This window comes from Elgaria multicarinata, chromosome 10, assembly GCF_023053635.1.
Source record: "Elgaria multicarinata webbii isolate HBS135686 ecotype San Diego chromosome 10, rElgMul1.1.pri, whole genome shotgun sequence".
NCBI classification, from domain to species: Eukaryota; Metazoa; Chordata; class Lepidosauria; order Squamata; family Anguidae; genus Elgaria; species Elgaria multicarinata.
Genome location: NC_086180.1, coordinates 69,786,810 through 69,858,898, shown reverse-complemented (window position 1 = coordinate 69,858,898; position 72,089 = coordinate 69,786,810). Strand labels below are relative to the sequence as shown.

Sequence of the window (72,089 nt, the reverse complement as noted above, 5' to 3'; positions counted from 1 at the left end):
ATCATGGGCCTTAGCTAGACGGGGAAAAATCCTGGGGCGATCCCCGGGATTGTCCCTGTGTGTTCACATGATGCACAGGGGATCCCGGGATCAGGGAGGGATGATCTTTCCCTTGCCCTGGGACCTTGCCCTCCCCTTTGAGCCTGTTTTTTGTGTGGCTGGGCGTTGCAGTTTGTCCTGGTTCCTTGCGAGGAGCCAGGACCTGCGCACGGGGCACAGAGCTCCTCAGGAGCACTGTGCCCATTGGGGGTAGGGTGGGAGGAGCGGGGGAAATAATTAAAAAAAACAACAACCCTTACCTTTTGTGCACGAGTGTTCATGCGCATCTTCCCCTTGGAGAAAAGAACAAACAAAATGGTGGGTGTGCCGCATCTCCCTCTGAGGTTGTTGTGCGGTGCGTGTGGACAGAGGGGGAGATCTCGCGATAAAAATATCACGAGATCTTCACCCCTCTGTCCTGCTAGATCGGTAGGTCTAGCTAAGGCCATAGATTAGTGTTAATGTAATTTAATGCCACTGGTGTCAGGTGCCATCTGTGAATTAGTTTTAAATGTATTTCTATAATGGCTGCTGAGATAGACTTAAGGAGTTCCATTTCCCAGATTTCATTCCACTATGTATGTGCAATCAGTTCTCTCCTGATTTTGTAACACAATAGGCAAAAGTGTCTCTGAATTAGTAGCTGTTCTCCAAAAACAAGAGTGAGAGCTGTGCGAATATGTTCCCAAATACATAACTTCCAAACTTTTACATGCATGTGGTTTGTTTACCTATCTTTTGTACTATAAGGGAATTATTTGAAAGGTAGTATAGAAATACCTATGATAAATATAAATAAATCAAATTATGATTATTGTTGGTCTCCAGACTAGATTCCAGAGTTTACCTATTTTTTTGGAACAAAAGTAGTTTTTATAACATAATCTTGCCCTAACCTTTCATGTGTATCCAGTTATAGGGATCATTTGTAGAAATGTGTGTGTGTGTGTGTGTATGTATGTATTTAGAAATGCCTGTTAACATCACACCCTCAGCGAATACCTGGCATGTATCTCAGCTTTGTGGTCAATTATACCCAATCTCCCCTTCTTTTGTAATAATAATAAAAAGTTTGGATTTTGACCTCTTAACTATTCCTTCAAGTGTTGGATGTTCCAGAAATTCTGGAATGATACTATCTGTTACCATCTGTTTCCCCCCTAACAATGCACATGCCATATCCATTTGCCTCTGCTACTTTAATCTGAGAGTTACCACTTTAATTTGTTTTTTCCTATCTGATCAAAAGAAAGAAGCTAAATATTTGATTTTCTTTACTAGAAGTGGGACTCACATTGTATAAAATCAACAAATACTTGACAAGAATCCAGAAGCATAGCACTTGACTCACCTCAAGGCTTCTCATTTTCCAGTGTGACTTCATAGAAAATTGAAATTTTGAGTGTTTGTCATGGATTTTGTCACTAAAATAATTGAAAGCTGGCTATTCCACAAGTTAAGAAGGGGCACGTACTGCGATTGCCATGCTACATCCATTTCCCACTGCTTGCTGCTGCTCATCTAGTTAAAGCCTTCATATATCTACATCCTTATTATTTTGTGCATTCATATGTGAAATGTATCAGTTATAATTCCTGCCTGAACAATTTGATAATTATTCTCTTTCAGAACTATATCTCAGAAATTTTATTGCATGAGATTTTCCTGGTTTACAAATCGTTTCACAGAATTAGAATTCTACTGTTATATTAGAATCCTGCAGCCAAACAATACAATGGCCTGGTTCAGACAACACGCTAAAGCAGCATGGTTTAGCGTGTTGTCTGAACCAGGCCAATGTGTTTTTTGGTCCCATCCCCACATGATTTCTTGGACTCTTCTCTTGAGCCTCTAGGAGCTCTGCCCTTAGCTTTTCCAGTTCCTAGGACCTCTTCTCAGTCCAGAACCTGCCAAACAAAGCTATTCCAGACCCTAAAGTCGATGTGAGATTCTATTCCCTTCCAGACTGAACACTTTTCCTTCCCTTATAGAACCTTGACTGGCAACTTCTGACAGTATTTTGCTGGAAGAGTTGGAAAGTTTACGAACATTCCATGACATCGCACCAGCTCAACCAAGGGCCTTGCTAGACGATGCCGGATAAGCCAGCAGGGAGGCGGGGCGACGGCACGCTAACTTTAGCATGCGCTGCCCCTACACGCACGACGCGCAGAGACTCCGGAAGCCCTGCAGCATCGGCCATTTTTTGTTGTTGTTAAAGGGGCCACGTGTGCCCCGAAGACTCCGGAGAAGGTAAGTGGTTTTTTTTTACTTAAGCCCCCCCATCCGCTCCTGATCCCCTCCCATGCCTCCTGCCCACTCTTTCCCCGCCCTCCTTCCCCGTCCCCGATCTGTGCCGCCCTCCGCCATCCCCCTCTCCTGCCGGTCCGGCCTTACCCCCCATCTCCCCCCCGGCCCGATGGGCACAGCGCTCGTATGAGCGCTGTGCCCAGTCCGTGCCAGTCCGTGGCTTTTCCCGGCTACTCGAGAGTAAGCGAGTAGCCGCAAAAAGCCACGGACCTTGCTAGACGTTCCGCAGCCCCGGCCTGACGCCGGATTCCCCTGTGTGTCATCTGGACGCACAGCAGGGAAACCGGGCCTCACAGCACGCTAAGGCCTCGTCTAGCAAGGCCCCCAGTTGTATGATAGGCTTCATCATCACCATCAAAATACAATTTAAGATGGCCTGGCTAATAACATCTAGAAAGTACGGGAAATAACTACAACTTTAGCCAAGTGATTTTGCCCTCTATCTTGCACACTCTTTTGATTATAGCTTGGCTTTCAACTGTCAGTCCTTAAGATTCCTACTTTCATTTACATATCTGAGGAGCAAAAGACAACATGTATGATTTTGTGCATTTCTCCTCTTCTTCCATTTGACTTTGTTTTTTCTGCCCTTTCAAATTTAGCAAAATGTATGGCCAAAGTGTTTCTATGAGCATCACTTTCCCTCTTAAACCCTTTTAAATATCTGAGCTCCAGGTATTGCCTTATTTCACCCTATACAGTAATGGTGATAAGTTTAGAAGAAAAGCAGTTTGTTTAACTTGTATTTGGTTTTGTATGAGAAGTTTCTAATGAGTGCCAACATCTCCTCTCAATTACCTCTCCAGAGTGCTTGAATGTGATTGACTTTAAAAGTGTTTTTTCCTGACTCTATTGAATTTTGACCTTAACGTATAACATGCTCAGTGTTACCTTCCATATCACCACCTTTTGTTTCATGGAAACAAAAGGTGCTAAAACCAAGATTAGTAAGCTTATTTTCCCAAGAATTTCCAAAGAATGTACTGACAAACAATGGAAAATGCAGATTGAGGAAGATAAGCGGCTTCATTATGAGTATACCTCAGGGGTGCTCACTCCTGTATTTAACTGTTCAGTAATGACAAGGAAAAAATCAAAGCCAGTTTTGTTCTGTTAGGCACTTCTTTTCAATACAAGAAGATCTGAAATGGATTCAGCACCTCTTTATTCTGTCTGAAGTTGTGAGAATTCTCCAGGTTTCAATTTTTTAAAAACAACAACAACACAAAATCTTATTTGAATAAAAGTTCTTATTTCCATAGGCCTTTTATGTGTTAGTATTTCTTCAAATCTGTCATAAATTTGTTCTATAGATGACTAGAACAAACACTGAACTACTTAATCTAGTAGGACTATTCGAGATAATAATAGGCACCAGATGAAACCCTATGATTTAGAAAATGCATTCAATCTGTGTTTTGAGAAATCTGTGTCTTTGCTTGACTGTTATTGGTTTAAATGGCTATTGTGCATCATAGATGTTCACAGTCTTAAATGTCTGAGGTAGGGAGGGGTATACATGTTTTAATTAATGTTTAATTAATAAGGTTGTCTCCCTCCTCAATTTAAAAAGTGTTTAAAATAATTTTTTCAAAAGATCGAAGTTATATATACCACAATGCAACTCATAAAATCAGTTTGAACCAGTAACATCTAAAACACTAATCATAACATCTAAACTGTGATGCCACTGCATTAAATTGAACAACAATTAACTAAAACAATAGAATACATTACGACACATCCTGGAAATCCTGCTGAAAGCTTTACACATCTTCCCAATATTTGCAGTGGCAGGATTGACAAGGAGCCTGCTGCTGCTGCTGGGATTAACAGCCCTTTGAATGTAGATTGCCCATAACCTCCAAAATGGACCTCTGTGGATGGAGCGAGGTGAGGGCAGGGGGTGGGGTCAGCATTAAGAGTGTTTGATTAGGACTGGGGAGCAGCACCAGGTTAAAATCCCCACACAGTCATGAAGTACACTGGGGCCGTAGCTAGACCTAAGGTTTAACCCAGGATTGTCCTGGGGTCAAACCTGTTCATCTAAGTGCCACACAGGGCATCCAGCGCTCAGGCAGGGACGAACCCGGGATAAACCTTAGATCTAGCTATGGCCTGGGTAAGTACAGGCTGGTCATTATCCCTCAACCTAACCTACTTCACAGGTTTTGGGGGACCATAAAATTAGCAGGGGGAGGGGGCATAAAATGTGTGCAGGGCACCTTTGAGGAAAGGTAGGATAAATAGAAAATAAATAAATAGTGTACTATATACATAAGAGCCTACACAGAATGATAAGTTTAAATCAGCACCATGAATTATCAAAAGCTAGCAGGAGAAACTCGCACTGTGTTGAATGGAACATAGAACAGTGTGTACAGAACTACAGTCTGACTTGCTTTTAACTGATTAAGTATGTACATATTTGAAAACCTCAGTAAAGTAAAGGGAATGGAAAGGGTTCAATTTCTCATTTTGTAAATACATATTTTATATACAAGCACTTGATGATCTGATCCCCTTACTTTTGGATCCCAAGCTCATGGTTTTCCCTGATTTTTAATATTGTCTACTGATTTTATCTCTCCCTTTGCTGGAAATGTTAATGCTGCATTTGCCATTTTATGACTCGTATGTCTTATTTTAATGTTTTTTATATATCATATTTTATTATTCGATAACTATTAGCTCTTCAGAATATGATGTTACTGGGTAGAGTATACCTGGATTATTCAATCTAAGGCTGGATCTGACATGCTCCCTCCTGCTCAGCCACGGGAATTCCTGGGTTAAACAACCCAGGAATTGCCATTATATGGGAACCAGAGGTAACAGGTTTATTGCAGCCTAAGCTTTCCTAGAGTAGAGTTCACTTTATCAGAGGCAGAAGATGAAATGGACTCCAGTCCAGGAAAGCTTATGATACAGTATATGTTATGTGATGTTAATGTTTAAGATGCAATAACACACTGTTTTTGTGAAAATCTTAAATTTTGTAGATTGAGCTAGGTTGGTTCCTTCTCTGCTGTCTGCAGGCAAAGGCATTTTTATTCAAGCAGGCTTTTGATATGTAAGCTGGTCTGTTGGGCTTGGTGCTGTTTTTATTCTGTTATTTTTGGGTTTCTAATTGTGCCTTTAATGTATTTGTTTTATTATTGTTTTAATCAAGTTATTATTTAATTTAGTTCCTATCCTTGTAAGCTGCCTTGAGTGCCATTTCCTTGGTGGAAATGTGGAGTACAAATCAAATCAAATCAAATCAATAAATGAGTATGTAATAGACAACTGTGAGTTCTTTCCTCACCACAAATATAAAAGTGCCCTTTCAACTAATAGGATCTGTTTGTTTGAACTTAGATGCCCTCAACCCTTGTTTATACTTGATCCCTGGCCAAAACAGAGTTGGTGTTAAAAACAGATTTCCCCAAAATGAGTCATTTTAGTATTTCTCTTCTCTCTAAGATGTTTGCTTCATAGAGGTCATGCTGACCATTGTCTCAGAAAACTTGCTTACTTGTACAAACTGTTTGGGTTGCAAGCGGTGCTGTTGTAATTTATTTTGGCCCATAAGAGACAACTTGAAGAAGGTAATCAGCAAGTCTGAGAAAGAAATCTTATGGCTGGTTGTTCAAAGGGAAACTTTGAATCTAACCCAATGAGTGTAAAGATACTGGGATGACAGTGTAGCATAGTTAATTGGCACTAGCTGTTAATATTGCTAAAATGCTTATTTTATTAAGATAGCATTTTATATAGCTTTATTCTAAACATATTAGACCAGCTTTTCCAAACTGTTTGCCCTCCAAACCTTTTGGACGACAACAAACATCAACCCCAGCATGCATGGGCAGTGGTTGGGAGGGGAATTGTAGCCCAGAATATCTGGAGGACATCAGGTCAGGGAAGGCTGTTTTTTCTCCCTCTCTCGTAATATTAGAACCTAGGGTCATCCCATGAAACTGATTGGTGGAGATTCTGGACAGATAAAAGGAAGTTCTTCTTCAGACAGCACACAGTCACGATGGAATTCCTACCACAAGACATAGTTAGTGCCACCAATTTGGATGCCTTTAAAGGGGGGTTAGAAGGATTAATCTAGAAGGCTATCAATGGCTACTACTCCAGGTGCCTCTATGCTACCTCCAGTATCTGAAGCAGTAATCCTGAATACAGCATTTGCTGGAGAACGTGGGCAGGGTGTTGTTGTTACTTTCATGTTCTACATGTGGGTTCTTAGTTAACAGCTAATCAACCACTCTAGGAATAGAATGGTGGAATAGGGGGACCTTGGTCTGATCCAGCATGGCTCTTCTTATGTTTACAATATCCATATTTAGGTTTGTGCACACATATATCAAATGATCACATTACGGGACAAGCTTCAAAGAGTAACCTCTCAAACATCACAAAATACACCTTTTAACTACTTTTATGGTAGTTAAATCATAATACAGATGCTACAAGGTTCATCCCCAGTAAAGAAAAAAAAGGGCTTCATCATTTTGCCATTCCTTTTTATTTTGTTTCAGATAGTTACCTGGGGGGAAAATGTGGAATTGCTGTAGCAGCATGATCTGCTTCAGGATATTGGGCAGGGATGAAACAAAGGACAGTCCTGGCTGCAATATGTATTATTATGATTATTATTATTATTATGATTATTATTATTATTATTATTATTATTATATTTATTTGTATCCCGCCTTTTGCCCAATGCTGGACCTCAAGGCAGCCTTACAAAGTTTAAAACATGCAGTACATTGGGGGGGGGGGACAAAACCATAAATGTTTAAAATACACAACAAAATTATAAGACATTAACATAGATGGAGGGCCAGATTATTCTCCAAAGGCCTGCTGGAACAAAAAAGTTCTTTCCTGCTTCCAAAAGCCCATCAAGGAGGGAGCTAGCCTAGCTTCCCCGGGAAGAGAGTTCCAGAGCACTGGAGCAGCCACCAAGAAGGCCCTCTCCCATGTTCCACCAAGCGTGCCTGTGAAGATGGAGGGACTGAAAGAAGGGCTTCTTCAGAAGATCTCAAAGCACGGGCAGGCTCATAAGGGAGAATATTTATTTATTTATTTATTTATTAAATTTATATACTGCCCCATAGCTGAAGCTCTCTGGGCGGTTTACAAAAGTTAAAAACAGTACGCCCAATGCGACATGCTAATTGTCATCTGTGGAGTAGACTGTAAACACAGGGTTGACTATTGCTCTCCACCATCACCCTCTCCACCGAATGGCGGTGCTGGTTCCCGCAGTTCCCAAACCACAGTGGCTTGTTTCAGTTGCCATGATCATGCACATTGGGTTTCTATATTCAGCACTGGAGAAAATTGTGGAGTGCAGGAATATGCCTGTTCCATCGGGCATAGTTTATAATTCACTCTTTCAGTCAATCGGCTCAGTAGATAATTATTTGGTTTTCTGGTTTCTTCATGTGTAGCTTAGGTTTCCCTAAGCTACTATTGCTTTGCAATTAGCGTTTTGGAAATTAGCCCTGCTCTGGTGGACCTTTCCATCACAGAATAAAGGGGCAGAAGAGGAAGTATTTTCATTCAGGCTGTGAAAACACTGCAGGCCCACTCACGATGGATGTGAAGCTGAGCAGTCAATATTTATGCCAGCAGGCCCAGAACTGAGTGCTCTTGCATCTTTAAAACTAATTAAAAGTGTTTTTTAAACATATGAGTAGATTTGCATATTCACTAACATTTTACAACTTCCTGCCAAAAAAATACAGCAAGGCATGTCCTAGTCTGACTATGATTCAAGAGCCTTGGCAGCTGTCCAATAAACAAAGCTTCTGAATCAGATGGTAGTTGCATTTCAGAATTGTTCGCTTAGCTCTTTTCTGAAGGTGAATCTTTGAAAATTACTAGAGAGTAAAAAGGAGGGGAAAGAAAGAGCAGATTGTACACTTGAAGGAGAATGATTGTATTAGGGTATCTAAACTCAACTATCACCTCTAGTGATTATTATTTATTTAGAGCCAAGAGCAAGGGAGGAACTTGAAAGAATATAGATGGGATGTGGTCCTTGACCAGAGGTTCCTAAATCTAGATTATACAAACAAAGCATGGGTGGAGGAAGAGACATGGGTAGTAAGGGAGGAACTGGTGTCAGCAGAAGTACAGAGGTGAGACCATGATGGTTTGAGGAAACTTTGGTAAACAGTGGGTTTTGCTGAAGGCATGACAGAAGATCAGGAAAGAGAAGGCCAGCAGCCTAGACATGGGATAGTCAGAGCCCAGATGAACATTCTAAAGGAACAGGGGCAGACAAATATGCTGCAACATTATTTATGCAGGGTGTCGCTGAATCGTCTCTTTGTTTTGATTCTAATGTAAATATACATGTCCCAGATTTAGATCGAAGCCACAGCACACCGGAAGAGAAGGATTAAAACCTCCCCACTCCATTTGCTTTCTAATCCCCTGTGCTCCAAGGCAGATGTTAAAAAGGGGGAGAAAGCCTCCATTGACACCATTTTTCCCCTTTTTTAAATCTGTGGATGAGTGGGATTGGGAAACATATAGTTGGAGGAGGTTAAATCCTTCCCTCCCAGTGCACTGTGATTCTGATCAGAGTCAGGACCGTGCATACTTATACTATAGTAAAAAGTAAACAGGGGGAATCAGCTTCAAGCTACGTAATTAATATAACGCCCCAGTTTGCACATAACAAGAGGCCACCATGAGTGAATTTCCCCACAGGCCTTCTTGTTGTGGTGGCAGCTGCCATTTTGAATATTTGGGATGCAGCATGAGTACACCATAGTTTTTTGTTTCATGCGAACCTGGTGAGGGTGCGTTGTTGGGATGGTTGACAAGCCACCCACAACCCTAAAATAGCCCATAGGTTCTGGGTGGCTTGTCAAGCACACCAGGCTTGCCGGGTTCACACATAATGAGAAGCTGCAGCAGTGAGGGCTTGGAACACCAACCTGGTGCCCACAGGCATTGCAACCCACCAGAGCTAATAAGTGGAAATCAAGTTGATGTGAAATTTGTCCATAAGACATCATGAAGAAGCAAGATTTGACAATGGTTGCTGAGAAGTTAAAGAAGAATGGAGTGTTGGTGTGAGTCAAAAGATTGTCTCCTTAGCCTCTCCTAGGAGGAACTTGTTTTACTTACTATACTTAATTCTTCCATCTGCCATTTTGGAAATACTGTTTAAAAGTGGCTATTTTCCTTTAAAGTCTGGACCTATGCTTGTTAAACACTCATTTCCATACAGTGAATAAGTTGTTGTTTTTTAAATGGGCATGTTCTTGGGTTTGTATTGTGGGGAAAACCTTGACTTAAATAGGAACAATGAACTTTGTCTGCACTTATGCGCACACATTACGTTGTTTGTAATGGTTAGTCTGACTGGATGTTTGGCATTATTTTCTTACTTAAGTCATTTGCGTGTTTCATTTTTTTAAAACTCTCACACACACACACACACACACACAGAATTTATCTCAATATTAGTAATGGTATATTTTATTTTACACTCTTTTTAAAAAAGCAATGTCCTTCAACCTGAAACCACCACTCTTATGTAGTTAGCTAGCAGACTTGCCAGAGCAGGGATTGCATCATGCTCCCTAAGCTATTTGTAAATGATATAGAATTGAAAAAAGTGAAACTGCTATTGGCACAAATATTTTGGGGCCTTCACAGACAGATAGGGATATATGGGATGTAGCATATCCGTACATTTGCAGGGAAAGGAAAAATAAGTGCCTTCAAACTTCTGCGTACTAACAGAGGGCATGTCTAGATGGGGTGATATCCCGGGGATCGTCCCTGTGCATTCACATGACGCACAGGGGATACCGGGAGCAGGAAGGGATAATCCCTCCCTTTCCCCGGGATATCACCCTACCCTTTAATCCCGACTTTTCCCGCAGTGTCAGGATGATCCTGAGACCGCTGGACATGTGGCTGGCAGTCCCGGTTTCGTCCCGGCTCCTTGCGAGTAACTGGGAACCGGGCACAGGGTGCAGAGCTCCTCAGGAGCTCTGTGCCCATCAGGGGTGGTGGTGGGGAACGAGTATATATATGTACCTTTGCGATGGAGCACTCCTGAGCTCTTTTTTGATTAAAAAAGAAATATGGCGAGCATGATGTCCTCTTCCTCTTGGGACGTCACGAGACAGCCTGGGACAGTCCCGGAAACAGTTAAGTCCAGGATTGTCCCACCTACCTACCTCTACACCATATGGTGTAGACATGCCTGAGAGACACTTCTTTCATTTGGGATAGGAACAGGATCTGTCTGAGGAACTGATGAACAAATGGGAGACATTGCCATGCCCTATATGTGCAGCCAAATCTGATACAGTAATAGTAAAGGATTTATGCTATTATTTATTCTGTGCAAAGATAGTGAAGTGCCCACATGCTGAAATTGTTTAAAGCAACATGTCCAATGCTCTGCAATTTGAAGAGGGTGTCCTAGAATGGACCAATAGACCCAGTTTGGAGAGGATTAGTAATGCAGGTTTTCCAGAAATTCTTGAATTCAGTTATTTTGCCTAGGGAAATTTGAATCTAGCAAGTGATCTAATTTAGCATGTTTATTTTACATATATTTAGTAAACAACCTATCTTGTTCCAATATGCCACAAATATTTGACCTGAAATATTTGAAGGAAAAATAAAACACGCTTAATGTGATTTAAATGTTATACTATGAATATTTTTTTAAAAAATTGGAATACTTTTAAGAATTTCAAATCAATAGCATCTTCTTCCCTTACATAGTTTACATTTAAGGGGAAAAAATTAACACAGTAATAAATTTTATTTACAACTTTGAAACTGTCAAGTTTAATGAATATTGTATTTGCAACTGGCATTCATTCATTGTTAATAATTAATTTATGAACTAAGATTATTATTATTTTGTAAAAATTAAGCACTGGAAAAAATCCATTTTGAAACAGTTTCCACTCCATATCACTGGAGAGGCTTTGACTTGGGAAAAACAGGATGAGAACGTGCTGTTAGTGTATTGGATGGAGTGTCAACTGTCACTTTCGTCTGTGCTGGATTTACTGAGCTATGACTGTCCTGGAAGCAGCAAACTGAGCAAATTTATTTATTCATTTATTTATTTATTTAAACACTTGTATCCCACCCTATATCACTAGGATCTCAGGGCAGTGTACAGATAAAATTATACAACAATATAAAACAATCAATATACACAGCTAAAATGTGTTTACTTGCAAAGTGGTCTCAAGCGCACAGATATGCACAGATATGGTGAAAATCAGGCAGGATTAGAAAGTAATAACAATTCCTCTGAAGGACAGACCAATCGTGATGTTGGTGATGGTTTCTAAGAAATACTGCTAGTTGTTTAATTAATTTCTCCCTTACTACAGTTATTACAAGAAAGCACACTCACTGGCACAATGATAGAATACTAGCTATTGGTTAGTTGATGATGCAAGGCTATGACCTATTTTTCATCTTGAGGAAGCCAGAGCTCGCCAAAAATCATGACTCTTTATTTACCCATAGGTATTACCAGCTGACTATCCCACTCCACCCCCAGCTCATGGTTTCTGCGAAACTCATCTCTATAAGCTCTTAGCATCACATACTCCTTTGTCAGAACATATTTTATTATTATTATTATTATTATTATTATTATTATTATTATTATTATTATTTATTACTGCCTCTCCCTCTGGACTGAGGCGGGGGACAACACAGAAAACAACAATATTATGAAATACATAAAACTGATCAAAACATATAAAACAAATACATTATTAAAATAACAGCCAGACATCTTAAAAGTTGTCTGGGTAGGCCTGCTGGATGAGATCAGTCTTTATTGCTTTTTTATATTCAGAAAGACTATTGAGTTTGCAGATCTCTCCTGGCAGGCCATTCCACTGTCTGGGAGTGGCAGAAGAGAAGGTCCTGTAGGTAACAGCTGTTAATCTAGTTTTTGCTGACTGAAATAAATTCTTCCCAGAGGACCTGAGTGTGTGAGGCGGATTGTACAGGAGACGGTAATCCCACAGGTAACCTGGACCCAAACTATGTATGGCTTTAAAGGTAATAACCAACACTTTATACTTTGCCCGGAAACTAATTGGCAGCCAGTGTAATATTTTAAAGCTAATGTAATATGTTCACCCCCAGGTGTGCCGGTGACCAACCTTGCAGCCATATTTTGCACTAGTTGAAGTTTCCGGACTAGGCACAAAGGTAGCCCAATGTAGAGTGCATTGTAGAAGTCGAGCCTCGAAGTTACCAGCATGTTCCTAGTGTTGGAAGAACGTCTTTAGGTCTTCCAACACTAGGAAGGGGCGCAGCTGGCGTATCAGCCAAAGCTGATAGTAGGCACTCCTGGCTGTCACATATATCTGGGCTGTCATTTGAAGCGATGGATTCAGGAGCACCCCCAAGCTATGAACGCAGTCTTTCAGGGGGAGTGTAACCCCATCCAGAACTGGTTGACACACCTCCAAACCCAGGCTGGGGCCTTTGACAGTAAGCACCTTTGTCTTGTCTGGATTCAGCTTCAGTTTGTTTTTCCTCATCCAGCCCATTACCACCTCCAAGCATTCATTCAGAAGAGACTCACTATCCTTAACTGACACTGTTGTAGAAGGCATAAAGAGGTATATTTGGGGGTTGAACCCTCCATATCTCCCATTCTCCTGATCCTAATGAGAAATAAATGCAAAGGGATATGTCAGGATGGGGCAGGATGTTATTTTCAGGTCAGAGTTAAAAATGACAGCAAAATTCCTAAGATATCGGCTAAAATTAAGAAACTAAAACAGCAATCGTATACACACTTACCTGGGAGTCAGTCCTATAGAACTCAGTGGGACTTACTTCTGAGTAGATAGCTGAGTAGACATGATTGCATTGTAAAAAGCTACACGGTTAAGGACAATAATTACTTATTACAATCAGCTACAGCACACTGAAAAAACAAAAAGACTTTATACATTTCCTGTAAACAGCTTAGTCAGCATATCTTTCAACACGTTCTTGCATAGCTTGATTCCCCGCCCACCCACTGCTCGCCTTTATGTGCGTATGAAGCCACTTCTGCTTTTCACTTCCCCAGAAAAGTGTCATTTGAGCTGTAGTAAAAAGGTCATATTCTAACTTTAGAATTCAGGTGGTGTTTTTTTAGCCTTTTCATATAATTATGAGAAATACTTAACATCTTTCCAAGCTTTTTCTGGGAATGCCCAAAATATAAGGATGGGGTTACTCTCCCTATTCCACCCCCCCTCCATTCCCAAAACTTAACCTGAAGAGCAGCAGAGAGGGCTAGTGTGGTCCTTATCTTCTGGATGTTCTGCAGTTTCAGAAGAAGAATCTATTGCTGCCAGGGGATATGAGCAATGGAGTCCCCAATATCTTTCTGACTAATGGGTTGATCCAATGGGTATTAGTACTCAATTTCCTAGAGTTCATTATGGCAACAGATAATGCTCAGAGACTGGCCATTGCCAGAGAATCAGGGAAACAAAGTTCCCAATTGACTCAGGACTTCTCTAAACAAGTGATTTATAGCACACTTGTGACTTGTGGGTCGATTTTATGGCGTTGTCAACAAGCACAACATCTCCCACAGTCTGTTAGAGTCTTTGAATTATGAACGGACAGAACAGCCCAAGATGATTTGAAACCCGTTTTATTTATTTTTTTGCACTAACCATATAAGCCTATTTCAAAACTTCTAATATATGTCTTACTTGTGGGTTTCCCACAGATCTGCTATGGTGGGAGCAGAATGCAGAACTAGGCAGGCCTTTCATCCGATCCAGCAGATCTCTTTTTATTTATTTTATTTATTTACAATATTTATATTTATATTATATGGAGCGGTGGACAAAATAAAACAGAATAAAAACACATTAAAAGTACATTTTAAAAGAAACAAAGTGCAAAATAAACCATGGCTGGCCATGGTTATGCTCTTAAGCAGGCAAAATAATATTTTTAAACTCTCAAGGCAGACTTTTTATTATTTATTTATTTATTTATTTATCCGTGATATTTATATACTGCTAAATATAATAAAATCTCTAAGCGGTTCACATATAAATATTGAAATCACATTTAAAATACAATATTAAATACATAACATTAAAAACAATTCTAATTATAACAAAAACAATACAAGGAGCAATAAGAGGGAGCAGCATAATTAATTTAATTACAGCCCAGGGAAAGCCTGGGTGAACAAGTGTGTTTTCAGGAGGCATTTGATTCTTCTTGATCTCTCGACAGCTTTTGATACCATCAACCATGGTATTCTTCTAGGTTGATTCTTTGAAGTGGGAGTGGGAGTGGGACTGCATTGTAATGGTTTCGCTTTTACTTGGAGGGTCAGCGCTGGACGGTGGTGCTTGTGGTACATTGCTCAGCCCTGTGGACACTTCAGTGTGGGGTTCTGCAGGGGTTGGTTTTGTCCATCATGCTCTGCAATATTTACATGAAACCGATGAGCGCAGTCCAGTTTTGGAAAGCAAAGTCATCAGTATGCTGATGACACACAGCTGCATTTATCTTGTTCATCTTCATAAGGTGAGGCTGTGTATGTGCTAGATCAGTGCCTGGCTGCAATAATGGATTGGATGAGAGCTAATAAACTGAAATTCAGTCCAGACCAGATTGAGATGCTGTTGCTGGGTGGTTCTTCTGACTGGATGGGGTGGGGTGGGGTGCTCAATCTGTTCTGGGTGGGGTTGCACTCTCTCTGAAGGAGCAGGTTCATAGCTTGGAGTTTTCCTGGAGTCATCTTTGTCATTTGAGGCTCAGGTCACCTCAGTGGCATGGAATGTCTTCTACCAACTCTGGCCGAACTACACCCCAATCCGGGCAGGAATAACTTGGCTTCAGTTGCCTGTCCTCTGGTAACTCCCAAGTTAATTACTGCAATGTGCTCTACATGGGGCTGCCTTTGAAGATGGTATAGAAACTGCAGCTTGTGCAAAATGTGGTGGCTTGATGGTTAGCAAGAACAAGAGGGCCTGAATAACACTAATTATGGCGCACTTGCACTGGCTGCCTGAATAATTCTGAGTGCAATTCAAGGTGCTGGTTTTAACCTATTAAGTATTATACGGTTCAGGACCATAATACTTGATGGAACACCTCTCCCAACATGAACCTACCTGTACAGTGCTCTCAGCATCTAAGACCCTCCTCCAAGGCAGGTTCGGAAGGCAGTAATAAGGGAGAGGGCCTCCCCAGTTATAGAACGGTCTCCCTGATGAGTTCCACCCAGCACCAGAATTGTTACCTTTTCACGGCTAGGTTAACATCTTTCTCTTCTCTCAGACAATTGGCAGCATATGATGACGTTTTAATCTGGTCTTAGACTTTTATTACTGTAGTTTGTTTAAATTTGTTTTAGATATATTTGTGTTTGTGCTATCCGTCTATATGTTAGTATGTAAATGGTTTTATACTTTGTTTAATGTATTGTTTTAGTCTTTGCAATCCTCCCAGACTGCTTCAGCTATTGGGAAGTATAGAAACATAATAAATGAAATGAAATGGCCCATAGCCAAGGACAATGTTTTTAAATTCCATTTTCTCATGAAGCTAATACTATTATTGTTGCATATAGTATGATTAATAAACGTCTGAGCTCATTCGTAGTCGATTCTCTAATTAAGCAATTACTGCCTCAGAAAATGCGATCCAGAGCCTGGGAATGTGCAATAACACCTGTCAATATTTGGGATTAACCTGTGAATGCCAGAAATGTATGGTGCTTTTGTTCACATCCTCAAATCTACAAGCATATTTGACAACTAATTTATTAAAACATTTATAACTTAGTTTCGATATATTTTGTCACAAATAAAATTAGGTAGTACTCAATTTTTTACAGTAATTGAAATGCTATCTCGTATAAAAATAATCAAGAATAATATTAATTTTCTAATATAAAAATCATGTTTTCAATATAACTAGTCCTTCACATAAGGGATATTAACAGAAACATTTAGAACTCAGGTGAACTGTTCATATTAACAAATATTTTCTTATTGCTTAACAACTCATACCATTGTAGTTTTAAGGATTAAAATAATATTTTGTCTCAAAAGAGTCTTGTAATAGGATGTATTATTTGTTTGCCTGAAATGGTAGTGGAATGTAACTGTGAAAATGTATCCCTTCTTTTGTTGTAATCTTCATCACTTCTCCATTTAGCGTTTCATCTTCAAGGATTTTTAACAGTCCTTCGGCAATTAGTGGTGGGCTATAAAGGAATTTAGATAAGCATCAGATATGGTTCACTACAGATGGGTAGAACTTACCTTTCAATGCCCATACTATTAAAATGGGGACAGAAGAACAATAAGGCTGCTAATTTGTGCAAGGCTAAACACACTTGAGACCCACTGGTATCAATGAGACTTGGAATGAATTCATTTGTGTTTCTATTCGTATCAACATAGTAGCAGAGTGGTTATACAATGAACTGTATCGCATGATCAAAGTAAACCATGGTGGCCTGTTTAAATTGGTGGTACGTGCCAACATGTGCCGGATGCCATTAGCCTAATTACCCACCCGCCCACAGCTTGTCATGTTGTCTGAATTTTGGTGGCATGCTTCTTTGATGGTAAAAGTAACCCCAAATAACCCATGGATTGTTGGGTTATTGTTGGATTGGATCGTTGGGATATTTATTTGGGGGTTGCTTCTCCCTCAAACAAGCCATGCTGCTTGGGTTTTCATGACTCAAGATGGGCCTTGAGGGTAATTAGTTGCCTGGCACACAGCACTGATTTAAACAAGCCACCATGGCATATTTAAGCAATGGTGGCTTATTTGATAATGCAAACCAGCCCATTGAAGTTAATAATTTGATTGTGTTAACACTTGCTCAAATCACCATTCATCAGGGATGAGGAAAGTGATTGTAGTCAATCCATTGTATGCTGAAAGCCTATACTGTAAGGATAGGAAACTGGACCCATCTGGCTCAAACATAACCACTATTTCTAAGGAATCCCCTGCACTCAGTACACATATTAGTTGCTTTCTTCCATGCACAGCAAGACAGAGGCAAAGCGTTCTGTAACTCCTTCTTGCAGTGAAAACAGAAACAGAAGCTTTGAAAGAGCCTTCCTTATTAAGTATCTCAGCTGCTGTATTTTGAAATACAGGCATATGGTTCTTCAACTTTCTCCCTAGAGGCTCTATCGGGAGGCTCCCGGTCTGCTGTAGTAAGTCTGCAGCGTGTAGGGGAGAAGAGGGGCACACAGAAGGATTTTAGGCCTATGTTACCAGGGGTTTGTCTCTTGGAACTTGCACTTGAAATAAGAGGCAACAGGGAGGCCTATAAAAGCTTGGTTTCTGCTTAGCCCAGTCATCGGCACAGACAACGCAACTGTTGCTCTGTGCTTTGATGGAGAGATGATGGTAGGCCTCAAATCAGTGCTGGCAGATTAATGGTAATTTCCATGTCTTTATGTTTTCCCATCTGAACATTGTGTCTGTTATGATGTAGTGAAGGCCCAGTCCAATTTTAGCAGTTGGTGAGGTGATTCTGTGGGCACCTATCAACTCTAGCTCAGCCTTGAAGGAAGAAGGAAGTCTGGTATACCATCAGAATGGCATTTGGGGTTGGTGGATTCATATCCTTTACTCCCTTTTGGCCATATTTGACTGCTGGGTAGGGGTCATATTTAAAAAGTAATCCTAGGAATGCTCCCCATCACCACTCTGAAATGTCCGGAAGGGGAGCAGTACATAAATATTGTAAAAAATAAATAAGATAATTAAATATATAGGCTTATCTGCATAGGTATGCAGAAGTACATAAGTTTGAAAAATTAAAAAAAAAACTTACAAGAGTTTGAGAGTTTACTGAATGGTGACAGCAGTTGAGGAGGTGGGAGAGGAAGAGTGTATGTACAGGGTTTAAAGAAACCAAATGTTTGGCAGACATTGGTTCCAATAGCTAACATGCTACATAGGATCCTTTAATAAAGTTATGGCCTGTTTGTTCCTAACAGTGGGGCACACCTTTTTATTTTCGTTCTCTATAGTCTATGCAGTTTAAGTGCTTGGGGCATAGGAGAATTACATGATTTCCATTTGGGTAAAGACATCAAATAATATTGTGTGTAGTTTACTCACTCCAATATACCATAGAATTTCATCATATCTTTGATCTTGTCTTTGTATGCTGAATATTGACCCATATTTTCTTCCTTGTCAATTGATTGAAGAATTGGTGTGTTAACAAAACCAGGACAGATCGTATTTATTCGTACACCATAGTTTCCTGCTGTAGCAGCCATCTACAAAAAAGGCAGACATGTTAAGTATTGGGGTAAGGTGGGGGATGTCATAAGCACATACTTTGCATGTAGAAGGTCTCGGGTTCAATTCTTGGCATCTCCATTTAAAAGAATCAAGAAGTAGGTGATATGAAGAGCCACTGCCAGGGCTTGTCCATACGGCTGTTTACGCAGCCGTAAATGCACATCTTTGCATTTTCGGAAAGATGATGCAGCTGCAAATGCGAAGACATCCAGGGGCAAACCCTGGAAAATCCGCTCCAAAAAAGTCAGGCATTTACCCTGATAGGGTAGCATAAGAAAATGCAGAATAAAGTAAACTATTTGAAAATAGACAGATCAGAAGAATTTATGGATACTTTCATAACTTATTTACACTAAAATTGCTGTAGAACATAAAATCACTAAAGTTTGTTTCCTGCACCTTCCTGCACAGGCATTTTACAACTGTAAAAAAGCAAAAAAAAAAAAAAAAAGCCAAAAAAGCCAAAACCCATAAAGGGGGGGGGGGGAAGGAGAGGAACAGTGCTGTTCCTCCCCCCTTTTTTATTTTATTTTATGCTCTAAATCTGTGGAGCTTCACAGAAACAAATATAGATTTGGGAGGACCGGGCAACCCCCAATCTGTTTGGAAGGACTGGGCAACACCCAATCTGAATATGTAGTTTAATTTTTTTTAAAAAAAAAAAAGGGCGGGAGGGACTGCCCTGTTTCTTTCCTCCCCCCAGGGAGGAACGACCCCCTTCCTTTCCTCCCCCCATTCCTTTTTAAAAATTTTTTTAAAAAGGTGCTTGGCAATCATAGAATAGTAGAGTTGGAAGGGGCCTATAAGGCCATCGTGTCCAACCCCCTGCTCAATGCAGGAATCCACCCTAAAGCATTCTTGACAGTTGGTTGTCCAGCTACCTCTTGAATGCCTCTAGTGTGGGAGAGCCCACAACCTCCCTAGGTCACTGGTTCCATTGTCATACTGCTCTAACAGTCAGGAAGTTTTTCCTGATGTCCAGCTGTTTGGGAGGACCGGGCAACCCCTAATCTCAATATGTGGAGCTTCACATATTGGGCTGTTTAAATTTGAAAAAAAAAAGGGGGGGGGAGGAACGGTCCCATTCTCCCCCCCCCCCATTTATTTATTTTTTAAAAAAATTCAGAGTTGCTGGGCAGGATGCCGGGAAGGAAGGCAAATGTGGGTGCAAGGCGCCTCCTGGCGCCAAAGTGCCTCAGTATAGACAGGGGCCCAGTCAGAGGCAGTGTATCTCTTCTGTATTTACAAATCTTATTTGATGTAATCAACAACAGCAACAAAAAATCAGTATATTAGCAAAACTTGTCTGCTTTTCATCCTTTATATTTGCCTTTTATCTGAAAAATGGCATATGGAATAGCAAATGGTGTGAACCTAAGGTATATGATCTGCTATGATAGAACCAAAGAGGAAGTGAGTTCTCTTGCAAACTGAATCTACTTCTCAGCTGAAAAATGTCAAACAATAACCCATGATTTCAAGATTTGTTATTATTTAAAACATATATTATAAACGCATGGTTGGCAGCTAGCAAGCTCTAGGCCAAATCTGGCCAATATTTATTTATTTATTTATTTATTACATTTCTATACCGCCCAATAGCCGGAGGTCTCTGGGCGGTTCACAAAAATTAATATATATAATTGATAGTTTATTATTACTTATTATTTATTTCTTTTGTATCCTACTTTCCTACCCCCCAAAAATACTACTCAAAGCAGCTTAAAGGCACAATTAAACTTGATTAAAACAATACATTAAAATGCAGTAAAGCACAATAATTACAGAATAAAAATAAATTAAAAAAACTCCAGGGTCTAACTGAAAGACAGAATCTACACTACTGCTTTATACCGGTATTGTTGGGGCCCATGACACGTTCCATATATCGTTTTCAAACCGCTTTCATAGTATTATAATCTGCTTGGTGTAGATCTGGCCAAAGACCCACTTACAGATCTTCAAACATACAAAAGCAGATTTTTAGCCTTAGCCAATCTTTTTACAGCTGATTTTAGGAGGAAAAGGAAACTGACATGTCTTCTGTAGCTTGTCTGGTGTTTCCAGTTTAGATAGTTATTAGCACCTTGGTGGAGTGAAGTGAACGGGGAAGTGAGAGTAGACTTGGGCCACAGCTAGACCTAAGGTTTATCCTGGGATCCTCCAGGGTTCGCCCCTGCCTGAGCGCTGGATGCCCTGTGTGTCACCTAGATGAACGGGTTTGACCCCTGGACGATCCAGGGATAAGCCTTAGGTCTAGCTATGGCCTTGGTCTATTGCCCCTCTGCTTGTTCCTCAATTGATTCCACTGATCAATCTAGTTGCTGGCCACTGATATAAATATCAGTGGCTAGGAAACGTATCTCATACCCATATCACATGATCAAAATTTACCACTTTGTTAATACAATATCTAGTTAAGATAGATGAATTTACAATATTATTAATGTGACACTGAATGACAAATTAGTTAGCCATTGCCACAAACAGTGTTCGCCATAGCTGTATAGCACATTTTCTGTGGTTTTATGTTGCTGCTAATTCAGGTGCCTTTCTTAGTACTAGTTTCACTTTATCCAAATAATCTGGGAGACATTCAAAAATTTACGTAATCAGATTCTGTGGAAGCAAGAGTGATATTTATTTTTAAATGACACAGTTGCTTTGAACATCTAATATTTAGAAAACAGATTCAGATAAGGCCACTACTTTATATGCTGAGAGAAGGAAAAATGGGACGGTGGTTTTGCCATGAGTGAAATTATGAGAATTCTTCAGCTGCTCATACTCACAGCTATTGAACGTGTAAATCCAATTACCCCATGCTTTGAAGCAGAGTACACTGGTTGGTGTGCAGCAGGCATAAGTCCTTTAATAATGGAAAGAAAAAGATCAAAAATATTAATTAAAAATCAACTTCAGTTCTGATAACTAATGCATGTGAAAGTAAAAGATGTGCGTCTGTACAGGCAAACATTTATGTATTATTATTATTATTATTATTATTATTATTATTATTATTATTATTATTTTGAAGTTTGACTGAAATAATGGAAGGTGGAGTAGAAGCTGGATTATTGTTTATGCCACTTGTTGGATGCTTTTTCAATTGTTTGGGCGCTCAAAGCAACACAGAGAACAGTTTAAAAATAAACGTTTCAAAACACAAAAAATGTTTGGTGTGACTGACACCAGGACAACTGTAGAAGTGGACTTTGTTCCCCATCACAAGTATAATTTTCACCATGATTTTTCATAAAATGTCTTAATCCACACTTGTAGGTATTGCAACGGAGCACAAAAGAATGGCTTGTGCTTATGGTGAACAACTCACTACAATGTGCCGGTGGGTAGCAAGGCAGAGGCCGCGTTTGGACGACACAATAGTCAACCATGTGTTAATAGTCCACCCCACGGATGACTATTATCTATGCTAATAGTCATCCGTGGAGTATTTATTTTTTTATTACATTTTTATAATACCCAATAGCTGAAGCTCTCTGGGCAGTTCACAAAAATTAAAACCATAATAAAACAACAGTCTAAAAACACAAATACTATGAGTACATGGTTGAGTACTGTTGTCTCCACCCTCCCCACCGAATGGCAGCACTGGTTCCGCTTCCCATATCCCCTGATATGGAAAGCGGGAATCAGCACCACCGTTCAGTGGGGAGGGCAGTGGGGGGGGGGGAAGACACAGCAGAGCTGAGCCTAGCTGCTTTCGCCACCGCCTGACCCTTCTCCAGCAAGTCTCCTGCGTTGTCCTCAGCAGGAGGTGCTTGGCACCCCACCCTCGTTCTCCCCCACTGGGCTCCTAGCATCACCCATCCCCACTCCCACTCACCACCAATTTGAGGCAAACAAGGGCAGGAAAGTGGTGGTGAATGGTGACAGGGATGGGGGATGCTACAATCTCCTGACAATCTCAAGTGGCAAAAGACAGTGGCATCTCCCGTCCCTGTCCCCACTCGCCACCACTTTGAGGTGAACGAGGGCAGGATAGAGGAGGACGCTCTCCTGACAGCCATAGGAGGAGCATCCTTCTCTGCCACACACTCGTTCACTATTTGTGGCTATGAAGCACATGGGGGGAGGATGCTGTCAGAAGAATTGTTCTGACAGCAGCCCTCTCCATGCTCTCGTATGGTGAACGAGTGCATGGCAGAGGAATATGATCCCCTGACAGTCAGGGGATCGTATTCCTCTGCCACAACCTCATTCACCATTTGTGGATATGGAGTGCATGGAGGAGGACGCTGTAAGAAGAGCTTTTCTGACATCCTCCTCCTCTGTGCACTTCATATCCACAAATGGCAAACAAGGGAGTTGTGGGATTTTTCTTGTCAAAATTAAAGAAGATTGTATCTTTAATTCATCATGTCCATCCAACATGACTACAGGAATAAAACAGGATTTCCTTTTGTTGCCCAGATGCTGAACACGCTTAGGAGTAAGCACCATTTTGTTACAGGAAAGGACAATATATTTTAATTAAAAAATAAAAATAAGCATCTGTGACCATGTACAAGGTTTTCCCATGGAAAACCTAACTGGTTCAGTGTTGTAACTATTTGGCTGGGACCAAGATGCAGTTATACAGGACTGAAAGAGAGGGACTCTGTATATTGTTAAGGGCATTAATCATGATGAAACATCCCATAGCATACTATTTCTGCAGTGCCTTCAACAATATCCCTACTCCTTCCTTTTCTCTACCCTCTCTACTTTTTCAGGATGTAATCTTATGCATATTTATCTCAGAGTAAGCCCTACTGAACTCAGAGGGACTTACTTCTGAGTAGACAAATTTCAGATTGTGCTGCAACTCTTTTATTAAGAATTACTGCATAAGACCCCCACCTCTGCCATGTTTACCAAAGGAACCACTTGCTGATTGCTACATCATATTTGCTTGAAAAGAGGGGTGTGGCACCCTAAAATAAGCAGAGGCAAATGGGAATTGCTTTATCCTATCATGTTGCAAACCTGAAGCTGGATGGGGAAAGGGGCATTGCAATTATTTTTCCTCCCTCTTTAAGATTCCAGCAGACTCTGGGAGAGGAAAGACCAAATTCATTTCAACCTCTTCTTTTCTCTCTCGGATCATGCTCAACCATGGCATGGTATCTGATACATTTTATTTATTTATTAAACCTTTGTATCCTGCCCTATATCATGAGGATCTCAAATAAAACCATACTAACAATATAAAACAATAAATGTACACAGATAAAAACAAATTAAACAATTAAGCTAAAACTAGTATAGAATTTAAAAGCGGTAAAAACCAATTAAAATTATGTGCAAATTTGGTGACTTTAGCCATCAAAGGCTTTGTTCAAAAGCCATGGCTAAACTTGGCACTGCAATGACACCAGCGCTGGTGCCAGTCGGGCCTCCAAGGGGAGGGCATTCCACAGCCAGGATGCCACAACAGAGGGAAAAGATATGATGCATTCAAAGGATTGTTAATGGCCCTGATGGCATTTGTCAGTTGGGTGGAATATAAATTTAAGTAATTAATTATTTAATTAAAATATTGGCTTTAAGATTAAATTACAGAGAACTTGGAAAGGCAGCTAAGGCTGCAATCCTATGCACATTTATCTGGGAGGAAGCCCAGTTTGGCAATTGAACAGAGTAGGTCTGACTTTTGAGTCAACATGGATAGGATTATGTGATAAATTGTAAGAACTGACACAAACCAACTCCTACAACAAATCTTAATAGGGCCAGTCCTGTTACTCGCCTTACTGAATGGTGTACTGGGGGAGGATAAGGCTTGTTGGGCCCAATCCCCAGCACAGATCTGCCACTGACAGGATGAGGCTGTTGGATTTTACACATGACCCAGTCTCTATCTTTAACGAAACACATTTGTAGACCTAAATCAAAATTTGTTGTCACATTAGATTTGGGTCTCTATAAGCCAGCACATCAACTAATAATGTCTCAACATTGTCTTTGAGATTGATTTGTTTCACTGCTCACATGCCATATGCAGGCTGGTGTCTAATTTTATAAAATTGGTTGTGTTCCCTCCCATAGTGGAGAAACTGGGTATGAAGACAGCCTCCTTATTTCCCACTGATTGGCGGAGTAGTGTAAAGATTACAGGGGAAGAGAGGGTTAAACCTCCAATCCTGATGAAAGCCCACCACCACCACCAAAGCTTAGGAGAAATTGCCTGTCTTCCCCAAACATACACATATTGGCACATTCACACACACACACACACACACACTTCTTGGCTAATCAGCGGGGACCAACTGAAGACCAGAGGAAAGGGAGCTGTACTGTAGGTAATGTAAATCTTTATCTATAGTCACACACCCCTTTCCCCCCACTGTTTCTTGCTGACCAGCTGAGCAGTGGGACACTTTGGCCATGCCCCCTTTCCCCCACTGCTCAGCTGTGTAAATGGATAGATGAGCATTAGGGAGAGTGTGAGTCCACTGAAACACACACACACACACACACACACACACACACACATCTATCCATCCATCCATCCATCCATCCATCCATCCATCCATCCATTCACAAACTGTGTGGGTGAATAGATGGATGGAGTATAGTGTGTGTCAGAGAGAGAGAGAGAGAGAGAGAGAGAGAGAGAGAGAGAGAGAATAATAATAATCAACATCTCTTTTTCTCTCCCCCTGTGATGCGTGGATTCACACACATCCCATCCAACTATTCATAAATCTGGAGGAAGAGGGAATGCATATTGCCCAGAGAATGTAAAAATGCAGTCAAGTTATGCACCTTTCACAAGGCCTGTTGGAGAGTATGTATATTGGCCAGGAAATGTACACAGCTCAGATTACGTGCATGTTCTTCATGAAGTGTGGTTGTTATGTACATTAAGCATTATGAACAGTTGTCATACATATCAACTGTTCAACTTGCCAGGTTGCTGGAGTTCTAACAGATATATGAGGTAAACATTGATAAGATCAAGTTGAAATGTATGTATTTCTATGTCTGAAGCTGCATATGCCATAGCTAGTATTTATGGACAACTAGAAAGTGAGAATTTCGACTGGAACTATAATGTTAAAGATATTCACAAATTGGCAAACCCCATTTGCTTCCTTTCTTAGGTTGGTGGTAGTTCATTCTCAGTCATAAGTGCTTGGCTGAAGCAAGCCCTATTCACTTCTCTGTGGCTTGTACTATAAGTGCTTTGGCATCTGTGTGGGTTTTTGCTTTGTTTTTTACTGGTATAACTTCCCTTGTTTACTTGAACTGGAAATAATAATGTTTAATGGACACATAATCTCAAGCTATGAATAACTCCCACTACAAGTGACAGGAAGTTCAATGATAAGACAGATTTCAAGTCCTTAGCCTCTTATTCTTAGCAGTGCTATTTTACTCCATATCTAAAAGCCCAGTCCTATACATGTCTACTCATTAAGTACATCCCTTTTTTCCCAATGGTGCTAATTGGCAGGTAAGTGAGTACATGATTGCAGCCTAAGACCATTTGTATGTCAGAATATCTAACCTATAAAAAGCAATGATATAATTTGTACATTAAAACATCTTTTTAAAAAATCACTGCAAGTTCTTTTCATTATGCTGTAGATCCACTAAACTACTGTTAAGGTAGATTATAATGACTAGATACACTCTATCTCTATCTGGAAAATATGTAATCCAAGAACCAAAGCACAGCTTGTCCTAAAAGTAGATAATAAAAGACTTCACAATTTGAATGTGAAACTTTCTACAAGGATTCTGGGTTATTCCTATTTGAAAGAAACTTTTTGCCATCAGATGTCCTTGACAGCATCAGGCGAGCATCGTCCTCTGCCACACCACAGAATCCATTTCTGGATATTGGGATGGCATGGAGGATTGCGGCAGGCAAGCATCTTCCTCTGCACTGTCCCAATATCCACAAATGGATAGTGTGTCGTGGTAGAGGAAGACGCTCACCTGATGCTGTCAAGGACAGCGTTGTGCGTGCGTCTTCCTCCATGCTGTCCTGATACCCATCCGCGCAGTCCCCATATCCACAAATGGATAGAAAGCCATGATGGAGGAAGACGCCATGCTATCCATTTCTGAATATCAGGATGATGCAGAGAACAGCATCAGGCGAGTGCCTTCCTCTATGCCATCCCGATATCCATCTGCACCATCCTGATATCCAGAAATGGATAATGGGATGTGGCAGAGGAAGACACATGCGTGACTCTGTCATGCTCTGCACCATCTTGATATCCACAACTGGGCCTCTGATATCAGGGCAGCAGGGTGTATGGATCTCTCCACAGCTGTAACATCAAGCAGCAGGAGAAATCCATCCATGTTTTGATGTTACAGACACAGGACAGATCCATTCACCCCTCCTCCTTGATATCCAAATGGATATTGGAGTGGGGGGAATTTCTCCTGTGGTTTGATGTTGAAGCCACAGGAGAGATCTTTACATCCCTCCATCCTGATCTCCAGTTGTGCATGTCCTGGGAAGCATAGTGTCCCACCCCACCCAGAGATGGGACATGTATGGGGAGCCACAGATCACAGTGCCCCACCCAGGGATAGCACAATTGGCTGCACCTCACACCCTTCCCGAGATGGCTGACACATGCTACAGAGTCCCGCTAGGTAGGAGCGGCATGGGTTTCTGCTGCTCTTGCTTCGCAACTCTGCAGGCAATGTGAAATAATCAATGGAGCCCGCAACATGATACAATAAACAACAGTTGTGCAGACAGTCAACTCTGCACACCACTGATTATTTGTTTTGGTTATTTCTGAGAAATAACCAACCATTGTGTGGAAAATGCTTGACAGGCGACACAATAGCCAACGGTGGACTATTTAAGCAACACTGGCCTATTGTGTCGTCTGAACCCAGTCACTGTCTTGATATCTGTTGTCAGGCCTGGATGCAGCAACTACCAACAAGGTATCAAGGTTTGAACTAAAATCAGAGCAATTTGTGCCTTTGGCTTGTACAATAAATGCTAATGGTGCCGATCCCCATTTTTTCTGGCATAGCGTAAGTGGCGATAAAACTTTTTATGGATGAATTCAACAAGAGTCTAGGACCTGGCTCACAAGTTCACTTGAAATATTAGATTAAATTCCAATGAAACTTTTCCATATTGATACACTGATGGTATCACTTTAAAAAGGCAACCAAAGAAGAAGAAAAGTAATAAAAATACAACAATATGTCATACCACCAGTATTTAATATATCTTTAAAGGTATTTTATATACATTATGATATCTCAGATTAAAAATTGGCAACAGTTTTTTAGCTGGATCTCTACTGTAAACCATGAATAATAAAAAGTTAGGTTTGGTTTAGAGATACCATGTACAGTTTTTCTAGCTTTACACTTTGGTACCATTATACCTTGATTTCCCACCCACCCCTTATTTGAGTGAGTTATGGCACTCATTCTTTGACTCAGTAATCACTAAATGCTTTGAAATTGTCTTCTACAGGGCTGCACCATATTCTGTGGTCTGAGATTTAGTCCTATAACTTCTGCTTGTCAGGTATATATGCATGGGTTTGTAGTCTAAAACAGAAGGAGCTGCAGGCAAATACATAGGCAAAATCAGGCAGAAGTCAAGGTTCTGAGCAGCAAACAAGGACCAGTGGGCCAGAAACAAGTATTCAGTCAAAGAGGAGATTCATGAACTTAAGAGTCTTTTAACATTTAAGAAAGCAACCCGGCAGGCCTATCCAGTGGAATTTTAGGATGCTGTTAGGATGCTTGTTTTTTAGGAAGTTTTAATCAGTTTTTAATCAGTATTTTATGTATTTTATACTTACTGTTGTTCCCCACCTCAATCAAAATGGAGAGGTGGGTAAGACATATGATGATGATGATGATGATGATGATGATGATGATGATGATGATGATGGCCCTGACTTTATAGTGCCCGGTATGTTGGTATTAGATTTGGGGTTGGCTGATGGAAATTTAGGCAAGAAGTTATTGCAGCCTTGATGCCATCCTTGAAGCCCAGAGTTCAGTCTATGAGGGAACAGAGTGCTGATGGTACAGGGGGCAAGATGCCAGAGTGGGAATTACCAGTGGGAGTTATGGTCACCCCACCTGAACACACATGAACTGGCATCTTACAATCTCTGAGAGAAGAACTAGATTTGACACTTGGCATGGGTTGAGTTCTTATCTCCCATAATATTTCAGCAGACCTACTGGACAACTTAATGTTGTTTCCTGGGTTTTACCACTCTCACTAACCAATAATGTGGAGTAGGAGACAGCATGGGGTGGTGACACCACATGGGTAATTATGGGGAATGTGGAAGGACAAATGCTTTCTCTACTGTAGCATCTCAGCTGGGGAATGCCCACTTCATACTTGTTCACTTAGCTCCTTTCTTAGCTTCTTTGTGGCAGCAGGTGAAAACTGTCCTTTCCCCCAAGCCTTTGGGGGATCTTAATTACTGCTGGTTTTAATTTACCTGTTGTGATGCTTCTGTTTGTCATTAGACTGATGTAATGTTTTAATTGATTTTATATACTGTTTAGGAATTTTATCTAAGCTTCTTGGAAAGGCAGGATATAAAATTTAAAATAAAAATTAAAAAATTATTTTCTTACCTGCTAATGATGATATGTTAACAATAGCCCCTCCAGTGCCTCCATTTTCGGTTTTCATGTAATCTAGGCCAAGATATGTTCCTCTAATCACTGAAATCTGATACAGAAAATAAAAAGGAGGTAACACGCTTGGTACTATTTCAGTTTGATATCAGACTATTAAAATTTTATCATTCAGTGCACATCTTGAACCAGTTCAGGACCCCTGTGGTTGTGCTGTTTTGTATTCCCCATATGTTTCTAAGTTATTTCTTAGGTGTTCCTAATTTGAATCTTGATTTTGATCTTCTTCCACTCTTTTAATGTCTCTTGCTGTCAGCATATGTTTGTGATCTTCTCAATTTCCATCTGGGTAATGGATGCTTGAATCCCTTGTGTTGCCTCCAAATTAATTGTAAAAGAGCTTCACACATCTCAAGCTACCATATGCTAGGTAGTTGAAACCTTAGTTTAAACTTCTTATCAATTTCACCCCTGTAGTAAAGGGATATCTCCACTCTTGATACACAAGTGCAGAAAACTTTAAACTGATGCACATTTCCCCCCATTTTAAGCAGCCTATTTTGCATTGTGTGCAAAGACTGCAAAAGCAAAGATGAAACTGACATGTTTTCTCCCCACCTCTGTAGTTCTGAAACTCTTTGTCATTATTATTATTATTATTATTATTATTTATTTATATAGCACCATTGTCCCCACCAGAAACTTGGAACAAAGAAACTTAATTCTAGAAAAGCCACTATACAGGCAAAAGTGGCAGAAAGGATTTCAAATCTCCATTAATTTCACATTTACTGTGGCCTTAGCTAGACCTAAGGATTATCCCAGGCAAATGGAGGGGTTGTCCCTGCCTGCTCCCTGGATCCCCTGTGTGTCATTTGGATGCACAGGGATGATCCCGGGACAATCCTGGGATATAGGCCTGGTCCATGGCCTGTGAAGAGACCTTTCTGAACTTGGGGAAGAAGTGAAGACAAAGCTGTCAATTTCACCACTGATCTTTGTAACCTTCATGTGGGGATTAAATAATGCATAATTAGTATTGAACTTTCCAGAGCTGTATACACAAAGTGCTGTGCAAGCAAGCATACAGTAACAGGGGGTAAACAAACACACACATATATGCATGTACAGGTGTTTGGAATCTCCACTAATATCCAAGTCACTGAATTTCCATGGCTATTTGCACCAGGAGAGGTCAGAAAAGTCCATGTAAAAATAGTGATACATTCTGTACATTCCTATATATATATATATATATATATATATATATATGTATGTATGTATGTATGTATGTATATATATATATATATCTCGTTGGATGTTATATCGTTTGCTGTAATAGTCATAACAATCGCTGGACTTTGCTAGACCTACAGAATATCCCAGGATGGAGGAGGGGTGATCTTGTGTTGTCAATAACATGAGATCCCACCCTCGTTTACACATAAGGCGAGGCGACTCAAGAAGAGAGACATCGCGCCCACCATTTTTTTTAACTTTTAAAGGGGACGATGTGCACAAATGCTTGTGCGCAAAGGTAAGGGTTTTTTTTTAAAAAAAATTAAATTGATTTTCCTGCTCCCCCCACCCTGCGCCCCGTGCACGGCTCCTGGCTCCAAGAAAAGCCGCGAAAACGGGCCACATGCTCACTGTCTCGGGCTCAGCCCAAGACCCTTTAGACTATAGCATTTCTGTTATAGTCTAAAGCATGAAAATGTGCATTGGGGGATTTGCACATGTGGGGAAGGTATTTGTGCACTTTGAAGATAATTTTGCATTAGTGCAAGTGCACAATTTTGGGAAATTGGAAAAAATCCTATTACATCAATGAGCAGACAACATAACAAAAGGCACCTGACAAGTCACAAAATGCAGACGGAGCAGATTTTACAAAATCTGTACATCCCTAGTTGCAACATTAATCAACTCATTCATTAACTTTTCCTTGTTAACCAATATTTTGGCCTCAATAAATGAACAACTACCTCTCAGTTATTTTGAGGTTCTGCACTTTGACTGCCAGCAGTGAAGAGCCATTGTTGTGGCTGGAGATGAGGGGAAAACACCCTGTCCTCTGAAGGAGACCATTGGTATAATGGTAGAGTCTGCCATTTTTAATTGGTGGGAAAGAGGAGAAGGATGGATAGCTGGATGAACAAGAGGGTGGGTGGCGGCTTTGAATAGTCCTGCATTATGCAAGACCTACATTATGCTCTTTATAAATATCAAATAAAATAGGCTATCATTTACATGGAGTCCATGAGTCTAACTAGACTTCAAATAACACTCTAAAATAATTCTGCAGGTTCCCCCCCCATTGCTAATTGCAGCTCTGGGGTCATTTATTTTATGCATTTTTATGCATCACAGATAGGAATGGAAGGGTTAAAATTCCCTTTCTCACATGCTGTCCGAATAGAAATTGCCCACCCTCTGCACCTAGGGTTAAATAATCCCATTTTAAAATAAATAAATAAATCCCACAACAAAGCGGCAAGACATACAATTAACACAGTGTGTAATTACACCTCATGTCAACTAAACCCAGGATATGTAATACTGATTTTAAAAAATACAGGATGTTATGGCCCCATCAAGTGCGATCTCAGATGCCTTTGCTATGTACTCTGAAGTCTGCTTTGCACATTCCAAAGAAATGGTAACGGGAAGTATGAGTGATTCAGTGTTCCTCTTCGTACACTTCTGGATATTGTCTACGTCCCTTTCCCCTCTGGGTCTTTTACTATCTCAAGCAAGTCTCTCAGTCACTTCTACTTTTTGTACACCAGACTTCCCTAATAATTCTACTTAGTTCCACCTTCTTCATAGGCAACTTCTAGATCTATAATCTTTGTCCTAAGGTCCAGTGATAGCTGTAGTTTGTACAATCACAGTCTGCCTTACCCCAAATATGGATATGAAAATACTAGTATCACATTTCCCACAAGGCTGGTCTCATTCATAACACAGGCACAATTGCAAAGGAAGGAATACAGCTTGCCAACCTACTTTTGTGGCATCCAGCTTGAAGGAGAAACATCAAGAGATATGGGCCCTGGTGTCTCAAAACTCTGGAACCCATTAATATATTCATCTGAAACCACCCACCCATCAGCCACCCTGGAATTTAAGCAAATATGCTTTGCTTAGCAACAGCCTGATTTTGAGTGGCCCCACCCCCTTTATTGATGGATTTATCTCCCTGCCTCTTTTCTTTGTCAAGGATAATGCTGCCATCTTGTCTAGGATTGAATATCTGCACATTCCTCAGTATGAATGTTTTTTTTGGGGGGGAAACCCTCTTAGAGTGTAATCCTATGCATGTTTAGGCAGAAAAAAGTCCTACAACTCCCAGCATGCCCCAGCCAACTGTGCTGGCTGGGGAATGCAGAGAATTGTTGGACATATTTTTGTCTAAACATGCATAGGATTGCACCATTAATAGTTTTACAGTGCAATTCCATGAAGGTCTACTAAAAAATAAGTCTCATTGAGTTCAATAGGGCTTACTCCAAGGGTACAGGATTGTGCAGTTAGGCAATGCTGTATATAGAGCTCCATCACACTTATTTTATTTTCCTGATATGCATCAGCAAAGTAAAGGATAAAAACTCCTTCCATAAATGCTGAGCAGTGTGGGACTATAAAATGTTTTTATTTCTTTTCTTTTTGAGGGTGGTGGTGAAGGTGCAGGAAACAAACTTTAGTGATTTTATGTTCTACAACAATTTTAGTGTAAATAAGTTATGAAAGTATCCATAACTGAAATTCTTCTGATCTGTCTATTTTCAAATAGTTTACTTTATTCTGCATTTTCTTATGCTACCCTATCAGACATTAAGACACAATTCTTCTTTAGCCTTCCTGTTCCTTTTCAAAAGTGTATAAATGTAAAGCATAAACTATAAAACGTTCTAGTCTGAAGGACTACACCCTCTTCTGAATTTGTTCAGGTTCATAAGAGTTGTGTATTGTACTGATTATTGCCCTTGTACTTTAGACTCAAACAATTACCATGTTTAGGTCATATTTTCCATATGAATTGTAGGCGGTACCAAGTAAATAAGCAAGTAATTGTTTCTGGACACCAACCAAGTTTCAGTATAAGTACTATGACATAGTGCTAACACTTTTTACTGCTGAATCTATGTGCCACTCCAGCACCAGACCCAGCACCTGAGGTGCCATTTAGTTTGTAATTCTAAACAGGAAAGGATAAAAAGGTACAGAATCAGGACCCCTTTATCATTATATTGATGTTGTTTTAGATTCTCTTTATTAGCTTACTAAGTGAAATTACAACAATTTGTCCACTTAATTGTACAGTGAGACAATTAGGGTTGAGTAGCTGCATGGGCACTAGTATCAGACTGATGCAGATTAAGTCATATTCCAAATGGTATCTGGCATTGCCATTCATTATATAGCCATCAGACAACCGGTCATTTATGTGACCGGAGAAAAGGGTGGGAATGTCCTTGGCTTGAGGAGAACTGCCTTATCTCTGTCCAGATGGGTCACACCCCTTCATTTTCTGAGGGCAAAATTGTCTAATACAGTCCACAGAAGAAAATTTCTGGAACTCTTGATTCTGTCACGAGACAGCTCACCACCTCACATGTTTCTGAGAGGGGAGGGGTCTGACAGTTAATATCCTGGTGTAATAAGGTACAGCTTGTATTTAAACTTGTATCAGTGGGCTGCTTTGCATTTCTGCAATTCACCTTCTTTGTGGGTACATTCTAGGGGTTATGAACTGTGGTTTCTTCCCACACTGCTCAACAGAACTTCATATCCCTGCTGCTTAATGTTAGCCCTCGAAACTTCAGGGCTGAATGGAAAGGAGGAACATAAGAAGAGCCATGCTGGATCAGACCAAGGGTCCATCTAGTCCAGCACTCTGTTTACACAGTGGCCAACCAGCTGTCAACCAGGGAACCACAAACAGGACATGGTGCAACATTACCATGTCCCATTACCTTTTCCCCAAAGACTATGCATCTTAAGAATGAAAACAAGATTTAAAAAAATCTTTTAACTTGCGTAATACTAGGTGCTAGTCAGCCATGGAATATGTTTGTTTGTTTTTTAAATTAGAACAATTTCTTTGTATTTTTTAAAGTACAGTTTATAACATTGGTAGATATATTAGATTCAAAGAGCAAGCACTGCAAGGGTCCATAAGTTCATTCTTTATTACTTTCAATAGTAGAGAAATCTACAATTTGGGAGAATCAGTGTCTAATTTTCAAATATGATTTTTTTTCATTTGTAGGTAATGAATTACAACAAGCATTAATTTAAGATATTAAATAATTATAATGCCATTTAGTTTCCAGTAAGGTATGACATCATCATCATCATCAACAACAACAACAACAAAACACTGAAGCCTAACAGTGTTTCTTTGCAGGTGTAGGAGCTTTGATACAGATATAGAACTCTTTTGCCTGTGGCTCTTTCTACACCTAAGGATTAACCCGGGAAAATGGAGGGATCATCCCCTGTCTGTCATTTGGATGCACAGGGATGATCCCGGGATGATCCCTGGGGAAAAAGGCAGGTGTAGAAACGGCCTGTGAAAACTTTCCCATTAACTTCAGTGGCAAAGACAATTCTATGTACAAAATGAATATAAATTGACCTTACTTTTTCACTGAAGTAAAAATTGGTTCTATGAGCACATCAAAGAACACACAGGCTGTGGTTCAGGGCAAATATAGTACTTTTATTATGATAACTAGGGTCTGTTTAGTGCCTAGCTGAATCAAATCACAGAAGCCCTATCACCTCAATGAAGGTGGAACAGTCTGCTGGATACAAAAGAAAGTTGTGTTCAAAGTGCAACTTGGCGCTTGTTAATATTTTCCTGAAATTAAAATAATGTTTAATTGGGAAATATTGGTAAAGGCAATACTATAATTGAACTTTCAGGCCACAATCCTATATACACTTATTTGAAAGTAAAGCCAACTGAAGAAAGTATGATGAGTCTGAATTGTAGAAACAGTGAGATAAGGGGAAAAAACCCAGCTTTTTTGTGGCTTAGCCAACTACTAAATTATTTCCTTTCTGGATTATTTAAGAAGTCTGTGTTGCAAATGGAAGCTATAGAGGCATCTGACTATCTCAATTTGATTTTGTCAGGATACTGGGGAATTTTCATACTTTAATAGGATATATTTTGATCAAGGGCAGTTGATAAATATCCAAATAAATAAATAAAAGGGATTATGCATTTCTTTCTTTTATACCAAAGACAATATATCTTAATTAACTGAAAGAATATAAAATTTTGTAGTCTGGTGGGAGAAACTGTTAGATGCAAATGCCTGAATATAATATAAAATCAGCACTAGCAATTGCTGTTGAATGTTGATCACCTCCTATATGTTCTCCAATCGTGGATCAGACTATTAAAAATGTAATACATGCCTACAGATTCAGTAAACTGTTGATTCAGAGGTGACTAAATATGACGATATGTGCAAATACACCAGTTAAGGTTCAGTACTGACAAATGAAGGTGAAGATACTTGGCTCTGATAATTAAAGAATCCAGCCCAGACTTTCTACAGAGAATAAGAAGCAAAAGAGAAGAAAACCTGGGGAGTTTCATTGGAATCCATTTGAACCTGCTAGTTTAGGAGCTTTTCTACACGAGGCTGTTAATCCACTGTACATAATTTTGTTTTCATCACAGAACTGAGATCCAAGCTCAGCACAAAGGGCTTTTCCTTTCCTTGTTTTCTGTTATATAACATTGCCAAACAAACTTCCTTCCACTAAATTCTTAAATGTTATCCATATTTCTCACTTAGAAAATACAAGTCTTTTTTTAAAAAAGACCCTATTTAAATATTAAATTCATCAATTAAACTTACCAAATTAATTTGTACTGTAATTTCCCAGTTTTTTTCATTATTCACACCAGCATTGTTAATTAAAATATCCAGCTTTCCAAAATGTTGAATTGTCTTCTCAAATGCATCTGTAAATAAATTGGGGGTGAAGTAGGAATGCAAAGAGAAACTTTCCTTACTTCTGTACAATTAAATATACTAGAATAATGACAATGATACAAACTGAAGTATGAATTTCGCTAAAATAAAAAGTGTAAAATAGGATAATACTCATGTCTAGCTGCCCTAATTCTTCATCAAGTATACTTTTTTGTATTGGAACCTTTAATATACAGAATGGATAAATTGATTCACAATAATATCCAATACATATCTACTCAGAAGTAAGCTGCACTGAGTTTAGTGGGACTTATTCCCAGGTAAGTGCCTACAGAATTTGAGCAAAATTCACTTTAAATGGCTCATATTCAGCAGGTGTCTTAGTCTATGCAACCACTGATCACAGTGAGCATTGTAATTTTGCAGAGTGTTTTTTTTTCTTGCCCTTGATGACCTGTAATTTTTTTTGGTAGGGCCTTTTGGGAAGTTGGGGCGTGGTATTTCTACCCTGACTCTCTGTGAAGAAATGCCATCTATATAATTGTTGTTGTTATGTAATCTTTACTTTGTGTCACTTCTGAGAGCCTATAATGTATCTGGGTAGGCTGGAAACCTAGCTTTGGTCCTGTCAAATGGCTATGTAGGAGTATTCCTTGCAGATATATTCTGAAATGGTGGGAGACAGACAATCTCTTTGAATATTTGTAAATGGGGCCTGGATCAGATGAATTCATTTTGATTGGTCTGGAAAACATCAGACTCTGATTAGCTGGATAGTTTGCAGGTATGGATTTGTCCCCTACTTGAAAATAGGGGCCACAATACTTTGATCCCATCCACTAGGCAGTTTGCTGTTTGCAGTGATGTAATTAAATAACTTGGCCAATATGGGGCCCCACCAATTTATGTTATCCACAAAAATCTCTGGTGGGAGCATGTCTTCTTAAATGCAAAATTAGATGCTTTACTTCACTGATGGTTACATCCAGCCACCTGTCAGTCTCTAAAATGCTAGGAAGTCGGAGTTGCAATGAAATATTCTGTGTCCGGGCCTATATTGCCTGCCGGGTTGAACGCTTGATGGAAATGCATTTCCCATGTTTGCCCTGTAATGGGAGAGACTATGGCCATGGCTAGACCAGGCCTATATCCCAGGATTGTCCTGGAGTTATCCCTGTGCATCCAAATGGCACACAGGGGATCCCGGGAGCAGGCAGGGATGACCCTTCCATTTGCCTGGGATAATCCTTAGGTCTAGCTAAGGCCTATGTCATAAGTAGTAACTTTTAATTTGCAATTAATCAGTTGCCAAAATTTGGTTGAATCTTGAGCCATGGCAGCCTGCTCAATATCTGCCCACAATTGGATATAGTAGGTAGTTTGCTTTTGTTTTAGCAATTTCCTATATTGCCGGTGTTTCATCGTTAGGTCATACAGCAAGGGGTTGTAACCTCCTGCCTGGGCCTGTTTACTCAGGGTACAGAGTTCCCATCTTGCTTGGCTGCATTCCCAGTCAAACCAGGTTTCCACATAGTATCTTGGCCTGGGAGGTAGCATAGTTGTGCATATGGTGCCAAGTTGACTTGTTATCTTATGAAACAGTGGTAGCAGGTCATATGGGTCCACTACAAGGAATCTTTTCCTAAGTAACAACATATTCTCGCTGAATAGAGCCTCCGACGTCTTCATCTGCAGGTTTGCATCCCATTTAGTCTACGCTTCCCAGACTGAGCATAAGGGAGATCTAGTCTCAGGCCTTTCTTGATCTCTTGGAACCCTACTAGTTCCAGGATCAGAGGTTGATGGTCGCTCAGTGGTTGGGCATCCATCAAAAAATTCTTTGCATATGGGGCTAATAAGGCCTTTAGCAGGAAATAGTCTATAATGCTCCCCCCTTTCAGGGAGATGTACGTAAAGTTTCCAGCTGAATCATCTAAACTAGTGCCATTCGTTATGAACATTGTAAAATTGATCTAATTAGACAAATACCCACCTTATTTATAGTCTTGTCCCTAGATTTCCTAACCAGTAGGTATGCTATATTTTCCATGTCTAGGGATAGGTTGTTTACTGCAATTTTGTATTCGTCTCCTATCCTTGCATTGAAGTCACCCATCAACAATGATTGGGCATAAAGGATGTTGTTGATTAACAGTTTCCAGAAGGGCCTTGAAAGTATACCAGATGTTGTCAGGATAATAATTAGATCCTCTAGGGGAATATATATGTTTATGCACATTAATCTGCTCCCCTTTTGGTTAGTCAACTGGATGGCTTGCAGGAATGGTGAGTCAATAGCTATTTCTTGGGTCGCAACATTTAGGCTCTCAGAAATCCCCAGAGTGAGTCCTCCACATCTCCTCCCTTTCTTAAGAGTCTTTTTAGCTGGTACTGAGAATATTTGATATCCTTGAAGTTCTATTTTTGAGTCCAGGGTTCTTGTAGGCTAAATATATGGAAGTTGGTTAGATATTGTAGAAACTCCAAGTTGTTTAGCTTGTTCTCCCACCCCAGCAGTTTAAGTGACTCTGTTTGTGCTTTCAAATGGAGACTTTGAGGAAGGTCAGTGGATGGAATTTCCTTATTACATCCACTTTTATCTAGTTAAAGCAGCTCATCTTAAAACCGCGATGGGGACAATGAACAGACACAGGATGGGCTACTATAATTTTATCCTGATGGATTAATGTAAATGCAATTAATATATCTTAGTGTGACTAAACTATGATAATATTCTGTTATATATTGTACTGTAAGATGGCATTTGTTGATGCTGTGGTGGATGATATTGGCTAAAACCTATTTTGGTTGCATAATAAAGATGATAAAATGATAAGATTTCTACACCTAAGGATTATTCCAGGCAAATAGAAGGCTCATCCCTGCCTGCTCCTGGGATCCCCTGTGTGTCATTTGGATACACGGGGATGATCCTGAAGAAAAAGGCAGGTGCAGAAATGGCCACTGTCTCTAGTGTTGGTGGCCATCTGACACCTAAGCCCTTTACATCAAGTTACTAACGGTGCAATCCTATTCCCTACCCAATGCTTATAAGTCACCTCTGCTGCTGCTCCTATTCTGCATTTTAGCTAGATGGGCTTTTTCACCCATCTAGTTGGGGCACATTGGAGGGTTAGAGAAGGAGTTTGTAGATGCCTTGGGATAGCTTGTATCCCATGCTCTCCAGTCCTCTCCCCCTTCCTGCCCACCGAAACACCCACTCTATTCCATCTCCAAGGTCGCCTTTGTGACTTTAGAGAGGCAGCTGGCATGGTTCTTTCCACACCAGCTGCAAGTGGGAGGGGCAGGGAGCTCAGATTCCCAGCTCCAGGGCTAGAACGCTGTCTCTGACCCTGGATCTGGGGATCTGAAGTATCCTTTGGCCACACAGATGCTGTTTTGAGGCCATAGCATTGCTCCCTAAGAGATTTTTAAATATTCTAAAAGATGGTAGTGGAAAAGGTCAGCTTGTGGAACTTTGAGTTCCTTAGACCCTGAAATATAAGCAATTTGCTAGAAAAATAAGGAACCCCATTGGTGTGGAAGGAAAAGTTTTGCCACAGGTGGTGGCAGCTCTGAGAGAAGGTTTCCCATATGTGGTGGCTACTAGTGGGAACCAAGTAATTCCCCATACTTTCGCTTTCTCCTCGCATCGTATTTCCACTTCTCATAGTTCTTTAGAATCTACTTTAATAGCCAAATATTTGCTTTAAGGATTTACAACTTGCTTGCTTTCTGGGTACTGCCAGCTCATATCTTAGGTTCTATCACCTATAAATGTTTTGACTGTACCACCAGCCATAGTTTTGCAACAGTGGGCCTCTGGTGTGTGTGTGTGTGTGCATTTTCCCTTTTGTCTTTCAGGATATTTTTTCCTCAGCATGATAGTTTGTATTTTATTCAGCTAATTTGTGTGGAACTGCAGTGGTTATTTTGCACTGAATTGGGGCAATGAATGACTACATCTCTTGACTAACTATCCCCACAACCAATTAGTCAATCATGGCATAACACTAGGCACACATAAACTTCAACACAGTTCACAAGAAGTGTGCTAGCCTAGTCTTTTACATATGCTAGTTCTGTCTGTACAGATTTTTTTCTCCCCCCCATTTGTCCTCAATATATTTAAATTCAGTAATAATACAACAGATTTAAACCATTATTCATATAGCTCAAATTATAATCAAATTGAATTGTATCAAAATAATATCTTAAGATATTTAATATCTTAAATATTTTGGATGTATATTCTTTTTCTTGTTGTTTTAATAAAGTACTGTTCCCATTTTCTTATTTAGAGCATCATCGGGGGGGGGGGGGAATCATGTTTCCTTACCGTCGCTTTCCCTCCATTTCTGTCCCTTGATACTTCCTCTTTCTTCACATGGGGAAAAAAGAGGAAGTAAACAATGACCACATGGCCCACTCAGTGAGCATTTTGATCACGCTGCTTTTCCTGCACACAGCAGGAAATTGCAGCACATGCGTTGTCCAAAGGACCCCCAGAAAAAGTGAGTGGGCAGTAACTAGCATGCGATAAAAAGCTAGTCTGATGATCCTCTTAGACTCGTGATCCTACGAGTACACATACATGGTCAGAGAGTTGATAGAGTTATCATTTAAAGAACAAAATTCAGATAAACCTTTTGGCCAAATATGTGAAGGATTTCTGTTGTTATGACATTGTATCTTGGTTTCTGAACAAGCATTTGGAATAATATAATTAAATGCCATATTTCCCATGAAATGGGGTTTTCAACAGTATTGGGCTTACTTCGAAGTATGCAAATTTGAGTGACTACTGGATTTTATATTTTCAAAAAAGGGAGTCAGTTCTTGCATGTTTGCTTGCCCCAACAATCCTATATGTAACCTGAAATCTGCATGATACTTAGTAGAATCGTAGGGTTCATCTACATCAAGCAGGATATTCCAGTATGAAAGCGGTATATAAAAGGCAGGAACCACACTATTGCTTTATAGTGATATTGAAGTGCACTGCAGGATCTACACTACTGCTTTATAGTGGTAATGAAGTACACTGACAACTGTTGGGGCCCATGACACATCTACACCAAACAGGATATAGCACTATGAAAGCGGTATGAAGTATATGGTATGTGTCAATGGGCCCCAACAGTTGTCAGTGCACTTCAATACCGCTTTAAAGCAGCAGTGTGGCTCCTGCATTTTATATACCGCTTTCATACCACTTTCATAGTGGAATATCTGCTTGGTGTAGATGAGCCCACAGTCAAGGGTGCAGAACCATTTTAAAATGGGGGCAAATTGCCCACTATGGGGGCTGATGACATCAGTGGTTGTGACTACACTCCTGACATCATGTCACCTTCATGGCTCCACCCATTGACACCACTGTCCCACCTCCTACTCTTGTTTTCCCTCTGTGCTGTGAGAGGCATGGAGTTCCTGGCACCAGCTGAATCCCTGGTTTCACACATGTTGAAACAAGGTAAATAGTGCATAATCCCCACTTTCTTTACCTTTAAGTTTTTCTTCATTTGAAACATCACAAGGAATGAAGATGGTCATCTCTTCATCAAACTGCTTGTCAAAGTCATCTTTGCTTGCCTTACCTACTTCCACATTTAGATCCACAAGAGCTACCTATGTGAAAAGAGATAAAGGATAATAATCCACCCAGGCCCATAAAAATTAGGATCAAACTGTGATATACAACAGACAAGACATAATTACCATATCTTTCCTAACTGGGAGGAAAAGCTTTAGATGGTGATAATCAAACAGAACATCTATATTTGGGACATACATATAGCTTCACATTAAATAGCATGTGTCAAAATCACATATATGTGTGATCCAACTATTGAACTGCGTTGAGTTCCCACTGATTTTAAAGGAAAGGTGAAGCATGTGCTTAGATCTTCCTTATTTAAATCAATGGGGCTTTAAAGTGCTTAATGTTTACTAGATAGTGTGTTCCATCTGTTTAACAGTGCAATCCTATGCACTCAGAAGTAAGTCCCACTATGTCCAATGGGGCTTACTCCCTAGTAAAATGGTTAGGATATCAGTAAGGGGGGGCAGTACCAAGGCAATAAATCCTGCTAAATTTAGGGATTTACTTCTGAGAAAACATGCACAAGATTGCAGTGTGAGTCTATGTCTATCTGTCTACAATTGTGTTTCGATAAATACCGGTATACACACATGTACACACATGCACATACATGTACACGATTCATTCACACCACAGAACGATGTATATATCCTGCATGAGATGAAATGAATATTTGAAAACACTACTTATGAACAGAGAAACAGTCATGGTGTGTGTATGTGCATACACGCCTATTCATATATTTTCATATTTACACACACAAATACACTATATTTTGAAACAGGTATAATTCTCTCTCATACAGCACAGTTCACAGTTAACTTGAGGGGGGGGGGAACCAGCAGCTTCAAATTAGCCACAGCGCGAGCAAAAAGGAAGAGCCAGGTTGGTCCTTTATACCCGGAGGAAGTCTTCGGTCAGCTCCCTGAGGCGCGGGTGGGGGAGCCGACCAGAGAGAAAGAAACCACGACGCCCCTCGCCACGGTGACAGGGACCCCCCCTCCTCTCTCTCCATCCCCTCCCCGCCGTCCACTTACCTTGCAGCCCTTTCCCAGCAATACTTGGACGAAGGCTTTGCCTATGCCCTGCGCTGCCCCAGTTACCAGAGCCACTTTGTCTTTCAGGTGCATTTTAGGGCTGCTTTTCCTTCCTCTCCTTTTTGCCCCCAGGAGCTCCTTCGCGCGCGCGCGCTCTCCGGCCGCCTCTCCTCAGGCCACTGCGGGGATTGCCTATCCCTGGCGGCAAGTTTTAACCTCCCCTGCGCCTCGGGTTTTCGCGTTGTTTTTGAAGGAGGCGGGAAGGAGCAAAACGTCAGCGGCGACACCGAAGCACACGCAAGGGCTGCAGAAGCTGAACTTGGTGTCACCTGCGCCGAAGTTGCTGCCCGCCCTTCGTCCCTCCCCTCCTCCCGCCACGGTGCTCGCTTCCCTTTCTGGACGGACGCGCGCTCTCGGCGGTGCTGACAGCAGCCTGGCGGCCCCTGGGCTTTGTTCTGTCAGGGAGCGCTTCCATCAACGCTTCAGCGAGCCTCAGAGATAAGGAGGGCCGGCTGGGTTGTCCTGCCGACACTAACCGCTGTGTGGGCGCCGCCACCCCTCTCCCCACACCCACCCGCACTAGCTATCTTTCTTGCTTCCCGCCCCTTTTCGATAAGCAAACAAAAGCCTGAAATGTTCATCTCCTAGCCAAGGGGACGACCCTTGCTTGTTACACAGAGTGGCGTGAAAACAAGTTTGGTTCTTTTCTCTCTCTCTCCCCCCCCCCCCATCCCCTCCCCCGACACCCCTTCGTTTTCTCTTGACAGTTCCTGAAAGAAAATGCATGCGTTTTGCTACGGTCACTTTACATGAAGGGCAGGACAAAGCGTTGAAACGATTGAGGGAACGCAGCCTTACTTTGGGTGAAGTGGGTAGGGAAAGCGAGAGAGAAAGGAGGAGAGTATCAGTGTGGGTGCTCCTAAACAAATACTCATTAATATTAGTCATATCGCGCTGTCATGGATTTCTTAGCCCTTGCAAACTTACGGAACGAAAAAGAACACATCCCAGGATCCCACACCCACATAAAATAGAGTGATATGTGTAGGCGTTTGACCCGTTCCTTTTAAAACAAAATTGCAACCTCATTTCTGGGACAAGGGTGAATTCATAGTTTTTATTATCTAATCATAAGTTCATGGTGCACAATATCCCCAGAGCCTTTAAATAAACAAATCTATACACAAAGCAGGAGTGTTTGAATGGAAAATTTCCTGGGTTTGGGGCGATGGAATTTAAATCAAGATACCAGCAACCACCCAGAGAGCCTCTGCTATGGAGTGGTATACAAATGTAATAAATAATAATAACAAATCTGATGTGAACTTCCCTTTTTATAGTGATGGGTGGTGGATTAAGTTTCTAGATAATTAAGGAATAAGTAAGTTAGGCTTCCTGTCTTTGAAAATATTTTGGATCTTGCTGATATGGAACAGTTTGTTTTGATTTATTTATTTAATTTTTTATTACATTTTTATACCGCCCAATAGCCGAAGCTCTCTGGGCGGTTAACAGAAATTAAAACCATGAAAAGCATAATAGAGCAACCAACAGTCTAAAAACACAAATACAAAATACAATATAAAAAGCACAACCAGGATAAAACCACACAGCAGAAATACAGAATTAAAACAGCAAAGTTTAGATTTAAATTAAATTAGATGTTAAAATACTGAGAAATTAAAAAAGGTCTTCAGCTGGTGATGGAAGGAATACAGTGTAGGTACCAGGTGAACCTCTTTGGAGAGCTCATTCCACAGCCGGGGTGCCACAGCAGAGAAAGCCCTCCTCCTGGTAGCCACCTGCCTCACTTCCTTTGGCAGGGGCTCACGGAGAAGGACCCCGTGGATGATCTTAAGGTCTGGGCAGGTATATATGGGAGGAGGTGTTCCTTCAAATAACCTGGCCCCAAGCCATTTAGGACTTTGAATGTTAGTACCAGCACTTTGAATCGGGCCCGGACCTGGACTGGCAGCCAATGAAGCTGGAAAAGGACTGGCGTGATGTGGTCTCATCGGCCAGTCCCTGTTAGTAACCATGCTGCCCTGTTTTATACCAGCTGAAGCTTCCAGACCGTTTTCAAAGGCAGCCCCACGTATAACGCATTGCAGTAATCCAAACGAGAGGTTATCAGAGCATGGATAACTGTAGCTAGGCTATCTCTGTCCAGATAAGGGATTTGTCTGTCTGTTGGGATTTTGTGGCATATATTATAGGATTTTAATTATTCCTGCAACTGCAGTATAATCAATTTTTCAATATTCAATCCTAGACAAATTTCAAAAGTATTGCAGACCATGCCTTGCTATATTAATTTTTAAAAGAGATGGAGGGGTGGGGAAATACAATTGTGTGCAGCAAACTTTGAAACAGTTTTGAGGCAATTGTATTATTTGCTGTTAATTTTTCAATATGTTAGGTGTATATGAAAACTGTACATAACACTTAGAGGAATAAAGATGACCAAAGGCAATATTTAAGAATTAAATATTTTCCGGCTCCTCCTGAAAACATCTTCATTTTGAGAAGCCTTCCAAACTGACTAGCTTCTGGGTTTTTTGGCTCCTTTGTTTTAAAATTGAACTCTTTTAATTTGCTTAATTCTTCTTTCTTTTACTGTTTATATCTATGTTCACTGCTCTGGAATCTGTGTAAGATAACTGAGTGGCATTTAAATGTTGTAAATAAATAAATAAATAAAATTGCCTACAAAGTACAAAAGTACAAAGTTGCCAAATTATGTTGACATGTAACATTACTTAAGGAGTTTTAACAATACTTAGCAGTATAATTTCATAAATAACCAGCTTTCTGTTCTGCCAAATCAGGGGACTTCTCAGTCAGTCCAATTTTTTTCAATGGGAGTGACGTCAGTACAGTTCTTCCACTATCTGACATTGCTGCAGGTCCAATCCTGGGGCGGTCCCTGGTGGAAGGTGAACGGCGATTGGTCACCTTCCTCCAGGAAGAGGGTGGGGTTATTATTATTGTTGTTATTATTATTATTATTATTATTATTATTATTATTATTATTATTATTTATATAGCACCATCAATGTACATGGTGTACAACCTGTTTTGTATTTCTTATTCTTTTGATCAACATTCTAACTGCTGCTCATATTAAACCAAATATGCCTTCCTTTCTAAAGAAGTATTTCATATCGGGCCTATGTCCATGGTTGCTTAACTTCATAAACTATCACTTTACACTTTTATTTCCAGATGTATTTCTATATGTGTGTTTTATTTTGAAATCTGTTTTTACTAGTCAGTTTTCCTAAGCCAAGCAGAGAATGTACATTTGCGATGGATCTTGTAGGTTTGATCTACATGACATTAGTAGTTTCCGTTTTCAAAGGACAATGCTATTTGGCAGCCAAAGAAATAAACAAAACACCTTAGCCAAGGGTTTATGGGAATTTCTGCATCTTAATGCAATCCAATATGTATCTATACAGAAGTAAGTCCACTGCAATCAATGAGACTTACAGCCAGTTTTGTAATGATTGCCCCATTTAAGGGTATAATACTTCATGGGCTTCCCTAATAAAGTGTAAGAGCCAGTACTGTCTTCTCTTTGGTTCTCTTCCTGCATTTTTATTTGTTTGATTTATTTAAATTATTTTAAGTCATCTTTCAGAACAAGTGCTACCAAAGTTATGGATTTATGGTGAGAAAAATGATTAAAATGCTGAATACCTCAAAAACTGCATTTCAAACAACATGACACTTTACAGATTCTTTTTCAGTTCTTGAATTTCCACTGTCTTTTCCTGATTCACTATATCAAGGAAGTAAACATTTCCAGGGAATGCAGATGAGCAAAGCAAATGGAAATCTTTTGAAAGAAAAATTGGTTTTTAAAATGTGGATTTCTAGAGACTATTTAGGAGCACTTGTATTAAATTGCCTCACTATAAAGATGTTCTCAAAAGGAAGGCAGAATTTCACTTTATAAAATTGTAAAATTTCTGTATGAACGATTCCTGAGATCCTATGGTGGTGGTCATTTTTGAACAATGTAATGGAGGAAATTAACTAATTAAAATCCACATGATTGCTGAAATGTATATGCCCCTACTGCTCAACAGACATATATGATTAAATTATAAAAGATACATTTAATTTTGAAAGTTTTATCGGTCTGCATGGATAACTTTAAATTATGTAGAGGAATTTTAATATTGCATTATTCAAAATATACTTGCCAACTGAAGTAAATAGATAAGATATTTTATGAGCTACGGGGCTGACAAGTACTTCCACAGTCATGGATTCTTTTCTCGCAGAAATTCAGTAAAACCTATAAGTATTTAGAAACATTACATGGTTTTCTGTTTGTGCTGTTCTTTTGGGGGGCATCTCTGAAATTAAGCTGAACGTAGGAATGCAGTTTAAATATTTGGCTTTGCTTACTGCATTTTTTTTTGTTCCATATGTTGACTATCTTCTATTCTATATATTTTTATCACATTGCTACCTCCTACAACTCTTCAGGAAGGAATAGGCAAGAACATGGCTGTGATCAAGATATAGTTGAAAAATGGCTTGGAACAGGTGAGCTACAGGGTTGTGGACTGAGATGTTTGATAAGACTTCCAGAGTTTAATAAGTGAAATGTAAGATGAAGTCTAAATCTGTATAAGAAATGGTATCATTTCAAGCTTCTTTTTACTTTCTAATTAAGGGCTCATCTACACCAAGCAGGATATTCCACTATGAAAGTGGTATATGAAAGGCAGGAGCCACACTACTGCTTTATAGAGGTATTGAAGTGCACTGACAACTGTTGGGTCCCATGACATATACTGATTTCACACCACTTTCAGAGTGTTATATCCTACTTGGTGAAGATGTGTCATGGGCCCCAACAGTTGTGACTGCACTTCAGAATCACTATAAAGCAATAGTGTAGATCCTCAGTGCACTTCAATATTGCTATAAAGCAGTAGTGTGGCTCCTGCCTTTTACATTCTGCTTTCATACCACTTTCATAGTGGAATATCCTGCTTGGTGTAGAGCTTCATCCCACGTGCCTGTTTCCCTCGAATTATCCCCTACAGTGCTAAGCTGTCATTGTTGTTGTTGCTAGCTAAATCACACCCCGGGCGGCAGCACTCCTAAGATCCTTTCCATACCAGGAAAAGGGTTTAAGGGGGGAAATGTAAAAAAATCATAAAAAATCAACGGATGACCCAATCCAATTCAAATTTGGTATGCTTAAAGCTCTCCTTAATATCTATTACTGTGCCAATTTTGATGTCTTTATCTTTAAAACTTACACAGATGTAAGCATTTGTTTAATTTGTACTTTAACCATACCAAAACCTTCTCCTGCACCCCCAGTGGCCGCTCGGAAAACAGCAAATGATTCACTCCAAAACTAGTAGCAAAATAGGTCGGGTCTTTTGGCTTTATAGCACAATTAAAGCAGGATGCATGGGAGTACTTCACAGTCAAAGCAGATTATAAACTGGAAAACTTCAGAGTACTTCACAATAAAAGGAGATTATAAGGTGGAAAACTTCGGATCCTTTGCACGCAATTCGCAATGATTGCGCAGTATAATGCTGGTGTGATAATGCTCTTGGATAAGCGTTAAGTCACTAATGACATTGTGATGCATCAGCCAGAATGCAATAATGTGCTAGGTTTGAAAGATTACACAATGATTATTGGCAGAGCATCATTTTTGTTTAACAGAGGGAAACTCCAGGAATGACTGTCAGTCTATTCCCAAACCGGGGGAAATAAACAAGAGAAAATTATTACCTTATGTTATTTTTCGCTGAGTTAACATGTGAGTCAACAAGCTGGTGATAGCAGAGCCTAATAGAAGCATTGCTGCAAAGTTATTGCAGAAAGATAGGACTACAAGTCAGTTTATTTTTATTATTTATTGTGGTATCTAAATCACACGTAGTAACATACAGAACAAAAGGCAATGTACAGAACAAAAAATATGTAACATAAGCAATCTAAAATATAATTCTACAAACAACAGTAGGGCATCCGCCAAACACTGCAGATGAAAATTCAGCTTTATACAGCCCAAACAAAATGGTCATTGTAACGGAAGTCAGGGTCCACCTGACGTCCCTGCAAGGTAGGCTCCTGGACTAAACGTCCCAGACCCCCAGGCAACCTGCCTCCCTAGCCCTGTCCACAATTGGGACAAGCCAGATGTTCCATGAATAAAGAACAAACATACATTAGGGACCAAAGCAAGTTTATTAACACCACTAAGACTAACATGTAAGGCCTTGGTCGGTAAAAGCTAAGCGGAAGGGAAAAGGGAGGGTTGGGGAAGGAGGTGAGGGAAAAGGAGTGAGGAAAGAGATTGAGGGGAAAAGGCTAGCAATTACCCCAATAAACCATCAGTCATTCCACCACCCAGCCGCAGCAGCGGCTGACCTTGTCCACAATATCCCAACACATTAAAACTTAAGAAAAGCCTAACTAACTCCGAGCAGCCCCCTTTGACTGCCCAGACCTGATCTTCCGTTTGACACACATGTCCAGCAAGAAAGATGGAGACTCCCCAACACTGGACACTTTATCCCTTTTCGGCCACCTGGCCCCATGATCCACACCAACCAACCAATGCCCTTCCCGAGCTTCTGACGACCCCTCCCAATGGAAGCGAGACCCCTATCTTGACAACATTCTTTCCCACAGCTGAAACGAGTTGGCTTCTAAGCACCCCTGATAATCCCCAGGTGCTACAGTGGGAGTTGGAAGTGCTAGGCGAAGATGACCTTGGCAGGTGCTCCCAACTCCTTCCCTCCCACCCGAGCCTGGGACAGCGAAACTTGAAGCACATGAAAATACACATTCTGGTAGACACAAAAAGCAACATTTCAGATCTCTTGTCCTTCACAGTCATTATGATGAGTGGTGGGTATGTGGCGAGAGGACTTACAAACTGGTTGCAGTTTATAACTGCCCCCCTTGCACCCCACTGTGGGACACACATCAGTCAGGGCCAGTCCAGCCAGTGTCAGGGATTTTGTCCTTATTATAACAGTGACCTGGATTGTACATCATGATAAACCACCATGGGTTAATTAACCCATGCGGCGACTCCGAGACATGCACTGGCTGCCGTTTTGAATAGGTAGGCCACAGTAGGGGTGTTCCAGTATTATCTGAGGAACATTCAAATAACCTTTGATGCTTGGGTTCACACAACACAACAAACTGCAGTGCACCGCTGCCACTGTTTGCATATTCAAAATAGCAGCTAAAGTGAATCTTGGAGCCCCGCAAGTTACAACCAGCATCTCCAAGTTCAGTATTTTACTTTTTTCCAAAGGAATTTTAGACCTTAATCTTGCTGTTAATTTCATTCTGCAGATGTTTGTTTTATAATTAATTATTATTTTAGGCTTTTAGGCTATTTTTTATATTTTATTTTCTATTTTTTAAATAAGCTTTGGCTATTGGTCACTATAAAATATAATAAATAAAAAAAGCAAGTAAAGAGATGAGTGCAAATAAAGGGGTGCTCTTAGGGACACCATTTAGTTGTGGGCTAAACCTGCTGTCTGTCCCTGGTATCTCCAATGTCCATTCCGAATCACACCTGCTGCTACCTGTATGTGTCACCTTGTGTTTTGTTTCTTGGTTCCATTAAAGTATGAAATGATGGAAATTGGCATATGGATGGAGGTGTGTGTGGTGTGTGAAAGAGAGGGAAATTATTACCATCACTACCCTTGTCTCTCATATTTTCTCTGACACACACATCACACCTGCTCAGCCATCCATTCACACACCCCTTCTATCCATACACAAAAAGTATATACAAGATAGATATCCACAAGTTCTCTCTTTCTCACACACCCCACCCCTCATCTATTTACTCATGCACAGTTTCTGTATGGAAGTATGGGTCATGTATGAATGAATGGATTCACATACACAGGCACACCCAACCACCCTCATCCATCCATTTACAGAGTGGAGCAGTGGGAAAAGAACTGAAAAGGTCTGAGCGGTGATAGTGCGGAGTACCAGAGCTCAGATGATCAAAAAGGAGCAAGCATCAGGGGATAGAGGGTTGGGATACAGCTAAAGATTAAGTAGATTTGTAGTCCAGATTCTCTTATTCCCATTGCCTAGCTGTTCCATGCTAATCAGCTAAGTAAATGGGGGATGCATGCTTTATCCCTTCTGTCCCCTGCAATCCTAGATTGTCCCACTGCATGGCTATTAAACTTTCCCTGAGACTTTTCATCAGAACTGGGGAAGGGGTTGATTAAACTTTCACCTCCATGATTCCAGATGCACTGACCAGCAGGGTAAAACTGAGCAACAGGGAAAAGATGGCTGTACCTGTGTAACCCTTTTCCTTGATGCTCAGCTGATTGGTGGAAGGGGAACATCATGGGTCTCATAAAATTAGACAGTGGGCTGGCTGCATGTGGGCTGTGGCCAACCAGTTGCATATCTCCCAACTAGAGATAGAAACCAAGGATGTGTTTCTTGGAGCATATGCATATTTACCAGAGAATGTTCATACAAAAATAAGTCCCTCTCCCCCTTACCTGGCTCCACTGTGATGGCGACGCCAGGTAAGCCCCCCTCCCCCCCACAATTACCTGTGTTTGGAGCTCTGGATCGAGGCGAAGCGATCTGTTTTTTCTCAATCTGCTTCATCTCAATCTGCAGCTCCCCCGACCCGATTCAGCTCTGCCTTTGGCAGAGGCAAATCGGGCCACTCTGCTCCCATTTCTACGAACCAAAATGGAGTGGAACACAGCCCTAATAAGATGTATAAGAGATATACATATTCTCCAAGCTCTGTTAGAGAGTATGAATATTGACTGGAAAATGTGCACAATTCTGTCTTCATGAAAAGATTATGCAGAGTGTCTCCACAAGGTGTGATGAATGTATGCTTTAGATTTTGTTGTGCACATTAGCAGTTCAACTTACATTACATGTAATATAGATAGCTATATTCAGACATAATGATTAATCACGGTTTGAATGGCATGATTAGCTGTGGTTAATCTATAACAGGCTGCATTTCACCATGAAATTGCTGAAATACAATTAATCAAAAGGTTGCACTCTATTTCCTGTGGCCTGAATAATGACAATGTTGGTGGGTTGTTGTTTTTTTAAATCACACTATGTATGTTAATCAGCTCACCATTGCAATGATATCTGTGTTATCTCCAAACAATGTTGTTTGAATGGCTATTGTTAATTGTTGCTGTAGTTATTTTCTGTATTTCAGTTCCCTCCAACAACACAGGTTGCATCTGCTACCACCTCCACACCCGCTTGCCCCCAGCATGCCAATTTCAGGCTAACATTTCATGCATTTGATGAAGTGGACCATGTCCATGAAAGCTTATGCCAGAATGTATTTGTTAGTCTATAAGGTGCCATAAAACTCTTTGTTGTTTTTGCTGCAACAGACTAATAGAGCTACCCTCCTGGAATACATTAAGAAAGATAATAGAAAGAGATTTTGCTTGCATGAGCTTGTCTACTGGTATGACTACAGAGATAGACAGAACATAAGCTTGGTGGATTTTTAAGACAGAACATTTTTGTGATTCATTAGTACAAACAAAAGGAATCCCTACCCAAAACCTTCAGCTTGATTTTTGACAAAGAACATAATTACGTTGTTGTGCTGGAATAATTTATACCTTGAAGGAACAAAAAGATCTTTAGTCAAATTTACGGTGAAAGCTTTTGTTACCACACAGGTTATACACATAGTTCAAAATCTTACTTCAGAAAGTTTGGGGATAAGGCACATGGAACGGAAGTTGTGCTTGAGAGGCTGAAAATTATACTCCTGAGGCATTTTATGGACAAGGTAATGTGTGGAGTGTGTTGTTGGATAACCTGTGGAGTGAAAATGCAATCTCATTGTGTCTGCAGGATATGGATGATTATTTGAAGATAAACTGAGAAACAAAATGTGTCTGAATGAGCAATAAGATAACTCAGTATAAGTGTTTAGGTGCTCGTAGAAGTAGTCATGCACAGGGCTCATTTTCGGAAAAACATGTACTCATATCTGTGCAGCTGAGACCTTCTATTTTTAAAACATTTCTTCATAAACACTATTGCCAATTTTGACTAAGTGCAATGTGTTTTTTGGAAATACATGGAATTGCAGCTTCAATAAGCATGCATTAATGGCAGAACAGCGTAACCCAACACTTGAATTGCCATGCCTAAAGAAATGCAATCAAACGTAGCTTCCATTCTCAGTTACAAAAACGTGTTATAAACAAGTCCTGAAGAGTCATCTGGGGCACACATGTGGTATGGAAGTGCTACAACAATCCCTGGAGGCACAGTGTAATGCTTTCTATGGCAAAGCCAGAGGTATAGCTGCCAATAATACCATAACCTCAGCCAAGCACAAATTCTCCTTCCAGCCAACTTTGCAGTGAGAATGAAATTTATTCAGGGGGTGGGGGGAAGAGATCAGCCTATCTGTGATTGGTGACAAATATTCCACACTTTTAACTTGAATCAGGCAATTGAAGAGAATGGAAAGGGGAGTCCGGAGGAGACTCGTCAGCTTGACAATCTTTTAGCACTCAAGAAAGCTATCAAGACTGATCTCTTCCAGCAGGCCTATCCAGCAGAATTTTAGGATACTTATGCTTTTAGGATGTTTTTTTAACAGTGTATACTATGTTTTGTATCTGTATTTTATGTATTTTATGCTTGCTGTTGTTCCCCGCCTCGATCCAATCGGTAAGAAATAAGTTGTTGTTGTTGTTGTTGTTGTTATTATTATTATTGTAACATTTATTGATTGATTGATTACATTTTATACCTCCCAATAGCTGAAGCTCTCTGGATTGTTAAAAACAATTAAAACCATAAAATACAAGATGATAAAATACAGTATAAAAGTGTAAACACTTAAAATGACATTATCATCACCAAATAGAATCTAGCAGCAGTGCAGAAGATTTAAAATACAATACCAGACATAAATTAGAAACATATTACATCAATAGCTCTGCATGCACATTCTTAGAGGAGAAGGCCAACACAGAGGACAGTCAGTGTTGGTTATTATGAGGTACCTGCAATGAATTATACATTTTCTGTAACATTTCCAATTTTGCTACACATTGGTAGCCCTCTGGTAAAGGGTACGTTTTGCCATAAATAGTGGCTGGCAGTGAAATAGAGTATGTAAACATCACAGGAATGTGGCTGGGTCACAACTCTCAAAACTACCTCCTCTATTCTCAATGCATTTTTTCCTCCCAGATTACAGAAACGTGGCTCCGTCACAACTCCCACAACTAACTCCTCTGTTCTCAATGCATTTTTTCTCCCCAGTGACCACCATGTTCAAGGAAAGCTTTCTTAGAAAACCAGTTTTGGCATTTTTAAGGATAGCTGTTGCTTTCTCTTGTCCTTTGGCTTTCTTGTCATTATTATTATTATTATTATTATTATTATTATTATTATTATTTATATAGCGCCATCAATGTACATGATGCTGTACAAAGAAAGTAGCACTTTCTTTGTCTGTACAAAGAAAGTAGCACTTACATGTTTACTTGGAGTAATATTGAGGATAAGCTCAAAGGGAAGTGTCCAGTGGACAAGTGGGAGAACAAAATAAAGCAATGGCCAGAAATCAATATTATGAAATGTGAATGAGAGATCCTCCTTTAGGGTGGAAAGTTACACCTGATGGCAGAGATTAATCAGAAAACCTGAAAAGCAGAATTCTGCCATGAACCCCCCCCCTAAAAATACACTGGATCTCAGGAAATATATGGGAAGTATTGCAAGACAACAGGGTCCTGTCGAGGACCTGAAAATCTACAAAATGTAATTATCCATATAGTTTTCTGTCTAAACTTCTTGGCAAGTCAAATGTATGCAGAACACCACTTGTTTCTTGGGAATTATGCCATTTTCTGCATTCCTTATAGTTACAGCATGTTGCTCACATTGCCCACAGAATAATCATCAAGATGGCAGGCATTTGGATCCCAGGAAGCCATTCTGAATGATATATAATGCCAGGGATAGGACTGAATGATGTACTTTGCATACTTAATTCCTTATAAAAATTAAACTTCTCTTTCTTTAGCAGGACTGTTGGTTATGAATCAGGAAAGATCCAGAGGAAGAGGATCAAATTAACTTCCTTCCATCACTGTAGTGTTATTTCCGCTTTAGGTAATAGTTTTCCTTTACAGGCCATTTTTGGACCAGCTGTGCTGTGGGAAGGAAAGGAAGGAAAGCTAAGCTAACATAATCTCTGTCATGGTTTCATCTTGTTGTTCCACCTGAGAATAGACTAGTCACTCCATTATGTTAATTTAACTACTAAGTACCATTATGATGGTTCTCCTTAGGCTTCTCATATAGTGTAGCCAGTTAGTTTTTTTATATATTGTTATTATCATATCCTAGGGCTGTTTCAAACATTCAACTGTTGGTGAATCCTATGTAGATGGTGGGGGAATGGTTCCACATATCCTCATTGCTTCCTAACATGGAGGGAAGCCCCCAACCATACCTATAGGATATCTGTCTGCAGAATATGATGTGAGACTGCTTTTAAACAGCGATACTTTAATGGATAGGTTCCTTTGCTTGTCCAAGTTAAAGTTCTGTTATTTGCCCTAAAAGCCTTGCAATAGACCGTTTCTACTGGGGTTTTAGCCAAAAATTAGTTGTACTCAGGTATTCAGTGACCCAGTTCACATGTCATGAAAGCAAGTCATGGATTATTTAACCCACAATTCACGGGGATGCATGCTGCCTACATAAAGGGAAGATTCACAGAACTTCCTTTCTTTAAGCATCCCTGAAACCAAACTTATGCATTATATAGAAGTGAGTTCAACTGAAATAAATGGGGCTGAAGTAATACTCTTGGAATGAGCATGTCACAATTTGAAATAGGTTGTGCAACTATTTTTTTGTCAGTTCAGTGCTCTTTCTGTACAGTATCATGCAGTGAATTCTTTGGGGTGCAAGTCTGAGCTTGCTCATTTTATGTAAAATATATTTATGGTAGGAATTCAGAAAAGCCCTAGCATCTTCCCAATGAAAATGAATATTTTCCTTCTTGTGTTACGTTCAAATATAATACAAGTAGTTCAGCAATCTTTTGAGGGATAAGGAACAAAATATCTCTAAAATTTTCTTATAGTGTGTTTGTAAATGTGCAGAACGTGCACGAGTTGAATATTTTAAAACCTTGTTTAACTATAACTTTAGCCATAATCACAATGATATACCCTATTAAAACACACACAAATATATCAGAAGGCTGAGTTTTATAGAAGTAATATTTGTAAAAGTTGAGGGGTAAAGAAACTCAGTGAGGAAACTTTTGTGGTGATTTATTGATTACCATTTGATGGTGTTATATTCAGCTGTGTTACTACTGTAAATACCTTTAAAAAATGCATTGTGATCATTCCAAAGCATATTTTCTCCTTTGTTTTCTGTGTTTGTGGTTAGCTCCTATCTTAGAAAGTAGCTGGGTCAGCAGGCTGGGAGGAACCTTTTTATCAGGGGCAAGCTTATCTGAGGTTTCTCACAGAAGATATATTCATGCTGCTTACTCTTCACTGAATTGAAAGGCTAAATCTGGCTAGCTTGAGAATGTATAATGAGTCATAAACCAGACTAATGAAAACATTCAGCATTAACGAATAGTTTATATTAATGTTTCCATTTGTAGGTAGTGTGTTATTGCTGAGTTGGTTCTTTAGAAAGAGAAGAAAAGTAGGCCACATTTCCTTAAGTGAAAAAATATAGAATCAAAAGGCATTTGATGGGATATGAAGCCCAGCATCCCCGCCCCAAAGTGGCACAGCAATCTTATTTGAAAACTATCTAAACAACGTCTACAGTTAAAATTACAGTTTTAAAAAAACCTAACTATCCAGTAGTTTAAAACAAAACAAAACCCTGTTTATCGTTCTGTCAAAAGTTTAATGCTATCTCATGAACTATGGGTTTTAGCCACTGGGTTATGTATGTCATGAGAGAAAGTATTTTAGTAATAACATTTTTTGTTTATATTATTGCTTAAGCAGTAGATTATGGCCCTTTTTGAATTACAATGAGATAGTGAGCAAATCAGGAATAGTCCTAATTTTGGGTATTTTGACATGAAACTTCTCAGGGCTATAACTTGGGCCCTGTCTCGATGAGGGATTTGCCCTGGGCAGGATCTACACTACTGCTTTAATATGGTTTATAACAGTAGTGACAACTGTAGGGTGACCATATTTTGGAAACCAAAAAGGAGGACAACATGGTCGCCCCCAAGGTGGCATGTCCAGTACCAAAGGGGCGTGCCCACCCAAACATAGCCTTGGTCACATGTCTGATTTTACAGCACACATTTAAGACAAATCTGTTCTACATAGCATCTTAATGTTAAAATCACTGAAATAAAGAACAAGTGAGAGATTCAATGTATCTGAAATTAACTTCACTCACTCCTACTTTTGTAGGTTTTGCTGTACTTTGAAGCTTTTGCTGTACTCTGTGTGTTACATTCTCCCCTTCCCTCAAATATCTTTTCTGACTGTATCTTCACTCATTGCAAGCTGCTGCTGTTGTTAACAGGGTTTGCTGCTGCCCCCAGATCTGTTTCAAATTTGGTACGGCTAAAGCTCTACCTAAAAGCTATCATGGTGCCAACTTTCAGCTCTTTATCTTTAAAAATGACAGTTTAAAAATTAATATTTTTAAAACCTAATTTTTAAAAAAATTCCTAAAAAATCAATGGATGAACAGATCTGTTTCAAATTTGGTGTGGCTAAAGCTCTACCTAAATCCTATCATGGTACAAAGTTTCACTTCTGTATCTTTAAAAATGACAATTTTAAAAATAATAATTTTAAAACCTCAATTTAAAAAAAAAATCCTAAAAAATCAATAGATGAACAGATATGTTTCAAATTTGGTGTGGCTAAAGCTCTAGCTAAATCCTATCATGGTACAAAGTTTCATCTCTTTAACTTTAAAAATGACGATTTAAAAAATAATAATTTTAAAACCTCAATTTTTAAAAAAATCCTAAAAAATCAATGGATGAACAGATCTGTTTCAAATTTGTTATGACTAAAGCCCTTCCTAAGAGCTACCATTGTGCCAAGTTTCATGTCTTTATCTTAAAAAATGACAGAGTTATAAGCATTTTTGTTAATTCCCATTAGAGCTGCTCTTTGGGGGGAAAATCCAGATTTCCCCTCCCAGATTTGCTATCAAAAACCTGGACAAATCCGGTCATATGGTCACCCTAGACAACTTTTGAGGACCAGGACATACTCCATATACAATTTTCATAACGTTTTCAAAGTGTTATATCCTGCTTTGTGTAGATCTGGCCCTGGAGTGGATCCGTAGTGGCGGCAGGTCATTTAGATTTTGCAGCTGCCATCACAGAGCCGTCCCAAGGCATTCCCCAGAAGCTCTGCTTTTAAAAAGTTCGGCACCTACCCTGACTTTTTCATTCCAGCCAGGCACAGATGCACATCTCCCATCTATTCCCATCCTCTGTCTTTGTGCCAGAGGCATGTCCCTGGCCACTGGTGAACCCTGTTCAATCGCCATTGTCTGTGACAGGGGGAGGGGGAGGTGCAGCTAGCCAAATAGCTGCTGGGCCACCTCTGTGGGCCCACGGAGCAGCGCAGTTAAAGAAAAAGTAAAAACACACACACAAACTGCAGCCAAGGGTTGTGGGTGGTTTGTCAACCACTCCAACAACCCAACTTTGCCAGGTATGCACGTAATGAGAAGCTATGGTGAATACACCCCAAATCTTCAAAATGGCAGCTGCTGCCACAAAAAGCCCGACAAGGAAATTAATCTGTGCTGGTTTCTTGTTACATTTGAACCAGGTCATAGTGTAGCCATATAGGCATAAGATATACTCTTCTGAATCACCCTTACAGAAATCCATAAAAGAGTTTGTTTCCATAGAAAGATTAGCCCTGTATGACTTGTTTTTTAACTGAAAAAATAATAATACTTGCATCACAACAAAACTCTTTTATGTGCTAAGTAATTGTGTTCATTTGAATTGTAGTCTTGAGTAATTGATGACTGACGGTTTCTGATTTGTGGAGAAAAACGTATTAAACCCGTATTGGTAAGGTGCACATATTTCATAAGAGCATAGCAGGAAAAAAAGAGCAAGAAAAATTGAACATTTCAAAGAAAAGGTTATGCAAGACATGAGTGATGATGAAACGCTGGAGTGTTTTGCAAACGCAGGTGAGGTAATAGTTTTACTCTATATTTCTTGCCATGTGGTATCAACAATGGTTTTAGTCATATATACTACAGAATATTACGCACAGCAGATTCATTAATTGGCCAGCAGATCTATAGAATAAAATACAACGTAGGTATTTAGTTCTCAAACTACAGATTATACTATCTCCTCTTTTTCTGAAGCCACACAGTGCACAGTTACAAATCGTTACTGATATTGATAATTTTATTAATTTGGGGGTATTGGTTTTTGGTTGCTTTTGGATGCTACTAAAAATGCAATTGTTTTAGGAGAGAATGAATTTTGTATATGTTTAAATAAATAGGAGTGCAATATTATGCATGTTTAGACAGAGAAGTCCTACAACTCCCAGCATTCCCTAGCCACTGAAGCTACTGGACATCACTGCATTGTTTGGATGACAGATAGTACAGGGTTTTGCATCTTTGCTTAAAATGCTATAAAAGGAACAGCTAGCAGTGGGAGAATAATCTAAATACAATTTATTTATTTATTTATTATATTTCTAGACTACCCAATAGCCAAAGCTCTCTTGAAAATTAAAACCCTAAAATACAACATGATAAAACAGTATAAATCCTTTAAAGGTTTAAAACAGAACAAAACCCACATGGTGTAGTAGTTAAAAGTACTGAACAAGGACCGGGAACACCCAGGTTCAAGTCCTGATCCAGCCGTGAAGCTCACCAGCTCACTTTGGGGCAGTCACTGACTCTCAGCCTAACCTACCTCACAGGGTTGTTGTGAGGAGCCGGACGATTGTGTATACCACCTTGGGCTCCTTGGAAGAAAGATATAAAAGTAACAAATAAATAAATAAAAATAAAGATCTAAAAAAGCAGCAACACATTTAAAACAAACCTGAAGGACTAAAAAGCAGGGGAAATTAGGAAGGTCTTCACCTGGCTCCGAAAATACCACAACGTAGCTGCCAGTTGAGCCTCTTTGGAAAGAGCATCCCACAACTAGGGTGCCACCACTAAAATGGCCCTCTCCTTAATAGACACCTGCCTCACATTTGGCAGGGGCTCCTGAAAGAGAGCTCTGAAAATGGTTTCAGGGTCCAGGCAGGTATATATGGGAGGAAACAATTCTTCAGGTTGTTGTTATTATTATTATTATTATTATTATTATTATTATTATTATTATTATTTCTATCCCACCTTTTGCCCAACACCGGGCCTCAAGGCGGCCAAATTGTTCATACAGTTGTTGACCCCAAGTTGTTGAGGACTTTAAAAGTTAATACCAGAACTGTGAATTGGGCCTGTAAATGCACTGGTAGCCAGCAAAGATCACAGGGCACTGGCATAATATGATCATATCAACCACTCCCTGTTAACAATCTTGCTTCCGTATTTTGGTCGAATTAAATTTTCCAAACCATTTTCAAAAGTAGCTCTATGTATAACGCAGTGAAGTAATAAAATAATAACAACAACAACTCCAGTTGTGTTAAGAAGAGGTGACATTTAGGCTTTCAAGAAGGACTCCCTGGTTGGTTGATACCAAGATGGTGTGCTTATTCCAGCAGTAAAGTCTTGGCTTGGACTGACTGGAGTAGATTCAAGTCTTGCTTGTACCCAAAGATAAGAAGACAGACCATGCCTCACCCCCGTTTGCTGACTGTGACCCTCGTATGACACACTAAGCCATGGTGGTTAAGCATTTTGAGCTAAACATTATGACTTTGCATGTCATGTGAACCATTCTTAACCATGGTGGCTACAAAGCCATGGTTTAAACATGCTCATTAATCATTTGCTGCAAAATGCTTAGCAACCTAACCATGGCTTAGTGTGTTGTTTGAACTGGCCCTGTATGAACTTAGGTTGCAGTCAACCATCGTTGTTTGATAATTATCCATTTTGTAGTTAGAGCCTTGTGAGCAAATCCAACTGTAGCCAATAAAATCATGTATCTGTTTTCCTTTTGTGGTCTGGATTTCTGTCCCTGATTCAAAGTCTGTTTAACCTTACACTGTCATGTATCAGTATTTGTACTTTCAACATTAGCAACATAACCCTAACAATTAGTTTGGACTTTGAAAGCAAGATCTATCTGTATCTTGATACATGCTTATAATAATCTCCCCTGATTTTATCCTTATGAGCAGTCACTCAGCTTCATTTAAAGAAATAAAAAAAGAACTCCAACCTAGTTACACACATATCACACAAATTTTAAAACAGGCATATTTGCTCCTGACCTGTTTTGGGGCACAATTCACCATGACATATTAATATGTTATGACCTAAATGGCTTAGATCTTCAGGAAGCACCCCCCCCACACATGAACTTACCTGTGCACTTAGATCTACCACAGAGGCTCTTCTCCAGGTACCTTTGGTTGTGAGGCAGGTGGTGACTGAAGAGGAGGCAGTATATTGTTCTGCTTCTCCTAATGTGAGTCGTGAGATGTTCTGTAGCTCTGGATAGCACATCTGGGAAACTCACCTGCTTTCCAGGACACCTGAATCCACTTAATCCCAAAATGCAGCAGGTTAAAAGGCTCTTTATGTCCACATAATCAAGCCTTAATGATACATTAATCACTGTCACCCCTCCCTCACCCACTACTACTGAAATGGTGGTTTCCCCATACTATTTGACCAGAAATAGATTGGTATGTACAATATATATTACATAGTTAAAATTTCAAAGGTATAGTTGGAGTGCTGTATGAAAAGTAAGGTGACATTGATACTGATTTCTATGGACTCTAAACTTGCTTATGCACTAGCTTCGCCCCGCCCCCACCCAAGTATAAGAGTATTTCTCCTGTTCATTGTTATTTATTTTATTTATTTATTGCATTTTTATACCACCCAATAGTTGAAGCTCCCTGGGCAGTTCACAAAATTTAAAAACCATTCAAAGTATGAAAGAAACAAGGGCCAGATCTACACCAAGCAGGATATAACATTTTGAAAATGGTTTGAAAACTGTATATGGAATGTGTCCTGGGCTCAAACAGTTGTCACTACTATTATAAACCGTTATAAAGCAGTAGTGTAGATCCTGCCAGTATTAAAACATGATATAAAATACAATATAAAAGTACAACCGGGATAAAATCAGCAGTAGTGCAGAAATACAAATTTAAAATACAAATTTAAAACAGCAAAGTTAAAATTGAATTTATAGACTGTTAAAATGCTGAGAGAATACTTCACCTGGCGTCTTAAAGAACATAGTGTAGATGCGAGGCGAACCTCCTTAGGGAGCTCATTCCACAGCTGAGGTGCCACAGCAGAGAAGGCCCTCCTCTTGGTAGCCACCTGCCACGCTTCCTTTGGCAGGGGATCACAGACAAGGACCCATGAGGATGACCTTAGGATGTGGGCCGGTACATATGGGAGGAGGTGTTATTTCAGATAGCCTGGCCCCAAGCCATTTAGGGATTTAAATGTTAATACCAGCACTTTGAATCGGGCCCAGACCTGGACTAGCAGCCAATGAAACTGGAAGAGGACTGGCGTGATGTGGTCTTGTTGGCCAGTCCCTGTTAATAAATGTGCTGCCCTGTTTTGTACCAGTTGAAGTTTCAGGACCATTTTCAAAGGCAGCCCCACATATAACTCATTGCAGACCAGTTTGCTCTGCCCTTCCTTCCACTTTTCCAGGGCCGGATCTACACTACTGCTTTAAAGTGCTTTATAACAGTTATAAAGTGCTTTAACTGCTTTAAAGCGCTATAAAACTGTTATAAAGCGCTTTAAAGCAGTAGTGTAGATCCGGCCCTGGTTTAGGGGAGTGGTTGGTTGAACTTTCCTCAGTACCCCAATTAGATCTCTCTCCTGCAATATAGGAGTCCTTCTGCTCTTTACACAAGTAGCTGCGGGCAGTAAATGATTTTTGTATATTTTAGGATAGCTCTAGTTCTAATAAAGCTGAAACAACACCCATCAAATTTGCTTTACATAGCAGCTCCCTGGGGTTGCAGAGGAAGGAGACATGTGATGATTTTCCAAAGGATCCTAGGGACACCACAGATATGTACAATCACATCAAGATTTCCGTTTTGTAAGTGTTTTATTAATGTGCACATGCTTGTTGATGTCTTGGAGGAAGTCGATATAAATGAATAGAAGATAGTGAAAGCTGTGGCAAACTACACATGTAGACTGTTCTTCGTCAAATTTGTAACTAAACAAAATGGAACAATGGAAAATTCCTAATGCATGTTTTTTACCTTTGAAAAAAAGACCAGGTAATTCAGAATTACAAAATCAGTAGAGAAAGTTGGATGAGGAAAGTGTTGGAAACATTGCTCCCCACTTGCCCAAAAGGACACTTACCAGAGAAAACCAGTGTAGTTTGTATTACATCTTAGGTAGAGACTTTGATTGATCTCCACTTTTGGGGTTTTGTTACAAGAGAGCAAGGTCCTCATTAAAAAGCAACTTGCTTCTTTGTGATGTTATGTGCAATGCCTTACCAGACATTGTGCAGAATATGGGATTTGTACACTACTAATCTCTGTGAATGATATTTTGGTTGGTGAAAACTCCATTTTCAGCTATAGACTGGAATCTTCCCACTAAGATAGCCAACTAATCACAATTCTTCTGTCTTTTACAGGTGTGAATCACATGCACCGTATCCCTGGAACATTCCAGGACAAATGACGTTGAGGAACAGCTTGCTTCTCCTCCCTAAAATCAACTGCATGGTGCAAACACACCTTAAGAGAAAACCCTGCTGCTCACACCCAGGTGTTTTGACAACAATGCAATTAAGAGAGCTAGTCCCATTTAATAAACTAGGAAAGTTGCCAATTAGTTTTGGAAAGTTTTTGACAAGATGTTTAATTTGTATTCGCCCGAAGAGTATCATGTGAAGTTTTCTCTAATGCTAATGTCAAATGAATAATCAACCATACTGATTTACAAAGCTTTCTCTTATTTTTTTGTTTTAAATCAGGACATGCTCCAACTTTGTTATGTATGCGATAATCTAATGATTAGAGGTAATTTTTCACTGTAACCTACTATTTAGGTGTTCAGTCTGGATTTTGCCTGAAAATACAGATTGTGGAAAAGAATAGGTGTGATCATTCAAATTTTCTTGTAAACCAAAGCAAGTTAATGCAAGTTTCCCGGTTAATAAACAGATATGTCCCTGTGGTTCTGGAGCAATAGAATCTGTTGAAAATGTCATTTTGCACTGTAGCATGTATGAGGAATGCAGAAAAAAGTTAATATTTCCTTTATTAACAACCTTTCCTGGAAGTAACCCCACAACATTGGTATTAATCTGTTTAAGGGATGTGGCCTCCCATATAACTGAAAGGGTTTCTAAGTTTCTCATGACCTCAATGCAAACTAGAAAAATAGCGCTGCAATCTTTCTGAGAGAAGTAACTCACTAAGCTGTATTTTGGTTTTATGTCACTTTTTATCTATCCTTTGCATGTTTTGGTGTTGATTTTGCTGGTCTGCGACCGTAATAAATAACAATTTGATTTTGACCACGTCATGCCAGTAAACCAAAGCAAATTGTCTCTTTAACAAGCAGACACTGGTTTATCAGACATCAATTGTGAATATAGAATAGATATAAAAAGCAGTCTGACTACTGCACATCCTCTATGAAGGTACTTGCCTGTCATTAAAATAGGACAAAGAAAGGCCATATGAACTTAGTTGAACTTAGTTAGGCTGATCAGGAAAAACAGGATCTAAGTTCCAAAATGGTTTCATACCCACATTGAACATCTTTTCTACTACCATCTAGAGGCTTGATTTGAGACACGTTGCCACATGCCATTGGAAGGCAAACCATTAAGAAAGAATGCTGTGGAGATTTACAATCTCAAACTACATGCATTAATTAAAACTGCATTCATCATTGGAACCAGTTTACATATTAGGGCCAAAGAGCACAATTGCACACCGGCAATTGTGAAACACAGTATCTCTTGTTCCATATTTTCTTTTCTGAATCAAAAGCAGCCTTTAAGGGAAAGCATTTCAATAGAGGAAGGAGAGGGAAGAGAAAGAGGCTGTTTTGCTCTTCCCATCTTGGGCATTTTTCTGATCGCCACCCCCACATCTATTTTTTGGCCACACAAGCATAAATACTGTATATCCAGATACCCATATCTTTTTTGCTGGGATGGGAGACTGGATTTTGAATAGAAAACAGCTGGAAGAGTTAAGCCAGGCTTCCCCAATATGGTGCCTTGCAGATGTGTTGAGCTTCAACTTACAGCATATAAAATGGGTCAAAATGTGTTCTCTGTTGTCCTTAAGGAAACCTATAAGATACAATTTCACTGGCACTTGAATAGGGAGGAGCTGCTTTAAATGCAGAAGGTCCCAGGTTTGGTCACTGGCATCTCCAGGTAGATTTGATAGGCTCATGTTTGGGCAGTAGCCCTTTTAAACAAGTTCATGTACTACAGAAGAGCTAAGGAAGCATTATATGTTGGAATAATTGAGAAATAAAGTTTCTCAGAGCTTCCCTCTCCTCCTCAAAGCAGCCAAATAACCCCCAACTTTCATAGGGGATGAATGGTCCTGCAAACATGGTAGAGAATGAATATTCACCACATCTTTCAGAAATACTGAAAAAACAAACAAACACTGATATACAACAGGAGGTTGTAATGATTTCATCTGACCTCCCTATCAAAGTTAATGAATGAAGAATAGCATTTTCAGATTAAACAACATGTGTAGGTCAAATCTCTGGTAATTCTTTAGGATTTCTTCAGCAACACTAAATATATATATATATCTCCAGTTTTAAAAAAATAGAAAAAAGGAAGCATTTCCCATCCATTCAGCTAACTACCTCTTGAAAGTTATATAATGATTATTTTAAAAATTATAATTTTCTTAACATAAAATCAGTGTATACCTTACACCTCTTTAAAGGCAATCTCAGGAGTGTGTGGAGAGGTGGATTATGAAGGCCAGGGAAACTTCTGTAAACCCAAAAGTTTGTGTGTGCATAAGTGGAGGTGGGGGAGTTACCTGGAAAAAAGGTAAGGACTAACCAGCACTGCCATTCGGTGGGGAGGAACTGCAGGTGTGTGGGAAGAAATGATGAGTCAATGGAGAAGAGACAGTCCTCTCCATGGAGTGGCGCTTCCGGATCACCTGAAGGTGCACACGGATTTACTGTCTGTCGAGTGGACTATTTCCTCTCCGTTGACTAATATGTCATCTGAACACACCCACTTGTCTAGAAAATAATTTGCTTGGCTGAGCTGCTGGAATAGGCCACAAAGCTATATAACTCTTCTGTACTTCACCTAGGAGTTTCAAGAGTATGTAGAGATTGCTCCCTTATTTTTGGGTGGTCTCACTTCACTTTCAAACTAATATTTCTTCAAATACTTGAGTGGTAATATAATTATTCAGCATGTGAACTGGGCAGGAGCTACGCTACTGCTTTAAAATGGTTTATAACAGTAGTGACAACTGTTGGGGCCCAGGACACACTCCCTATACAGTCTTCAAAACATTTTCAAAGTGTCATATCCTGCTTGGTGTAGATCTGGCCAATGACTTTTATAGCTCACAATCCTTCAGTCATTAATTCAGGGTGCAATCCTTGATCCCAGGGTTCCCCCATATGGCATCTCAACTATCCCCATAGGTGCCCATGAAGCTTTCTACTCCGACACCTTCAAAAAAATATTTTTTTCAAAATAAACAGCTTGGAAAATCTTAGGGCAGTCTTCTTTCTGTCCCTTTCTAGCCTCTAGCCTTGCTCTTTCTCTCCCATCTATTTCTTTGCTTTCCTATTTCCTGTCCCTTCCAAGCTCTAGCCTCACTATTTCTCTCCCCACATCTCTTTAGCTCAGTGTTTCTCCCGCTCCTACACTCTAGCACTGCTCTTTCTCTCACCCTTTGCTTTGCTGTTCCCCCTCCCTTTGGCTTCGCTATTTCTCTCCTCACCTCTTTACCCTGCTGTTTCTCTCCCACCCAGCCTCTAGCTTTGCTCTTTTTCTCCCCTTTGCCTTTCCACCCCCTCACTCTCAGCCATCAACCTTAATATTTCTCTTCCTCCTCCACATCTTTAGCTCACTTTTCACTACCCAGGCCCTCACAGCAACTATTATGTGACCTGCCACATCCTTCATAGGAGCCATTTTGTGACAGTTTCTCCAACCCTCAAATGCGCCCATGGGTCTGAAAAGTGCTTTATCCACTTACCTGGGCATAAGATCCCTTGAACTTCTGAGCACACACAGGATTTCACCATCAGCTTTGAGTATAAAATTCCTTTGAAAACATTGTGTTCCTTGAGTCCTAACCAAACACAAAGCATTTGAAGTTTCCCCCCATCAAATTGAAGTAAATATATATATATGTGTGTGTGTGTGTGTGTGTGTGTGTGTGTATCTATATCTATTCCTTTAATTCTCATCCTACTTCCAATTCGATTCTCAACTGGAGGGATAATATGTCTTCCTGTTTGCTTTAAGTTTTTCTCCCCTGAATTTGCTTACCAATCAAGTTATTTACAACAACTACAGGCTGGGTGGTTTTTTTGTCCTTTAGTTGCACAAGGAGGATTTCACTTCACTTTTGGAGCCAGAACCCACTTCTGGTTTTCCATTTCCAGCTTTGCTGCCCCACCACATGTATCTGTATCACGCGAAGGAGGTATCTGATCACTGTAAAACGTTCTATGCCTTGCTTCCTTGATTCTTGTGGGTGTAGATGTTGCCAAGTACAACAAACAGCCGTGGATGAAAGGATTATTATTGCCAACTATAATGTATGAAACTCAGAGCAATCTGGCAACTGGATTAAACTTCCTTACTGAACTGAGAATCAAACAAGAAGTAAACCCCACAGTAGGATAACATTTAAAGGAACCATACATCATAATGCAGTGTAAGCATAACTATTGTTACTCAGTGTTTATTCCTACCTCCTTGGTTTGTCATAAGATTTGCTTTCATAAAGTTGTCAGTTGCATTATGACTTCCTTTAAAAAAATTAAAGTTATATGACAGGTGTACTATATATCAGCGATCTTTACTCTCCCCCCCCCCCCGGGCAGGAGCCACTTTGGCTCCAGGTACTTCCTCCAAAGTCACTTGGGAACCTTTCCCAGGTCATTGTGGGTTCAGGGGGGAGGGAAAGGATCCCCCATTCAAGCAGTGACACTGTGCATGAGACTCAGCTGAAGCCTCTTATAACCTGTCCTCATCCCTCTCCACTTCTGAGTAAGGCCCCATTAGTCGGTCACCAGGCTGGCAAATTCTGACAGGTCAACTTGGATTGGGATGGATCTCTTTCTCATCATGGAGAGAGTGCTCTCCTCTGCTGAGTCCTGCAAAATCTCCCAGCATTTGTCTGGTTTGCTCTCTCTCTCACTCATGTATTCCATTTCCCCTCTTCCTCCAATGCCTACTCAGTACACTGCTACAGGTAACCGGTCGCATTGCTTATTGCTTCCTGGGCTCCTCCCCGACCATGGCTAGTTGGCTGATTGCAGGAGCAATCAGCCAATCACCCCACCTTACAGCTGACAAGCCCCAAAGACCTATCACTAAAGCAAACAACAAGGCAAAGCCAGAGAACCTCTGCTAAGAATGAGCAGCAGACGGAGAAAAGCACAAAGCCACACTTGAGGTGACAGGGAGCTTTCAGGTGCCCTTGGGCTGTGCAGCAAAGAACACTGATATATATTGTTGTTGTTGAATAGATGGAGCGGGGAGGGCGCTGTAGAGTTCACCATTTGCATGAAGAAGGACCTACATCCAATTCCTAGCATCTCTAGTTATGAAAGGATCAGGTAGCCGGCGACAAGAAAGATCCTTCCCTGAGACCATGGAGAGTTGCTGGCAGTCAAAATAGACAATATTGGAGTAGATCACAAACAGCCTAACTTGGTATAAGGCTGCTTGCCATGTTTCGTCATTAAAAATGTATTACTCATGATGGTCTTAGGTAGAGTACTTCTGAATAGCCCAGGCATACATGAGGTAAACAGAAGGTGGATTTCAGGCTACCATCTCTAGTGACTGATATATTTTTAATTTCATATGAAATTCTTTCTAAGTGGGCTCTGGATTGTGATTACAGTACATCTTAACAGTATGATTGTTCAGTACAGCAGAAAGGCTGGCACAAAAAAGGCCAAGATTTTAACATTTGGGGTGGTATTTACACCAGTTTGAAAATCTCTTCACTGGCTGCCAATTAGTTTCCAAGCAAAGTACAAAGTGTTGGTTATCACCTTTAAAGCCCTACATGGTTTGGGTCCAGGCTACCTGCGGGATCGCCTTCTCCCATACAATCCGCCCTGCACACTCAGGTCCTCTGGGAAAAATCTACTTCAGCTAGCAAAAAGTAGATTAACAACTGTTACCCAGAGGACCTTCTCTTCTGCTGCTCCCAGACTGTGGAATGGCCTGCCAGAGGAGACTCATCAACTTAACAGTCTACTAGCATTCAAGAAAGCTATAAAGACTGATCTCTTCTGGCAGGCCTATCCAGTGGAATGTTAAGATGTTTTTAGGATGTTTTTAACAAGGTATATTATGTTTTAATTCAGTTTTATGTATTTTATTGTTGTTCCCCACCTAGATCAAAATGGAGAGGCTGGTAAGAAATAAATTTATTATTATTATCTGCAGTATAAAGAAAAACAATCTATGCTAAATTTGCTAGGCAGGCAGTATAAAAACATTTAAAATAAAGCACAATTGGATTATTGCAATGCACTTTGTGTAGGGTTTCCCTCAAGGCTGGCCCAGTAGCTATGCAGAATGTTTTCACTATGCTACTGAGAAGTGTAACTTACTATTCCACCTAGAGTGAAGGAACTACACTGGCTGCCTATTTGCTATCAGGTCAGGTTTAAAGTTTTGTTGCTAGTTTATAAAGCCCTAAACACTTGGGATCCAGTTACCTGCCTTCTCCACTACAGACTAGTTTGATCCTTGAGGTCAGTTGGTGAGGCTTCTCCTGCTGGTACCTTACACTCTTGAGGTCCACTCTGTGGTTGCTTGGAGTAGGGCATTTGTTGTGGTGGGGCTCACTACGTAGAATGTTCTTCCCACTGAAAGCTTCATCCCACATACCTGTTTCCCTTGAATTATCCCGTACAGCACTAAGCTGTCGGTGTTGTTGTTGTTGCTAAATCACACCCTGGGTGGCAGCACTCCTAAGATCCTTTGCAAAGGGTTTAAGGGGGGGGGGGGGAATGTAAAAAAATCATAAAAAATCAACGGATGACCCAATCTGATTCACATTTGGTATGCTTAAAGCTCTCATTTATTTATTTATTTATTTATTTATTTATTTATTTATTTATTTATTACATTTATATACAGCCCCCATAGTTAGAGCTCTCTGAGAGGTTTACAGAAATTCTAAAATTGAGATATAAACGAGTATACAAAATTTAAAATTCTAAAACACAGAACATACATACGTAAAACATTAAAAACCATTAAAAATAAACATGTGGGTGATTAAGATGTGCTGGTGCCGGAAAGATAGCAGCATTGGCGCCAGGCGAGCCTCGTCAGGGGGATCGTTCCATAGTCTGGGGGCCACCACCAAAAAGGCCCTGTCCATCATTGCCACACTCTGAGCCTCTCTTGGAGTAGGCACTTGGAGGAGGACTTAGATGTTGAAAGTAGTGACCGGGTATATTCACGTCGGGATAGGCGTTCCGCCAGGTATTGTGTTCTCAAGCCATGTAAGGGTTTATAGGTCAAAACCAGCACCTTGAATTGGGCTCAGAAACATACAGGCAGCCAGTGCAAGCGGACCAGAGCAGTTGTTATATGGTCGAAACTTCTGGTTCCCGAAATCAATCTGGCCGCTGCATTTTGCACAAGCTGCAGCTTCCGAACCGTCTTCAAAGGCAGCCCTACATAGAGTGCATTGCAGTAATCTAACTTGGAGGTTACCAGAGCATGGACAACTGAAGCCATCTATTACTTTGTCAGTTTTGAAGTCTTTATCTTTAAAGCTTACACAGATGTAAGCATTTGTTTAATTCATATCAAATCCTGCTCCTGCGCCTCACTGGCCGCTCGGAAAACACACTCAGAAACTAGTAGCAAAATAGGTCGGGTCTTTTCCCTTTATAGCACAATTAAAGCAGGATGCATGGGAGTACTTCACAGTCAAAGCAGATTATAAACTGGAAAACTTCAGAGTCCTTTGCACGCAGTTCGCAGTGATTGCACACTATAATGCTGGTGTGATAAAGCTCTGAGATTAGATATGCTCCAACGATTTTTATTTTTAAGCACCTTTTGAAGTACGCCCTGAATTTGCTGCTGTGGTGGTGGTAGCAGTGGCAAAACAATTGGTGGTTTGCCCCTGAATTTTGTACGCACCTTCTTTTAAAGCTAAATTTGGCTAGATCACCATCACAGTTTACCACTGAAATTCAGGGGCAAGTCACTAATTGTTTTGCTGCTGCTGTGGCTGCCACTGAAATTCAACAGTACATGGCAGTAATACAGCCCCTGGGGTTTTCCAGGGGAATTGAAACCAGCCCCCAGAAGTCCCTAAAGTTGCCCACCCCGTTCTAAAGATTTGTAATCCAATTGTCACTAACTTTTGTTGTTTATTCGTTCAGTCGCTTCTGACTCTTCGTGAATTCATGGACCAGCCCACGCCAGAGCTTTCTGTCGGCCGTTGTCACCCCTAGCTCCCCCAAGGTCAAGTCTGTCACCTCCAGAATATCATCCATCCATCTTGCCCTTGGTCGGCCCCTCTTCCTTTTGCCTTCCACTTTCCCTAGCATCAGCCTCTTCTCGAGGGTATCCTGTCTTCTCATTATGTGGCCAAAGTACTTCAGTTTTGCCTTTAATACCATTCCCTCAAGTGAGCAGTCTGGCTTTATTTCCTGGAGTATGGACTGGTTTGATCTTCTTGCAGTCCAAGGCACTCTCAGAATTTTCCTCCA

The 72,089-nt window shown here is 40.2% G+C and overlaps 1 protein-coding gene across 2 annotated transcripts; it reads right to left on the bottom strand.

Moving 5' to 3' along the window:
- Window positions 1-14,389: 14,389 nt before the first annotated feature.
- HPGD (15-hydroxyprostaglandin dehydrogenase) lies at window positions 14,390-43,454 on the bottom strand. 2 transcript variants are annotated; one of them, XM_063135305.1, is made up of 7 exons: window positions 42,903-43,454; window positions 41,768-41,891; window positions 36,183-36,289; window positions 29,296-29,392; window positions 21,480-21,556; window positions 18,499-18,662; window positions 14,390-16,609 (listed from the first exon to the last, which is right to left on the bottom strand). In XM_063135305.1, exons 1-7 carry the CDS (start codon window positions 42,993-42,995, stop codon window positions 16,474-16,476), a joined length of 798 nt encoding a protein of 265 aa, XP_062991375.1. In that variant the 5' UTR covers window positions 42,996-43,454; the 3' UTR covers window positions 14,390-16,473. The 2 variants fall into 2 exon arrangements, with proteins under 2 accessions (XP_062991375.1, XP_062991376.1); XM_063135306.1 differs by lacking the exons at window positions 36,183-36,289; window positions 42,903-43,454 and having other exon boundaries at window positions 41,768-41,854.
- Between the last annotated feature and the right edge of the window lie 28,635 nt (window positions 43,455-72,089).

What these genes read in the sequence shown, in the direction of transcription:
- HPGD (XM_063135305.1), bottom strand. Translation starts at nt 42,995, where the DNA reads ATGCACCTGAAAGACAAAGTGGCTCTGGTAACTGGGGCAGCGCAGGGC. An exon ending in TTACAGTACAAATTAATTTG is followed by an intron (nt 29,393 to 36,182) that starts GTAAGTTTAATT and finishes TTTCTGTATCAG; the next exon opens with ATTTCAGTGATTAGAGGAAC. An exon ending in GATTTACACGTTCAATAGCT is followed by an intron (nt 18,663 to 21,479) that starts GTGAGTATGAGC and finishes CCTTTTTTGTAG; the next exon opens with ATGGCTGCTACAGCAGGAAA.